Source organism: Ruditapes philippinarum, unplaced genomic scaffold (genome assembly GCF_026571515.1).
Source record: "Ruditapes philippinarum isolate M1 unplaced genomic scaffold, ASM2657151v2 ctg4738_1_1_1_1, whole genome shotgun sequence".
In the NCBI taxonomy this organism is placed as follows: Eukaryota; Metazoa; Mollusca; class Bivalvia; order Venerida; family Veneridae; genus Ruditapes; species Ruditapes philippinarum.
This window is the reverse complement of record NW_026854537.1, coordinates 1-72,089: the sequence shown is the minus strand read 5'-3', so window position 1 is coordinate 72,089 and position 72,089 is coordinate 1. Positions and strand designations below refer to the sequence as shown.

Sequence of the window (72,089 nt, the reverse complement as noted above, 5' to 3'; positions counted from 1 at the left end):
GAATTTAAAAAATACTTTGAAATGAGGTATGGATTATTGTTTGTATCCGATATCTCTAGCCAGATCAGTCTTCTACTTAATCTATCAATAATACCATTGATACAAAATCTAAAGGGTTTTAACTTGCAATAACCATCTAAATGCCAAATATATTTGGGACCTTTCGCACAATAAACACGCCTTTTGAGACGATGGGTTCTTCTCAGATCAGAAGAGTGTCCTCACGATCTATGTCCTCCATAACTTCCAGATGAGTTGTCTTCACATTATGATTAATTTGAAGCCGTTGCCACAAAAACCTATAACCCATAGTTTGTCCACAAGTATTCAGCTCTTTGTGAATGGTATCAATGACTGTAGGGTTGTAATCCCCGACGTTTTAGGTTAAACTTCTTTAGGAATCTATATAATTGCCGCATGGACAACAAAAATCCTAGAATCTCGGTGTATTTGAAACCAAGTTTGAAAAATTCAATTATAAGTTCGGATCTCGGATTAAAAGTTTTCTTTGGCAAAAAGGTTGGTACAACACACATCTATTTCAGTATCTGTCAGTGTCTGTAAAGTATATAAAAATAGTGTTAACACTCAGGATAATAAGTGCAAAAAACAACAATATATCTGGTACTATATGTTCTAGCACAGTGTAAAGAAAAATTTAACATGAATTGTTCAAGAATTTTTGTTTGTTTCAATGTTTAACTCGCATGTCAAGGGTTTGCTTTGGATATCACATAACATAATTTATTTAAGTCTGATAGTGCAGTCAGGTTGGCGCTTACATACACTCTCTAGAATCTCTTATAGGAACGTCAGCAATGGTTGTATAGTTTTTTTGCCCAGTGAAGCACCAGCTAGCACAAACCTAGCAGGGTTTAAACCTAGACTGCCAGCAAGTCCTCACATCACAAGTCAAATGTGTGAACCACCCAGTCAGTCTGCTACCCTGATTTGTGCTTTTTGGCGACACTATGCGCCAGCTAGCACATTGATTAATGTGAATATATATTTTAAAATTTACAAATCCATCAACCCTCGAATGTTTCAGATACTATCTTAATTTACAGGATTTTAACAGCTTCCACAACCGTCATTAAAACAATAAATTTTAAGAGAATCTACACGTGCGAGAGGTTTGTATAACACTTGCATTTTGAATAAGACAGAACAACTGTCGGCAATACGAGATGCTCAGCAGCCTTCAAGTCGCAGCTAACCCAGATGATAAAATACTATTTTAGAAGAGACTTTGTTATAAAACGCCTCAATTAAATGGGAAAAATGTTCTAGAATATAAAGCGTTTTCGTCTGCCAAATTTTTTATTCAAAAACGCGCCGATTTATGTCAGACAGGTTAGTCACAAATCAGAAGTCAAAAGTCACAAGTCATAAGTCGCAAGTCACAAGACCCAAGTTAAAAGGGCAGGTTTATGCTTCCATACATATTGGCGCACTTTAGATAAATTATGCTTATCTATGTACTTATATATTTTGTCCAGTATAATGATGACCTAGATCTTGACCAACATGTAAGAAGTTGACGTTTATTAGAAGTCAAATATTACAGTTACAGATTTTACCGATTTATGAAATTTATATGTACATATTTTGTTTGAAAGATATTTTTCAATTATATTGTTGAAACTTAACATGATATGGTTTCCCTCATGTCTCTCAATTAACATATTTAGATTATTAGGGTATTGGGGCCTGACTCTTTAAGGTCCATTGCTTAAGACGCCTTGCATTGACTAGGATTCGAACTATATTTGAAGCTAATTACTTAGTGCCTGCCCCACTGGACCCTGGCAGTACATGTATTTAATGTAGCATTTTTTTCTTGTTTTTTTTGACGCTCAGTAAGTTGATCAAGTGACATTAAGTATATGTTAGTGTTCATCCGTGCTGTTTTACTGAAATTAGAAACTTTGACGGGAGCTATATAGCGACCGGAGAATGTTTCTAATTTCTGTAGAACAGCTACGGATGAATACTAACATATTTAGTGTCAAACTTTATCTGGCCTCATTAATATTCATTCTATTACGTCACTAATAATTACAAAACAATTACCTTAATGGTGGGTTAAAGATTTGACCTTATAAATATGCATGATTTATGTCACTTTGTGCGAAGACAATGTACCCCTTGTGTTTCAGTTGCGGTATATGGCTGATGCGAGTTTCCATTAGCTCGATAATTGAAACATAAATTTATTCAAAAAAAAAAAAATTTGATGAATTGGATAATTTTTACCTGATATCATTTATACACTTTGATAAATTGGACGACTGCTACTCAGTAGCTAATATCTTATATGATTTATACATGTATACACTAATTGTCATGTGTTAACACGAGGTCACGTAATATTTTTTCCAAAAAAGTAATGTCTACTTTCACTTTCTGTCTACCGAAAAAAAAGTGAATAGACACACGTGACTTTCCACTTTGCAAGACCGTTTTCTACATTCGTAATAAAAAATATGAATTGACTTTTTGTATGTGTTTTTACTTTAACACATGCAGTATCTTTTTGCGCAAAGACGTCGATTTAAATCTAAACTGCATGTATATCCTTTATCAATAAATGCAAAAATAATGTAGGTTGACCTTTTGACGTCATTTTTACTTAATTAATATTCAAAAGCGGCCCACGAAAGGGCATGTGCAAATTTATGCAAATGACTATTTTTACAAACGCGATACTATGAAGCACTATGAAAAATAGAATATGATAAACAAGATCAACAAGGAAAGGCGGCGTTCAATGAACGCAACCCCTACATGACCCAGCAACAAGAACCAATGGCAAGGAGCCCAGGGGGACCCCAAACAAAAACAGGACAGGGCAAAGACAGAGCACGGACAGGTTAATCATTAAATGATGATTAATTTGTATCTGGTTAGGAATTCAAAGAAAATAAAAATAGGCCCACAAAGGGGAAGGGGACAGGAGACCGGGGGGGAGGGGGTGGGGAGTAATCAAAGAAATAAAAACTAGAGGCAATGGGGAAGATACTTACCGTAGACGAGAAAACAACAAGGGACACAAGCAAAAGTGTCACCAAAACAGTATGAAACAACATAAGACATACATCTGAGGAACACAGTGGGGCACCGCCTTGGAACGGTCAGCAGCATAATAATGACTGCTGGGGAGTTTAAACCGGTTAATGGTGCACCAAACCTCGCTCTTAGCCCCACCATGTTCCTATAAACGAGACAGTGTAAATAAAATGAATCCCCGCCAAGTGAAATTCTAACAGTTGTCATGGTTACAAAAGGTTAAATAAGTAAAACACTAAAATGATCATGTAGAAACATATAAAAGTAAACCCAATGACCATAAACAAAAGTACTCAATGTCCTAAGGAAAGACAGAGCAACAAGAAATCACCTACAAGGGCCCGACGAAGCAAGGCAGAAGACGAACATTAAGACAATTCAGTCCCAAAGGGCTTTACGAACTATCCATCATAGAGTCTCCCACTTGGTCCGTCAGATGCAATCAAAAGAGGAAAGCGTAGTGTCCAACTGTAAAAGGGTTTGAACACTAAACATGCAGTATGTCTTAAAATAGTAGGGTCATAACCTCTTTTAATAAAACGTTTAATGATTTTAGTAAAAACAGCAGAAAAATTACCATGACCCAAAATCTTACGAAGTTTGTAAATCACATCGCCATAAAAACCAGGCTGGCTAATCCCTTGTCGCAGAAGAGTTTTTAAATCACTATTGAATTTGGAAATTAAATCAAAGTTACGATTGTAAAATTTAGTAAAATATTTCCGTAATTTATGATAGCGGTAGCCCTGTTTTAGAAGCTTGCTGGTAATAAAAATATTCCGCTCGTTGAAATCCTTTACGTTGCTACAAGCTCTGGCGAATCTAATTAACTGGGAAACATAAACCCCGTAAGATGTTGCATGGGGTACGTCTCCATCTAAATGTGGATAATTAACTATACAAAAGTCAAAGTCATCTCTTTTATCATAGATTTTCGTGTGAATAGAATTGTTGTTGATAGTAATATGAAGATCCAAAAATGATGTACTAAAATTTGAAGAGTTCGTTTTATTAAGTTGTAGTTCATGCGGATAAATGTCAGACACCATTTGATCAAAATAAGGATTATCTAAATTAAAAATATCATCAAGGTATCTGGAAGTATTATTAAATGCGACTATAACATCTTGTTGTTTATCTTCAGAGAGACTCAACATAAAGTCTCTTTCATAGCAGTATCAAAACAAATCGGCGACCAGGGGTGCACAATTAGTACCCATAGAAGTTGACTATGAACAGTATTTGATATAGTATCGACTTTTGTTCTTCTATGACGTTAGTGTCCAACTTTATTTGTCATCCAATGGAAACGCTGTGTTTCTTCAAAATAATGAGTCTTAATTTTCATAGAAGAACAAAAGTCGATACTATATCAAATATAGTCAAGATTGAGTTATTGTTCCTCTGCACTTCACTTTCTTTAAATGTTCTTGACCATTGTATGAAATCGTATTGAATTAAAACAAGTGGTTAATAACTCGATAATTACTTTAGATAGAGTTACGGTTCTTTTGCACTGCACTTCCTCTTATTGTCCTTGACAAATGCATGAAGTTGTTTTGAATTCCAGCCTTTACTTTTCAAGTAATGCTCCGGACAAGGGAACGTATCAAAGGCCAATTTCTCTGTAATTAGTCAAGATAGAGTTATCAATCTTGTGCACTGCACTTTCTCTCTATGTGATTGACCATTGTATGAAGTTGTATTGAATTCCAACTTGTGGTTTTTTATTTATACTCTTCACAAGAAAATGACAATGGAAAAAATAACAAAGGGCATGACTGTTATAATACTCTGGATAAAGTTATGGTTCTTGTGCTTTACACTTCCTCTTATTGTGGTTCGCCATTGTTTGAAATCACACCTATACTTTTTCAAGTTATGCTCCGGACAAGAAAAAGAATCAAAGGGCAATGACTCTGTAATTAGTCAAAATGGAAAGAGTTATTGTTCTTGAGCACTGCACTTCCTCTCAATGTGATTGACCATTGTATGAAGTTGTATTGATTTTCCAACTAGTGGTTTTCTTGTTATGCTCCGAACAAGAAAAATCAATGGAAAAGCAACAAATGGCAATAACTCTGTAATTACTTTAGATAGAGTTAAGGTTATTGTGCACTCCACTTCCTGTTATTGTGCTTGACCATTGTATGAAGTTGTTTTGAATTCAAAGCTGTACTTTTCAAGTTATGCTCCGGACAAGGAAAAGAAACAAAGGTCAATAACTCTGTTATTAGTCAAGATGGAGTTATGATTCTTACGCGCTGCACTTCCTCTCAATGTAGTTGACGACTGTATAAAGTTGTATTGAATTCAAACCATTAATCTTCAAGTTATGCTTCGGACAAGAAAAATGCAACGGACTGCTGGACAGACCGATCACCTGGTGAGTCCTATATACCCCCAACTTCGTTTCGAAGAATTGACAATAAAGCTTAAGTCTTTCATCTTGACAATGACCATATTTTGATCCTCGTACCTCATTTTATTATAAATACTGTGACCACACTAACGAAAGGGCGAGAAAATCGAATTAAAAAAGCGTTTCGACAAATGGCAGAAGTCACGACTTGTCTTTCTTCCTCACAATGTAGCTGCTTAGTATTTCACATACACGCGTGATCCATTAACGGGAATCGCGGTTAGCAAATAGCATTGAACAGAAGAAATTTTACTTAAAAAATGTATCTACATAAAATGTTATCAGCCATTTCTGCGTTCATTTCGTGATATCACAGGTTGTAATTTTATAAACCAAACAAGAATTAGGGAAGTGTTTGAAAAACATTTTCGTTACAGAACATAAATGAAAATATACATATACAAATGTATTTTGTTTGATGTATATATATTGTTTTCAGCATTATAATGAGATACCGAGCACACAGTTGTACGATACCGAGCACACAGTTGAAATGCTACCTTTTAGGGAGAATGACTATTCGTCGTCCGTTACTTCATCGTACGTTCGCCCTCACGTCATTCGTAATCCTTATTTTTGTATTTGTCCAAACAACTATTTTGAAATAATCTTGACTGATGCCCATTAAAAAGTTATAAGCATATCCTGCCTTTTTCATATCATAGTTTATTAAAATTTAATTTTATCCGGGTCAAACTTGTAACAATTGTGGAGCTAGATCCTATTTTTAAGCTATTATGATATTTAAAAGTGCAGGTATAGTAAGAATTAACATATTCGCCTTTAAACGACTTTCATTAACCTTTTCCCTTATATAGACGTGTTTTGACGGTATTTTGCCCCCCCCCCCCCCCTTTATTGATGCCTCAAACACTGACAACACTGTTTTCCGTTTGAGAAATGTTGTAAAAAAGTGACCACTCTTTCGACGCTGCCCTCAACAAAATGTTACATCAGGGGGTTGCAAAAAGGGGGAAGTGCCCATTTCTGTTTGGGGGGTTTGAAGGGGGCGGTAGTCCCCCTCATCGCCAAGAAGTTGCAGCACTTTGACATCAGTTTTGATGGAAAAAAACAATGCAAAATAGTGATTTTTGGCAATTTTGAGACGTCCCCCGTTGCCATGGAAACAGGAAATTTACAATTGAGCATGTTGTTACAGAGGAGGCTATGGTCTAGTCAACATTTGTGCTAAGTTTAATCAGTATTGAAGCATTTTGCATAGTTTCATAGCAGTTTGAACTTGTTTCAGAAGGCTTTACAATGAAAACGGCCATTTTTTGCAATTATGACCATTGGGTAAAAGGTGAAATCTTGCAGTAAATGTTTACATGTAACATGTTACATAGTAAGTGTAGGAACACTTCTTATAACAAAAAGGAAATTAGAAATCTTGAATTCAATTAAAACAAGTCAAAACGGTTTACAAGGAATTCAACAAATGTTCACAAGTTACGCCTTGATTAAAATGTTTGCCAATTTCTCAAATACAGCTGATTAAGTATTAGTTGAATTTGCATTTGCGTTAAAAAACAGAGACACATTTCGGTAAGTCTTTCTCTAGATACATGTATAGATTGCAGACTTTGTTTAAGAATGAGCGCGAGGAGGGAGGTAGGTCTCTTACATTCAAATTCTATACTACCAAACTACTTGTAATTTAGCTATTCTAGCAGTAAAATATGCTACAGTGTGTAGGTTTGTATTTCCTGACATTGAGATATTAAAAGCGTGCACATAAATGATCCACAAGTATATCTTGTTTTACATCAGTTAAAAATGGCAACTTTGGCGAACAGGATGAACTTGACTCCGATGAGAATGTTGATAATATTTTTAATTTCCTTTGAATAAAAAAATTCGTTAACTAAAGAGTGCATTAAACGCACAACAAATTAAGATTCTGTCAACGATAGAAGCAAACCGTGAAATAATAAAATAAAGTAACTGATAAACATACATGATTGTAAGTGAAAGTTTGTATGAAAGATTCGTCGAAGCAATTTCTTATCCTATATGAATACTTAATTGATTTTTATACCTAAACTTGTTGGAAAACTTTGAAATTGTTTATTTCTGAATTCAAAATAAAACTTTAATTGGACAAGCGACAGCGGTTTTTGCGGTAACTATCAATTTACAGACTGACTTAGATGAAAATGTGGAAAACATCTAAAAATACTTATTAAAAATTTAATTACATATGTTGAACCTCATCTGTACTTTTTATTACGCTTGTAATAGAAGAGATTGGAATTTTTTAAAAGTGCTTCAAATATAGGAGAATGGCTTCCTTCATAAACATATCACCATAATAGAAAATATTTTGTATATGACAGATCTGTGAGAGAAATAAAATTAAGTCAATCGTCAGATGTAGTTATGAGATATGGTGTCTTTATAAAGTGATCTATTTTGGTTTTATCCTGTTAATTCAGCTGAAGCCGGTGCTAGGTGGTGTGGAATATAAACTGTTTGCAATGTAAAACAAGAGCCGGCTGAACCGGGTGATGCTCCCCGAATAGGTTTTGGACACAGAAAGGTATACCTCTTGCAGTGTCAGAGTTATGTCACAGACAAAGCTAAAAGTGTAAAAACAACCAAAATATTGCGCGCGACACGTCGTCTTAATATGGTGATCATTTTTGTGAAATAGTTTTAAAATCCGACTTCAAATAACAAAGTTATGGGCCGGACACGATTTTGCTGCAAGGTCATGCTGTGACTTCTACCTGTTTTCGAAACTGAAAACCAAGCTTCGTGGTAGACGTTTTTGAAGCAATGAAAGTGTCATGGAGGCGGTCAATGAGATCTTTGAGGACAAAAAAAGAGATTTCTTTTTTGTAGGGTTAAACAAGTTGCAGCGCAGCTGGGCACGGGGCACTGATGTAGAGGGCGATTATATTGAAAAATAGGACCATTAGTTGGGTTCTCTGACTACCGGAAGTACATCGGGCCGGGAACTTTTTGATCAATCCTCGTATAATGAAAACTGCAATATAAATAACTTAAATAAGATATTTTCCGGTTCCGGTTCGAAAAAAATGTTTTGAAATCCTCGGAAAGAAATACCAGTTTGTTCTGTTACATGGATTGTTAATTGCTGGTACAATTTGTGAAAGTGATAATAAAAGTATAACGGATTTATTTATTAGTATCAGGACTCTTCTGTAAGTGTTTGTTTTTGCACACTTTGAAATACACTTGTACACTGTACAAATTACGCGGGTGGGGAGCGTCATTCTATTTTATCGCTTTGAATTGACTTTTGTTGACAGTACATTCTTCTCATTCTTTGCATTGTATAATCTACATTCTTAAGCTAGAAATTTAAATAAAACAAAAACAACACTTGTTCCTTTTACTAAAAACAAAACAAGTTTTTGTCACTGTAGTTTGGTATATCATTGAATGATCTTCATAAAGTTGTCTTGTGGAAAATGATATAGTAATGAGGCAAGCAGGCAAGCAGTTGAAAAAATTTGATTACCTTTATCAAATTTTGGCTCATATATTTTTTTTTCCTTTTTTACTAAAATACTGTCCGGTGTAAGACAACTCGTCAAGTATGTCTTTAAAACAAATACAATGTTGTAATGTAAATTCGTAACCATGAAGATTAAAACAAATATATGTAAACTGTAAACTTCTTCGACATATTGTAATTAAGATTATGAATACATGTTTCTATATAGACATACTGTACATTTTTGATAGACTTGTTTTGATTTTGTGTGTTGTTTGTTTTTTTTCTTTGTTTTGTCAAGTTTTGATCGCTTTATTTTTTTTTAAAGATGATTGTTAAAATTAGAAAAGGAAATATTGTGTATACGAATAAAGCATCCATGAATAAATTTATTAATAGATTTTACCGCTGAAACTAAATATTCAACTTACGGAAAATCGTACTTATTAACTTTTTGCCATTCATGTAAAAGAACAAACGGTATTTCAATATAATCTCTTTACTTATGTATTTCTATCTGCTGTTTATACATCTAAGCATGATATATAAAATGTTGATGATAAACTCATTAAAAAATGAACATTATAGACTCCAGTCGGTAAACACAAACTTACAAATGAATCTTTAGTCAATATAATATGTCTTCAACTGAAATATGTACTTTTAATGTAAAAGGTTTAGCATCGACAAACAAACGTGACCGCGTTCTGTGTTGGCTTAACCAACAAAAAATTTCAATAGCGTTATTGCAAGAAATTCATTATAACTCAAACACTGATGATACAGACAATTGGTCGGCAAAGTGGAATGGAAAATCTTACTTAAGCGGAAATAGTACAAACAGCTTAGGCGTCGGTATCTTTATTAATACGTCTTGTAATTGTAAAATTTTAGAATATCAAGAAGTTATTGTGGGCAGAATGCAACGAATTAAACTAGAAATTGAGGAAAAGGTGATAAATATATTCAACGTTTATGCTCCAAATAACGACGATATCAATTTTTTCAATATATTAGAAACCAATCTTGATAAATTAAGTGACGAAATACTACTAATTGGCAGTGATTTTAATACTGTTTTTAATCATTCTTTAGACAAACTAAACGGTAAAAGTGATACAAATAAACGAACTTCTAAAAAGGTTAATGAACTAATTGATACATTTGATCTTTGTGATGTTTTTAGACTACTTAATCTAGAACGGAAACTTTTTACTTGGCACTCTCATAATAACCAACCAATTTTCTGCAGACTCGATTATTTTCTTTTTTCCACTTGTGCTCTCAATTCAGTAACAGACTTCCAAATAAAAACTGGTTATAAATCAGATCATTCTATTGTGATTATGCATCTAAAGTTTATTCAATGTAAAAAGGGTCCAGGATACTTTAAACTTAACAATTCGTTACTTTTAGACACTGATTATCAAAATAAAATTAAATCATCAATACAAGAAATAGTGTCATTTAATGACCAAGCGAATCCAAACGTATTATGGGAAATAATTAAGGGCAGAATTAGAGATGAAACTATCAAATACGCTTGCATTAAAAAGAAAAATGATCTTAGAAATGAGCATGAAATTAATTCTAAAATTAGGGATCTGGAAAAAGAAATTGAGTTAAATACAAGTAATAATATTTTAATAGAAAATCTTAAATCTGAAAAAGCAAAACTTAATGATCTTATTGACAAAAGAATTAAAGGTATCCTGCTAAGAAGCAAAGCTGAATGGGTGGAAGGGTCAGAGAAAAACACAAAATATTTTGCAAACCTTGAAAAGAAAAATGCTGAACAAAAGATAATTAGCCAACTAAAAGATAAAAGTAATAACATTGAAACGAATCAAAACAAAATTTTGACTAAGATTAAAGATTTTTATGAACGTTTATATAAAAAAGACTTACAAATAGAAGATTGCGAAGATTCTATCTTTTTCGCAAATGAAATAAATACTTTAGAACAAAATAATGAATATGAAGAAAATGGTCATCTTACAGAATACGAATGCGGAATTGCTCTTAAAGACATGAAAAATAACAAAAGTCCTGGAAGTGACGGTATAACTGCTGATTTTTACAAAATATTTTGGAATGATCTAAAACAATATCTTATTAGTTCTCTAAACTACTCTTATGATAACGGAAATCTTACGGAACTTCAAAAACAAAGTATTATTACTCTTCTTCCAAAGAAAGACAAAGACACGTTATCAATAAATAATTGGCGTCCGATCTCTTTACTTAATGTAGATTACAAAATTGCGACAAAAGCAATTGCAAATAAAATAAAAACCAAACTTCCAAATATTATCAGTCCAGAGCAAACAGGCTTTATCAAAGGTAGATATATTGGGGAAAATGTTAGAATTTTACAAGAGACAATCGAATATATTAATAGTTTAAATGAAAAAGGGTTAATTTTTTTTCTGATTTTAATAAAGCTTTTGATAGTCTTGACCATAACTTTATGAAAAAATGCTTATTGAAATTTAAATTTCCTCAACATATTATAAATTGGGTTGGCCTTTTTTATAAAGATGCTAAATCGTGTATACATAATAATGGTCATCTATCCAGTTTCTTTAAAATAGAAAAAGGCGTGCGACAAGGGTGCCCTTTATCCCCTTACCTATTTATTATTTGTATAGAATTACTCTCAAATGAAGTTAACAAAAATGAAGATATTAAAGGCATTAAGATAGGAAACATTGAACTTAAACAAACACTTTTTGCCGATGATGCATGTTTTATAACTGATGGAGAAAAAAGATCGTTTCTTACACTTATTTCAACACTAAAAAAGTTTTCAAATATATCAGGCCTTAAATTGAATAAAGATAAATGTACTGTTTTAAAACTTGGAAGTTTAAGAAATACTCATTTCTGCAATGACAACAATTTTAAATGGACATCTGAAAAAGCTAGCACGCTCGGTATAACTTTCACTAATAACATAGACGAAATGCTTAATACTAATTTAACACCTAAACTGAAAGAGTTCGATCAATGTTTGCATAAATGGAAACGATGGAAACTAAGTCTTTTTGGAAAAATAACCGTTCTTAAAACTTTTGCAATGCCCAAACTTATTTATCCTCAAACAGTTTTACATAACCCAGACCAAGAAATCATAAATAAAATAAAAAAGCTCATGTTTAACTTTCTATGGGACAACAAACCAGACAAAATATCAAGAGATAAGATTATTCAAGATTACCAACATGGGGGGCTTAAAATGTTAGACATTGAAAGTTTTATATATTCCTTAAAATGCTCCTGGGTTAAACGCATTAAATTGCAGCAACATTCAAAATGGGTTAAAGTATATGAAAATATGTTAAATACATATGGAAAACAATTCATATTTAAATGTAATCTTAACATAAAAGATATTGAAAATTTAGATATTAGATCTACATTTTTAAAAGACGTACTCAGTGCTTGGTCGTATGCAAACTTTAATAAAGAAATAACTGATGTTGGTAAAGAAATTATATGGAACAACACGAATATAAAACTAAGTAACAAACCATTTGTTTTCTGTGAATGGATGGGAAAAGGTGTAATCTTTATCGAACATATATACGATTATAGGAAAAAACAATTTTATAGCTTTAACGAAATCCAAAATCTTTATGGCATAGCCCAATCAAACTTTTTAAACTATCATCAACTCATAAAATGCATACCAAAAGAATGGAAAATAAAACTGAAGGGATACAATACAAAGCTAATAACTACTTAATTGATAAATTAAAACCTCAAATTAAAACCTGCCGATTTATTTATACTATGCTTATTCAAAAGAAAACAACAATAAACAATCATCAAGAAAACAAATGGGAAACTGAACTCTCAGGCAACTTTGAATGGAAAAATATATTCCATCAAATCATAAACATAACGATTGATACCAAACTTCGAAGTTTTCAGTATAAATATCTTATGCGTATTTTGCCAAACAATGAAAACTCTTTAAATATAATATGGTGGAGTCAATGTTATGCGATTTTTGCACCTCGGCACCAGAATCTAATGTACATCTATATTGGGAATGCTCAAAAATTCAACCATTTTGGTGTCAAATCAGGATTTTTTTACAATCAAAATATTCTACAAACACAACTTTGGTATCATACGAAACTGTCAGCTTGTGTAATGTGAACATTCAAAATAATATGAAATCAAACTGCATTTACTATATTTTACTCTTAGGTAAATATTTTATATTTAAAAATAAATACCAGAAAACCATACCAAACTTCAGTGAATTTTTAAATTATCTTAGATATAAACTTAGTTTAGAAAGACTCATTGCTGAAATGAAAAATAAGGTCGATGTCCATAACAACAAATGGAGCAAATTCACATCATAAACATATGCGACTGGCTGGAGTCTATTAAATATTATTTACACGCTTACTATGAAACGCTTCTTTTTTATTAATGAAAACATAACTATAAATAATTAAAATTACATATATCATGCTCTAGATTACTTTTCCATTTTTACAACCATGTTAAATCAGTTTAAATCTACTTAATCTTTATTAAAGTTTTTTTCTGATTTAACCATTGTTTTTTCTTGCAATTAAACAATTTGTAATATGTTTGTAAATTTGTACAATGTATGAATTATATTAATAATTATATTAAAGATGGCGGACAGTGCATACATGTTTTGAAAATGGATACAATTTTTAGATAAAAAAAATCAAATAGGACTTTATTTCAAACTGAAATACTTGGATATATATATAAAATTCGGTATTATATATTGTAAGTGACTGAATTTACTGGAATTTAGTGGAATTAAAACAAACAAAACAGTGTTTTTTCTAACAGAATTTAAAATTCGCGGTACGCGGGAAAGTCAAACAAAGAACATTCAAAATGCAAAACAAAGAGTTTAGTAGAAATGAATTTGTTGGAAGTACGATTGATAACAAACTTATACTTATTTTTGACGAATTGTAAGTTATATCTAATGAACAAGTGAATTTTAGCAGGGGACTAGCACATTTGCAACAATCATTGACAAACATAGATGAAAGGGTGGAGCAAGTAACAAATACGACAAATTCTCAAACACAATTACTTCGTGCAGTGGCGTATAAATCGATAGATCTGGAGGCAAGAGCTAGACGCAATAATTTGATTTTCAGAGGCATGGTTGAGGTTCGAGGAGAGAATTGTTATAATGTTATAGCCGATTTTCTTGAAACAAAGCTTGGCATAAACTCAAATGAAGTGTACATAGCACGAGCACACCGCCTAGGGGCCAGAAAGCAAGGTACAAATTTTCATAAAAGGCCAATAATTGCTAATTTCGGAGACTATGGGGATGTAGAACTTATATTTAAGCAAAGCAAAAAGACTAAAACGTTTCCCGGGGTTCTCCATTGACTGTGATTATCCAAAAGAGATTCAAGCAGCAAGAGCGCGTCTTTGGCCACTAATCAAAACTGAACGCTCTAATCCATCAAATGTAAAAATTCTCTATCCTACCAAGATATTATCAGACGGTTATATCATCAAAAATGAATTTCCAAACTGGAACTACTACACAAGTTATGACAGAATGGCAGATATCAAACATATTGAACAACAAGAAACAATAAACAGACATTCAAATTACCAAAGTCCACCACATTTTTTGAACAGTATATCAATGGACAACATGAATCATCATGTATCAAATGCCACTATATCAAATACTAAAGAACAAAGTTTGCCACCAACCCATGGCATGTCAACTAGATACGCACCAGCTACAAATATCAACATTGAGCTACAATCTGACCCAGGAATATGTACTAATAGTCAACAAAATTACAATAACACTGGCTCAAATTTAGGTCAGAGATCAACAGAAAATACACCGTTAGAGCTGAACGAAAATCATGGAGGTTCAACACATGAAAACGCATTATTCCGTAAATTAGAACAGGGGCAATCTCGCTTTGTGTCACATAGCTATTTTGGAGAAATTCCTACCTTAATTAGAAGCTCGAATATTGTGCTTAGTGATGATCATTTACAGAGTATAAATAATTGTCTTGAATCTATCAACCAGCAAACTGATGTTAATCCTTTGACCACACAAAATAATCAAAACAATACAAATACATCAAATACTAGCAGCGAGCAGACCTATGTAAAAGCTGTAAATAACGAGACAACGAAAAATAGCAGAATTCACATTTCACGTGCAAAAAATCGAAGTGTAAGGAGCCTAAACTCAACAAGCCCGTATGGACGTACACGAACTAGAAACAGGTTTTCCCCGTTATCTAAAAATAGAAATCATGAAGACAGATCGGAATCAGCTGGACGCGAACAAGAGGTTAAAAGATAGGACGCTTCGGGGAAGGTCAGAATTCAGTGCGCTTACATCAATATAAATGGATTATGCAGTAAACAAACTGACAAACTTAAATCCGATTACCTTACAAATGTTTTTAGGAATAATGATATAATATTAATGACTGAAACTTGGACAGATTCTTTCTCAAACTTAAATGTTGATGGTTTTGAGCATTTTATTTTAAATCGTACAAACGTGAAAAGCACGGCAAAACGTAATTCAGGAGGCATAATCATTTATATTAAAAATTGTTTTGTGTCAGAAGACAGTTTAATTTTTACGTCTCAAGATGATATTATTTGGGTGAAAATAGCGGCAAGTAAATTATCGATTGATAAAGATTTTTATGTAGGATTGTGTTGCAGCCGCCAATCATTGACCGATAATAATATATTTGATAGATTGATAGATTCTTGTATATATATTGAAAGTATGTCAGATAATAGTAATTACCATGCAATTTTCGGCGATTTTAATTCTAGAACTTCAACGTTGCCAGATTTTGTAGAAAATGATACTGTACATTTTTGTAATATAGATCTGTTGCCTGAAGAATATCAGTCCGATATTGCATGGTCGAGATTTTCTAAAGATAAAGGACATGTAAATTACAACGGGCGCTATTTGCTTGATTTTTGTAAACAAACTGGTTTTCGGATAGTGAATGGAAGAAAGGGTAAAGATGAAAATGTAGGAAAGCACACATTTTGTAAATAGGCAAGGTTGTAGTGTTGTTGATTATTTATTATGTAAAAGTTCTATGTTTTTTAATATTGATATGTTTGAAATTGACGATCCTAATATTGTTTCTGATCATTGTCTGATGTCAGTCTCTTTTGTATTTGATACATGTAACTTACTTGAAAGTACACATGGTCACTCTTCCGTAAATAAATCTGATAGTGAAAAATTTAAATATGTATGGAAACCGGAGTTGAAATCTCAGTATGTTGAAAATTTACTAGACGAAGATAATTTATTATGTTTAGATGAGCTAGAACGTAAAATTGCGGCCAGTCTTTCGAGCCAAGATATAGATGAATGTATATGTGATTTAGAAAATGTGTTCGGTAAAATTGCATCGCCTTGTGTAAAGAGATCTAATTTTGAAAGTTATAATGATAAAAAGTGCGAAACTTCACAACCCTGGTTTAATGAATATTGTTATGAAAAGAAATGTATATTTTTAAAATATCTTGATGTTTATCGAAAATGCCAGAATGAAGCAAATAGGGTCAATATGGTAAAAGCAAGGTCGGAATATAATGCTTTACTGCGTAAGTGTAGATTTAATTATGATAAAGAAAAGACTGAAAAATTAATAGGTAGTAGGCATGAAAACGCTAGATTATATTGGAATATGCTTAAAGAAACGTCTGGCATAAAACAACCTAACATATCTATGTCAACATTTGAAAAATATTTTAAAGCTGTCAATAATCCAAATGATCGATTTTATGCATCCGATGAAGATGTTTTACATTTTATAGATAAGTATGAAAATGATGAATTCAAAATTATGTTCAGGGAATTAAATGAACGAATATCTTTTCATGAAATAAATCTCGCTATAGGACAACTGAAGAATAATAGATCAGGCGGTCCGGATTGTTTACTAAACGAATTTTTTATTACAGGTAAACACACCTTGAATAATATTTTCTATGCATTATTTAATAAGATTTTTGAAATAGGTCATTTTCCGGAAAGATGGTCAGAAGGTTTTGTTATTCCATTGCACAAAAAAGGAAGCATTAATAATGTGGAAAATTATCGGGGCATAACGTTATTAAGCTGTTTAGGAAAACTTTTCACTCGAATAGTTAATAATAGGTTAAAATCATGGGCAGAAAAGTATAATGTTTATATTGAAGCGCAAGCGGGATTTCGGGCTAATATGAGTACAGTTGACAATATTTTTGTTTTAAATGGTTTAATTACTCATGTACTTAATCAAGGGAAGCAACTTTTTACTTTATTTGTTGATTACACAAAAGCATTTGATTATGTTGTAAGAGAAAGTCTTTGGTATAATTTAATTCATTTAGGATTAAGAGGAAATATATTAAACATAATAAAGTCTATTTACGATTCAGTTAAATCTAGAGTTAAGTTTTGCAATAACTTAAGTGATGACTACGCATGCGCACTAGGCTTAAGACAGGGTGAGTGTTTATCACCATTTTTATTTTCTATGTTTATCAACGATTTAGAGGATTTATTTATTCATAATAAAGCGGACGGAATTGATGTAAATATGTTTAAAATATTCATGTTATTATATGCTGATGACATTGTTATTTTTGCAAATTCAGCTGAATCCTTGCAACGTAGTATTAATTTATTGTATGATTATTGTATGCAATGGAAACTCAAAGTAAACGTTTCGAAAACTAAAGTAACGATATTTAAGAAAGGTGGTTATAATTCTCGTAATACTGTATTTTATTTTAATCATGAGCCAATCGAAATTGTTAAAACATTTTGTTATTTAGGTATTGTGTTTACAACAGGAGGATCATTAAGTACAGCACAAAAAACATTATCTGGTCAAGCACAGAAGGCTATTTTCAAATTAGAGAAATATTTGTATAAGTTTACTTATATACCCCCAAAACATAAATTAGAATTGTTTGATAAGCTTGTAGCTCCAATATTAAATTATTGTTCCGAGGTATGCTGTTTCGCTAATGATTTATCGATTGAGAGAGTACATTTACAATTCTGTAAAAAGCTATTAGGTGTAAAGAAAACTACACAGAATGACTTCATTTAAAACTTTTAAAACTATACAAATGTACAAATGTACAAAGCAATAAAATTTTGGCTAAGAATATTACAAACGAAACAAAATAAATATATTGTTATTGTTTACGACTTACTTAAATCAGATCTAGACATGTATCCTAGTAAAGTAAATTGGTGTTCATTATTGAAAAATCTATTATGTTCACTTGGATTTGTTGACGCTTGGATTTACCAAGGAGTAGGAATTGTTGAGATGTTTTTGTCTGTAACAAAACAAAGGTTAAATGATCATTTTATTCAAAACTGGAATGCAAGACTAAATCAATCCAGTAGGGCTCTATTTTATAATACAATATCATCTTTTAGATTTCAGCCTTATTTGGAATGTTTTAATGTTCAAAAATTCTGTCAAGCGTTTTCTCGTTTACGTGTCTCTTCTCATAGATTACAGATAGAAGCTGGTAGATGGTCTAGGCCACATAGGACCCCTTTAAATGAAAGAATATGTGTAAGATGTGGGAAAATCGAAGACGAATATCATTTTATATTAGAATGTTTGTTATTTATTGATATAAGAAAAAGGTATGTTGATAGACGCTTTTGGATAAGACCTAGTATGCGAAAATTGGTTGAACTTGTAAATTCAGAAAATAAGAACACTCTTCGAAACCTTGGAATATATATCTATAATGCCTTTAATATTCGAACTTCGGTTCTATATACCAATTAAAAGTTTTCAAATAAATTATTAAATAGATATTGATATTTTAGATGTATAGTCATAAGTAAAATAGATATGTAATATATATTGTATTGTAATAATTAAGCATCTTAATAAGAAATGTATTGATATTCGCATAAGTATATATCTCAAACACATGTCTAACATATGTTATATAATTATGTATATTTGCATGCCATACTATCGGTCTTACAGTTTCGTTTCGGTAAGACTGATTAAATATGGGATTATTAGCATATATAATATAATCTATGTATCTTGGCTCAATAGTGAGGTAAGAGGTGTAGATAAACTAATTTAGTTTAATGATTTATGTAATGTAGTGAATATTAATTATGTTTGTTGTGACACTACTTCATAGATTGACATTATGGTAAATTATATTAATTTTGGGTAGCTAAACATTTCTAGAACAGAACATTTAATTCATGCAATCATTTTAACAGATAAGAAGTACGTGAGTGTAAGACAAACATAAATTAATATTTGCAATTGTTCTACGTTCTAACGAATAAGTTGTTATTATGACCTTCTCCTGTAAAGTCATAATTATATTGTGATAATGTTTTTATTTAAACATATGCACTGTTCGTTATCTTGTAAATATGCTGTATTATGTCATCATGGGCTTATAAGCCTTTTTGATTGAAATAAAATGTCTGTCTGTCTGTCTATGAAATGTATTGTTTGTACGAACTGGATAATAAAGAAAATTTAATAAAAAAAAAAAAAGAAAAAAATATATAAATAACTTCATCATATTCGAGATTTTTTTTTACACCGGTTTAGAAATTCCTGATAAAAAGGAATCACTTTTGATTGGCTATTTCTTTGGATGGTGCAAATGCATATAAATGCAAACCTTCCAGTGTTCGAACACGGTTAAGTGCTACATAAGACATACCATGATTAAAAAAAATGTCTGACCCAGGATTGCAATAAACTGAATGCTCTTATTTATATATAGTAACAGCACATGCAAAAGTAATATGATATCGGTTGCAATTAATACAATATATTTATAATAAAACTCTTGATTTATTGGTTCCCATAATAACACTCAGATTGCTGAGGAGAAACACCAATTCTTTTATCATTAAACTGTACAAATATTTAAAGCTGTGTTTGTTTAAATACATATCTCAACATGATGAACTTTACCTATAGCACAATTCATAAATCTTTCAGTACTGTAAAGATTCGCAAAAGCGTAACTTTACAGCCAAAATACATTAGCAATGTGTTTGGCCAACCACCACCTGCGCATCTCTAATCATTATCAAGAATATTTTTTATATTAAACTGTTCGTAACGGAATATATAATTACTATAATAATAATGAAAAAGAACTGCAATCATAACATCCTTGCCTAATAATTCAAGCATAGTTTTATTAATAGCTTTCCAATGCTACACTTTTGTGCCATTCCATGAAAAGCGGCGTATGGTCCCAAAGTAAAAGTAAGTTTGTGCCCTAAACGAGACAACAATGGGCGGAATAAATATATAAAAATGAAATTTTAAAGGTCATATGTAAATGACACACAGAATTTAGGTGAACGAGGGCGTCACTCTTAAAATTAGTATTTCAACGCATGGCGCTTTATAAAGCATACACTTCTTCTTGAATTGTGGGTTGTCCAGTATGTAAATAAAACATATTTAGTAAAAAGTATTCTTCACTTGTTTGTTTGTTTGTTTCATTTTACGCCTTTTTCCAACAGTATTCAGTCATATAGGCGGGTAGTTTCCTAACCATCGTTCCTGGAGAGTTACAACAGTACTAGACTACCTTCCTCCGCGCTAAACTACCAAAGCATCTCCCGGGGATCAAACCCACGCCAGAGAGGTAAATGCGCTTAAACGGAAACAATGTGTAGTTTTAAAATTTACTCGGCAAAGGTAAATCTGCCTCTTAATGCAAAAATTATTTCCGATTTTTGTATTCATAAAGAATAGTAGCAGTGTCTGTTTAATGATGTCATAATGTAGAAAGTGAAAGATCTTTAACATCTCAGAAACTTAAGCAGAAACTTCGTTTATTGAACTCCTTTAGATTTATTTAGATAAGACGCATACACCATTTCTTTTTGTTATTTTACTGATCTTAGAATGACCAATGAAAATTTTTCTTAATTTAGTATTTCACTGTAAATTTTACAGGAACGCATTTGGTCAAAAAAGAGAAACGTGCCAGCAAAATACTCTCAGTGAAATGTACCTTTTCTTCACGGCCCAGTCCCGTGGATTTTTCTGTTTCAAAACGTAATAATTCTGGGGTATAAGGTTTAACTGCGAGGACGCTTCGTACATGGTCAACACAAAATTTGCAATTTTAGAAGCAAATTTGATTTCTGGAGATAGTATTATCATAGTTTTTTAGAAGAGAGAATTTGAAAGGCTAAGTCAACTACCTCGCAGTTATTGCAAGATTTAGAAGTCCATAGGCGTGTGTCAGTTTTAAATTGTGGCAAGCTTTGTTATCACTTGACATAATTAATTACCCGTTATCTGAGTATTGATATTTTACAGTCTCGATCATGGGATTCTAACATTTGTCTTTCGGAGGGAAATATTTAGATTGAACAGTTAGACATTGTAAATCCAGGAATAATTTTCAGTCTCAGATAAGCTCACTTTTCGCATAGTCAATGGTCGTCACAAGAAAGGCAAACAAACTCATATTGGAGAGAGGTTCTTGCAGTATATTCTGCACTTGTAAAGGAATCAGCGAGTAAAATGGTTTTTAGATAATAAGGGAGTTAATTTAACAGTCACAATAGGGTCTACGAGCAAAGGATGACAAGAAACTTTATAAGATATTTTTAAGTTTTGTCTATGTAAATGTATTTCTTTAGAAATTGAGTGAATTCCCCGTTCGCTTAACCACGGATTTATGTAATATTATGAAAAAACTCGACATCAGAAGTCGGTGAATATGAAATAATCTCTTGGGGTTGTATATTTATCTGTTTTATATTTATACATGTAGATGAGACTATGTATAATAAAGAATATATATGTTTATATTTATATATTTTATCAACAAAATCAATAAAATGAATTCGAAATCATTCGAATCATAAGAGATATGAAACGTTTGTCTGTTTGAAGCCGATTTTTTAACTAATTTTACTCAGGACTTTTGAAATACTGTTTTTAATGATATGTGCCGATTTTTGCGAATTCATAAAATGGTATTGCACGACCGTTCATATATTTTGACGTGACTTAATTTGTGTTATTCAAACATATTGTAAAAACGCGCTAAATTTTAGCGTATCAAAGAAAAAAATTGATTCTTTTGCACTTTAAACAGTCTTTTTTGAGGAAATGTGATAGATAGAATATTATATTCGTGTAGGTTCATTGCTGAATTTATTGAACATGTTAAATAAAATAATATTTTGCTCGCCAGAGGCTCACATTTTATTCAACTCCTTAAACAATTCAGTATTTAACCTACATTCATTTAATATCCTCTATATAATATCCCTCTTCATTTATAATTATTTTAGCGATATTTTTCCAAATTCAAATTCGATCGATTTTGTTAAGATTTGGTAAAGTATCTGTAATGAGCGCATTTTTTGCGCGGAGATTCTCAATTGCTGCAGTGCAGTAACATTGTATCAGACTGTACTTGTATCAGACCTTTATTAAATTAATGCGGCCGCCATTTTTAAAAAGTTGTGTATTTCACGGGTTTGATTCAGAGGGATATAATTTTGATTTGTTAGTCATACATCTTATTTGAGGATTATTACAGACAATAACTAAGTATTGAAAGATGTGTAAACATTCAAAAAGCGGCTAGGAAATTGGAAAACATGGAATTGTTGAAAGACTGTCTTGCGAACGCTTGGTTATTCCCTGCGGTTTGGAGACCGCAGGGTATTGGTACGCGTTTAACTTTTGAGGCATGGAGGAGCACGTGACCTGTTTTCGGTACATGGAGGAGCATGTGATCTGTAAACCGTATATGATTGGTTAATTGACCTTTTCGAAAATCCAGCTAAATAGCGCTTGCCTGTACGTTACGGATATACCTGTAGGGAATTAGTCCGAATTATACCTAATTGAGAACAAAAAACTATTTACGTGATATTTCAAATTTTCTATAATTATTTTACCGTTTAAGGTGGAAAAACTTGAATGATGTGTTTGAAAATTATCAATGTTTCTTTAATATCTATCTCAAATTTTACAAACAATAAATTGTTTATACTGAAAATCTACAAAATTAAAATATTCGAGATAGAGATATTTTCTGCGTAAACTTGTGTGTTTACTTTATTTATTTTTTGCTCGGAATTATTCATAAAATGGTCGGCCTATGTTATCATTTTCCTAAAGCTGCATGCCTCGAGATGAGTCAAAATATTTCAATAACATCAAACTTGAGAAATAAGTACTACGATTTTGGGAAAAGTAATATGATTCAAGATTCAAGTAATATTTTACATGTTATGTGCGGTTAATGACTGATTTTTTGAATATTTACAATTATATTTCTACTGCGTTACTAACGCAGTAAGGGCTATTTATGCATATTTTGACAACTTTTTGGTAATTTACGTTAGTAATAAGTTTCATTGATAATGTGCAAATTGCTTCATTTTGGTTATTTTATTATACATTCAAATACATTTTCAAAATTTTCATGAAAATTAGCGTGAATCTGAAGGCTGCTTTAAAAAGAAATAATTGTTTAATGTTCGACCTTCTCCGGTCTTCAACGGTCACCAGTTTCCAAAGACCTTCTTCTATATTAATCGATTTTTGTCAGCTATATTCCTGATACAAACGTTTTATCCCCCTCCCCCCAAATAATGTTGAAAATAGTTAAATGAAATATCTTTATATCATTAAAATGTTCACCGCAGGAAACTATTTTACTTGTTTACTTATTGTAAGAATTGTATTTTTCAGACTGTAAAAATGAAACAGATTTAGAGACGATATTCAGTGATTGGTAATTTGAATGAACTGAAGTAAGTTTTCTTCTTTTACTACTTTTTTCTCTAAACAACCCTGACAATGTCAGAATTGTCAGCCAAAAATAAAATTGAGGTACCACATGGGAAAAAAAACAACACTAAAAAAAGTAGTTTCGAAATTATATTTTGATAATTTTCAAAGTGAAATTATCAAATATAATTCACGGAAAAATCAGTTATAAAATAAAACATTTTATTTTATAATTTTCGTACATTCTTGTTTTCTCTTTTACTTTTGTGACATCGCGTTTTTATCATCGTACACTCGCATATTCGCTATCGTGCCATCGAAACATCAAACTTTCACCACTGGACAATCGTCATCGTAATTTTACCATTGTTCATTGACTTCAACTGATATCGGACAACATCTGTTTCTATGTTATGTCAATACACTTTAGCAAACACCTTTATGATGATGAGAAATATGCTTAATGAGGGTCCATCCGCCCTTTCAGTCACTAAATGAGACAGACACATTGCTACTACATGTATATTGACTTTATAATTATTGAAATATACAAAATATGTCCAATGTTTTGTTGCTTTACAAAACATATCTTTTTATAGACAAATTTGAGTAGTATAAATACCACTAAATTCCTCTTGCTATAAATTGTCCATTAAAAATATTGCTCCTAAAATTTACGAGAACGTGCAATTGGCAGGCTTTATGCTGGAATGACGATGAATGCCGTCGCTATGAATATTGTGTGTTCTAGTCCTGCTTTTCGACACCTAAGGCAACGTTTTCAAGCAATAAGACGTATAGAAAATCGAACATGTAGAGGACGTCCGCGCGTCACGACGCATTTGCAAGACGCGGAACACTCACATACGCAATCGCTTCCAAACTGGCACATCAATTGCTGCTTACTCATTACATTCTGGTACGCATATCAATCTTATATCAGCTAAACTGTGCGAGGGTGGTTTGCTACGACGTCGACCTTATGTTGGTTGTGTTTTGAAGCCACGCCGCCTCCTAAATGTGGCGGCCTAGCGGCCCGGCGACCTTACGGCGTGAAGTTTGCGACCTAACGGACCAGCGGCCTGACGATGTAAAGTTGGCCGCCTAGTGACCCAGCGGCCTAGCGGCATGAAGTTTGTGGCATAGCGGCCTGAACTTAAAGTGTTGTAGAGGTTTGTTAAAGAAATTAAATCGACTAAAAATCACATTCAAAAAAATTGCTTGGCAACCTAAAATTTTACAGTTGTAGAAATGTTATGAAAAATTAAAACGACATTTAATGAAGTTCTTTGGCAAATTCTCTCTTTTTAAGGATAAATAAAGAGAAAAAATATCACTTTAAGAGAACTTTTAAATTTTATCATTTTTGTATACATCTATACATGTTTTAGCCCAATTAATACTTTATATTTATACTAAACAAAAAAGAAACTTCCTGTGTATTTAAGTTCAGATATATATACACATGTTTTCAAGGTCTTAGCCCAATTAATATTTGAAGAGCATAGTTGAATTATTTTTCATCGAACAAATAATATTTTTATACACTCAACACACCATATGAATGTTTCTTGTGCATAAAGTTGTTAATTTCAAAGTACACCCGGTTAAATCTTAAAGTTTCATTTATATAGCGGATGTATTTGAAAACGGTGGTATTCCAATTCTATTTTTAGGAAATGACATAAGTATACCCGTTAATATAACTACCCGTGTAAAAATAGAAATGTGAAAACCCGTTTGTTACTAAAAAAGGTAGACATGTCTATATCTAGCTATCCTAATTCATTCAGTGGAAAGGGTTTCATTAAGTAAGGTGAGTTAAAAATTTTGTTAAACTATTGTGTTGTCTATTTTTTTTCATTTTCACTATAGACGCTGCTGTCGAAATATATAATTATAATTATATTCATATTTCTCAATATTTGGTTAGATGATAAGTTTTATCCACTACATCAACATGAATTTATTACTAGTCGGACATAACATAAATTTGCAATTCTGCAATGTGATTACTATTTACATTATAATGCAGAAGATTTATAAATCATACAAATCATGTTGATCGTGATTATTTCGATGACGATGACGGACAGGTAGAATAGTTAAGTCGCATTCCCGCAAAAATGAAAATAATAACCAGTTAGTAAAATCTATAGACTTATACTGATCAATTTGATAAATTTTCTATGTTAAGTTTAAGTTTACAAAATAAGATAACATGTAATAATTATAGTTTTTCGCTTTTTACTAGGTCTGAGATAACGATGAAAATCGGAAATAGTTGTTTGTTTACTTAACTTCACTATTAAGCACATTTTTATTTGTTTGGGTCGTCAGATGGTAGCGAAATTTCAGACCCTGGTGTTCTTATTTGCAAACCAAACTCCTCGAAGCGGTTACTTCCCTTCATATGTACATTATCGCCGTAAAATTAAGGGGAGATCACTGCGTAAAGATTGTCAACATTTGGAACTGCCTCGGCTATTATCTATAATAACATCGGAAACAATACGGATTGAAAGTAGTTCTACCGATGTAAACAGAAATGAGATAATGTAAAACGAATGTATATATTTGACACCTAATGTCCGTTCCGGTACTCTTATGCTTGAAAATATGTCCGACAACAAACTGTAATTTAAATATGGCCACTGATGTTCAATTTTAAACAAATCCGACTAAATGACAACAGGTTGGTTTTTTGTACTTTCGGTTTCTACAGCCATATTAGTAAATATATAAATAATGTATTGTTTGCGTTTGTACCTATTCACTTATTTTAGGTGGACTTTTACTACATATATTGGAAATAAACTTGTCAACAACTCCCAGCATTAAATTACTATTTGTTTACATTGTTAGTTTCTTAGCGTAGGTTAGACCGGAATACCGCATCCGTTCTGTGTATTCATACTTTTGTGTGTGATGTCCTTATCCGAAGACTGACGGAAAGGGCCGAGTAGTTGCGATTGGATTGTCAAATTACAAAAATATAAAAATGAATAAAGTTAAAATGAAATTTTTTAAAAGTCACAGCATGAATTTCTGTATAAATTCTATATATTTCAAGTTTGCAGTGTTAATATGTCTAGATATATTGAACGAAATTTAGAGGCCGACACATTCGCCGAGTAGTTTTAGAACAAGCTATGTGACTTGAACAAATTAATTCATTCATTTAGGAAAAACACTAAATTGCTTTATAGCAGTTGCGTTTCGTCGCTTCTTGTATATATCAGTATAGTGTTTTCACTGAGGCTCAAACATTCCCAAGTAGCAAAAAAAAGTAAGAAGAAAATGAATGAAATGATATTATTCTCATATAATTATGCAACTGCTGAAACCATAAGGTACATCCTCTGAATGAATTATTTCCACTAAAAAAGCCCTTAAATCTTGAATCCGAATAACCAGGGGGTCGAGCGTATAGCGGTGCGATAATCCTTTAAGCAAGGTGAAATCATGCGATACCGACTAATGGCCGACGAAAACGAAAGTGGGTATGAGCCTGTTTATTTCCAAATATTTGTTGTCTATTGTAATTTCTTGAAGAAAAGCATTGTGCATGATGATCAGAACATATATTTGTGCATGATCGTCTAAATAAAATACTTTATTTTTATAGTATTGAGGAAGTTATTGAGGTATTTGTTGATGCAAATGCAACCGTCAACCTGATATGCACATGCAAACGAATACAGAATCAGTAGTTTTAAAACGAAATATTCGATTAGTTTAAGTCCCAACATGTTTATTTTTGATAACCAAACGATATACAAGAGTAGTTTTCCATGTCTATCCGAAAATATATACAATAATTCCAGTTTTCGTATTGTACGCCTAATATTTGGTTCGATAAACCAACTGTACGCACAAATGTTGGTATGTTTTTATCTGTAGCGTCGGGGACTTAAACATGGGTTATATTCTCGTAACTAACTCGTTTTATATACTATAACTATTACAAACAGAACAGGCAGGTGTCAGCTTCCGTTTACCCGATGCAAATTTAATCCAAAACGTCACTTTCAGCAGTTATCTGCACTAACTTCTTAAATTTCTTGACTTTACATGTATATACATCCTGATCCGGATATTCAAAATACGCATGTTCTGTTTTTAAATTTAAAACTCTGTGACCCGCTGTTACCCAGCTTCACTTTACTATACAAAACGGAGTACACAAAAACTTAGGATTGGCATACATGTATTGTCGAGAAATTTAAGAAGTTAGTGCAAATAACTACTACCATGGGCTAAGCAAAATGGCATTATAATTTATATAGGGAAAGAAATGATCTGTTGTAATACTCAGCTGGCTAGGCAATCTAACGGGGCATTCCAAAATATAGTGTAAAAAATGCTCTGCTGGAATGCTTAGCTGGCTATGCAATCTAGCAAGGCATTCTTAAATTAAGTAAAAATTGCTTTGCTGAATTGCCTAGCCGGCAGAAAAATTTCGCGGGACATTATTAGAAAAAGAATTATAAATTTTCTGCTGGAATGCCGAGCTGGCAGAGCAATCTAGCGGGACATTCCTAAAAATGGTGTAAAAAATGCTTAGCTTGAATGCTCAGCCGTCAGAGCATTCTGAAATATTGAGTAAAAATGCTGTGTTGAATGCTCGGCTGGCAGAGAACATAGCGGGAAATAGCGGGACATTCTTTAATAGGGTATAAAACTGCTTTACTGGAATGCTGCGCTGAAACAAATCAGCCGACAGAGCATTCTTAAATACAGTGTAAACATGATCTGTTCGAATGCTCAGCTGGCCAAGCAATCTAGCGGAAACTTCCATAATATTGCATAAAAATGCTTTGCTGGAATGCTCCGCTGGCAGCGCAATCTAGCAGAGCATTCTGAAATAATGAGAAAAATGCTCAGCTATAATGCTCAGGTGGCAATGCAACATTCCAAACTTTTGTTTTACAATGCTCTGCCGGAATGCTGAGCTGACTAGGCAACCTAACAGGGCATAATTAAATAATAATTTTATAAAAATGTTCTTATTAAATGCTTAGTTGGCTCGGCATTCTAGTAGGGTTTTCTTAAATAGAGTAAAAAACTGTTGTGCTAAAATGCCGTATGGAAGTCTGCGACTTACATCCTCGCAGACTTCCAGAATTTTTGGTACAAATTGATTTATAACCTATTTTGGGTTTTAGTAACCCTCAGGGGTCCATTTCTTTGATCTGCGACTGATTCTTGGGCACTCATAGACTTTCGGGGTTTTTTTTGTGCCAATGCAGATAATAGCATTTTTGACTTAAATGGACCCTAAACAGTCTATATAAAATGGCATTGTCTGCTACTAAAATTATTTATTTTGTAAATTTTTATTTTTATTTTTTTAATGATAACATTAATAGTTGATCTGTAAGTAAACACGTTTGCTCCATGCGAGAGGTCAGTTTGCACCCGTTGAAGATTTGTTATAATTGTTCAAATGGAAAGTAAGAACTTCTTATTGATCAAATTGCATCTGCGAACAATAAAATCATGTCGCCTATTTCTGTCAGTCTCCGGGTAAGCTCAGTAGAGGTGTTTCTAAGTTAAAGAAGCAGCAAATTTCGGTACATCATTCAGTCATATAATGATGCTTTGTGATATTGTTACGAATTTTCTCTTTTGATGTTTCTATGACCGAAATCTGTCTAAACAGCTTTTCACTGAAAATGTCTATCATTTAGAACTATATCCTTGTATAAAAAATATTATAACCCCTCACTTTCTTCGCAAGTTAATTTCTCATAGGCCTCTGGGAATTTTCTTAATGTTAATGCAAGTGAACCATGTGACTAAGATATTTTTCTGTTACGAGGTAACAGTACTATTTAACAGTATAAAATCTCGTTTCTAAATAAAACAAAATAAAATGGCCATTTTTTCTCGATTCATTCCTATTTAAGAAGTTCACCACGATAGGGCATCACCAGAGTGACTATGGCACCAATAAAATTTAGTTCTTTGTACCCTGGAGTGCTTTTCGAAAACAATAAAAATATTTTTTTGTTGAGTAGTAAAAATTAAAATATCCGTTTTCATTGGAAATAAATGCAATGTAAATAATCATGTGTCAAACTGGAACATGCAGACGATTAAAGCATGTAACAAAGGATTATCTAACAATTTTAATCAGTGAAACAATGTAGATATGGCGGAAAGACATAGGACATCATCGTTATTTTGTTAAATGAATGCACTTTGTTCAAAACCATGCGATACAGGAGGATCAGATTTCACGGATCATAACCGTATAATTGGGTATGTGTTTTGTATTCTAACTAAAACACAGCTTATTGTATGCTTATGACTGAAAACTTAAAGAATACATGAAAATGAAAAAATAACTTCTCAAGTAGTCTTACAATATAGTATATTTACAACTTGCAAGGACAGTCTAGTTGTTACTCTTTGTTTAGTTTTGTTACAGTTAGATTTATTTGACTATTTCAGATCATCACAGTATTTGTTTGTGGTAATAGGTTACAAACATGGGTTTGTGAGTAACAGTAAAATATCATTTCCTCTGGATGATATTTTTATAATTACCCACACACCCATGATTGTGTTATTTACATAACAAGTGAAAGCATAATAAAATCAATTAAACTAAAGTTATGGATTATTATTTTATTTAGCAAGTTCAACACTTAAACTACAACAACTCAACTTAACAAAAATATTTCTCCAACTCCAATAAATTCGAAAAAACACATGACAGTGAAACATTCGGCCGATGCGCAGCAGAGAATTAAATAGCCCGTCTGCTTTCAATAGAGGTCTTCCAACTTCGAAATTCTCTCATGCATACCGTATTTTTATAGTTTCTAAAAACCTGACACTGTGAGGTTGATTGGCAGGCCAGCGGCCAGGCGGCCTAAAACTTTTGAGTTGAAAATAAATATTATAGCAATCAAACGGTCGTTTTTATTGTTTTAATAACATTTCTACAACTATTGAATTTTAGACCGCTTCGCATAAAGTTATTTCGAAGTGACCTTTTCTGTTTATGTTTTTAAATACCAAGAATTGTCTTAAAAACTTCATTAAAAGCAGCTTTTATTTTTTTCGAACATTTTCCCAACTTTATGCCGGAAGATCGCCAACTTATTTCTACTGGGCCGGCAGGCTGCCAATTTTACGTCACTTAATCGTAAATTGCACACCGCTGGGCCGCTAAGCCTCCAACTTCACACCGCTAGTACGCAAACTTATGGCTACTAAACCGCTGGTTCGCAGGGTATCCAGGCCGCATTTTTTTCACACATCTTGTGAAGAAATAATGATTATCTTACAATAAATGTTTTGAGTCTAGAAATATTGTTTTCTTTATGTTTCTTTGAAGTGGTTTCCACAGATCGTTTTATGAATAAAAATTAAATACATTTTTCTTAAAGTCTGAACATTAACAAGCGACCACACTATCAAGCACTCAAGTCGGTCCTATTACAGTAATAATAATAATTATTAAAATAATAATAATAATAATAATAATATCTTTATTTAAAGAAGGTTACACATTTAGAACATACAATAGCAATCATATATATCTTATTTCAAATCTGGCCTTTTGAAATAAAAACAAACAACAACAACAACAACAACAACAATAACAACAACAGGACATGCATAGGTATAAGTATAATATGTAATTTTAAGCATAAGACAACTCATACTTTCGACAGACACTCAATAGTTTCTTTAAACATATACATATATTGCATCATTCGTTCGTTGCCATAATAAGAAAATGTGTCTTTAATATAATTTGCTTTAGGTCTTGTCCATAATACAATATCTTTTCGTGACCTAGATCTTAAGTTATATATTTTGTGGTCGGATAAAGTCATCAGTTCTGTCAACAAGTCGGTGCCATGTTATTTAAAGTTTTAAAAACAAGCACTGCCATGTGGTATATACGTCTGTCAGGGAACGGTAAGCAACTGAAATTCTTAGCGGCCTATATTTGAGAGAGACTACTTACATGTTACAGGTCACACTGCCGGTATACTAACAGAATGCAAAATTTAATTAAATCTTGAGAGCTCACATATATCTGTATTGAAAGAGGGATCCTACAAATCAGATATACATGTCATTATCAATCCTCTACTGAAACCCTCCATCCAGAGATAAAATCCTGCAAAGATACACACAGTACACGCTTAAAGTACTCGAAAAAGACACTTCATGTACACAATTACAAAAATTATACTTAGAATATAACCAATTTCACAAGGGACGATTTAAATAGACCACTTCAAAATTTTAAAGAACTACTTACTAGACTTCAACGTTCAGTTGTGGCAACATAAGTCAAGTGGTAAAACTACTTTCTCCAAGATTACTATGCATAATCGTTAATGTATTTCGAAAGATATTAATGTAACTTACTATATTGATTGTCAAAATATTTGCTTGTGTGATAAGGCCTCGCAACGATATTTTTTTCAGAATCATTACAAACAAGTGGGTTTACTATTTTTTAGATTTTATAATAATATTCATATATGTATCAGCATGTGGATAACTGATTTCTACTATTTTGTAGGATGGCAGATAACTATTATCGGTTGGTGACATTTGTCGTGAATATCTGCCCGAAACCCTTAAGAGCCCTTTTTGTCTCAAAGGCAGAATCCGATCCAAACCATCTCTATACTAGCGTGAAAGACTATCTACAAATTCGGGAATCTGATATAAGAAAGATACGGCAAATCAGACCAGATCAACTTAATCTTATCTATCCACATTTTGGGTCTGTTGATATAGAAAATTGGGACGTTACTCTGCTGATACTCCTGCTTAAGGAATTATTTCCAAATCGATTACAACAAAATGAAAGAGACTGTCTCCACGATATTACTGAGATCAGAAACGAATTACAACATATCGCAAGTACTGAACTTGTAACTGACAAAGAATTCAACATAGCATGGAAACGCCTGAGAGATGCTGTTGTGAAGTTAAAGACTCTGTCAGGGTCAACGACGTTAGTCGCCATAGAGGACGAAATTAAATCGGTATTACATGGTAACATGCCATCTCTTGCAGATGTACTAAATACATGGCTCAAGTCTCTATACCATGAACAAAACAAAAAATTTTCCGACAAAATCTCGGAACTTGCCGAGGAAATAAAAAATCTGAAAGAAAAACTCCAGTTGCAGCATACAGAACTTACAAAGAAAGTAACAACTGCAAAAGAAAACTCTAAAGAATCAAAAAAGATTTTAAAGAATGCAAGTGTAAAAAGGAAGGGACGCTCAGGTATTGTATTAATTCTTGTTATGATTGTTTGACGTCAAAAAATATTGAGTAGTTCTTCAGCTTTTGTAACGCATAAACAATTGTTTATCTAATTAAAACACTATTTTGTCTCAGCATGCATAGTACGAAAAACTAACGTGAGTATTTCTTTTCAGGTGTTGCTGAAAAAAGATTTAAAGTTTTTGATGATAAAATCGATCGAATGAAAGGTAAAGCATTTTCACCTTTGCATGTATTTATGTCTGCCTGCTTAGATCAATAGGGATAACATTGGATTTGTAATTAAGAGGTCGCTGGTTTGATCCTTGGGCGAGGTGACAACTGTTCTCTAAAGTTAAGTCTTTTATTTACAGGAATGTTGATCAGCATGTGTAGTTGTGCACCTGGGTACTTTCGTGTGGATATTTTTAGTATTTTCAGAGTTATTGCCCTTGACTTAGTAAAATTTTGCAATTTTCAACATGTGTGGCAGGAATGTTGATCAGCATGTGTAGTTGTGCACCTCAAAAAGGATTTGACATAGTCATTAAACCTTATGGGCAGGTTGCTCAGCATATTTAGATTTGCACCTGGGGTTTAGCTTGTGGATTTATCCAGTATATGTAGAGTTATTTCCCTTGACTTAGTAAAAAGATTGACAGAACAGTGGCGCGGTGGGGGCACCCGTGTCCTATGGACACATTTCTAGTTTAGCATTATAAATATTTATAAAATATGATTAATTTAAGAAGTAAAATTTAAATGTCTTTTTTGTCTTGATTGGCCAAGAAACTAAAAACATTTATATTGCACCGAGTAAAGGACTTAAATCACAGTTATGTTTTATCATATAATCTTTTATTCCACTTTTCAGTGACTGATATAACAATTAATTAACACATTTACATGAGAACATAACATAATAACATACGATTACTGATTATATACACGAAAAGCATGTCATACACAATGTCATACATTAAATATAGAGTTACATTATATTGAATTATAACAACCTGCATACACAATGTTAACTTATTAATAAGCACATGATACATTGTCAATGTTCGACATAATGGTATTTACTGAATAGTTTTTTATGCACTTTTACTAAATATTTTCCTGATTACATTTATAACTTATCGAAAATACGAAATATAAGTGTCATGTATAGGAACATTTAGTATGGATTTATTATATTGCATTTAACCTTAGAAGTCTAAGATAAACATCCTCTCATAGAGAATGTTATTAGAATGTTCTAGAGATTACTTTTTATATTCCATCGTTAGGTCGTGAACGTATTTACAACATAGGTTGGTGAAGCCTTTTTGGAGTTCTGGATTAATACCAAAGACAGCCAATGAATTGGAATCAAAGAGTCCTCGCAAGAATGTTTCCGAATTAATTCTAAGGAAATAGCTGCAAACTTCAGAGCTAAATTTCTGATCAATTGAATGTGTAAAGCGTGTCCGTTCACGTGTATATGTATCACATTCAGCTAAGATATGTCTGTTTATATCACTAGTTTCTTGTAGACATTTTGTACAGGAATAACTTGTATAAAACTGTCGATATAGAAGTATTTTCGTTGCACTTATAGCATGTTTAATCTCACTGTTTGTATTTTAAAACAGCCATAAATGTAAAGGCGTTACTGATTGATGAACTGCTATAAATCTGTCAAATTATCTGTCACTGTTAATTCTTTGTTGCCACATGTTGTTTTGTGTATTTGTAATTGCCTTTTTAATAATATTTTTCCGAGAGTATTTGCATGGAAAATGTGCATGTTTCATGTAGTCAGAAATGAAATGGAATAGTCCGTATTTGTACAATAGTCTGCAGATTTCGGGGACAAAGCCGCGTTGATTACAATAACCTTTCATAACAAACAAGTTAAGTCTGTAATTAAATAGTTTTCTTGACAGATAGTGTGTTGGTATAGTACACAGTTTTTGTAGGAAAGTTAGCTTTCTCTGGTCTATGTCTGCTTCAATAGTAAACCATCCCAGTGTGCTTAGAGCCATGTCCATTCTAGATGTTGTATTTGTTTCGCTGCCGATCGTTCAAATCGTTGGATCTTTACAATGTCAGTATTTGAAACGTTATGCCATAGTTCAGCCCCATAGAGAAAGGTTGAAAATGATACTTTTGTACTAATGATGCTAGGGTCAGTGGATTTATATCACCAACATTGTTTTCTAGGGATAATATTGAAAAAAGTGACGATTGTCCTTTATGTATACGTTGATCGATTGTATCTGTTACACTTAATGTCTTATTAAGTTTAATTCCAACATGCACAACGGTATCACATGATGATATTTCAGAATGACCAAAGTTTGCTTGAAATATATTGTCAGAAATTTTTCCGCCAAACTTCAATACACAACATTTGCTATAGTTAAATTCATATCCCCAATATTTGCGTATGTGTTAACAATAGCAAGCTGGTTCTCTAGTGATGTTAATGATGGACTTAATAGTGTCAAATCATCGGCAAGTGTTGGATTGCCACATGCAATATTACCGGTTATAATTCCATGTTTGCAACTTTCAAGATTTTGTAAAAGCTCATCAATAAAAAGTGGGTAGCTCCAAGTAGACATTATCCCGCCCTGTCGAATGCCCTGCAAAACTGGGAATATATCTGACGTAACGCCATTAACGGTGACGCAGCCAAATATATCTTTATAACTGTTAATTATGAGTCGCAGAAATTTACCTTTGATTCCTAAATTATGCATTTTCATGATAATGGCATTGTGTCTCACATTGTCAAATGCACCTTCAGTATCTAGGAAAGCGGCATACACACTAGAGTTACTCTCTGTGTATGATAGTACAGCTTCTTGTTGATTGAAAGATGCGGTTACTGGTCCTAAATGTTTTTGATACGCATTTTTGTTGTGCGCTCGGAAATTTTAGCTGCTTTGAGGCTGTCCATGTTGTTAGACGATGATGAAGCACTCGTTCAAATAGTTTATAAATAACTGGCAGAAGGGTTATTGATCGATAACTTTTTGGTTCTGTTCTAAGTTTCCCCTCCTTATGTATTGGAATTATTACTCCAGATTTGCATGCTCCAGGAATATAATTACATTCAAGCATTATGTTGAAAAGTTTTAACAAGTATGAAGCTAATGTTTCACCTCCATGAATGATGTGCTCGGTTGTAATAGAGTCAAGACCGGGTGCTTTTCTACATTTCATATCACGAAAACAGTCTTTCAGCTCGTTCATGGTAATTTCATTTGTCAAAATGTCATCTTCTGAATAGTCATCGCTTTCTTCGAACATTCTAACACTTTCATCGAGATTATTCAAAAAATCATTGTCAAAGCGTTCATTATTTTTCGGGGTGAATACATTGGCGTAATAGTCTCTGAAAGTTTGCGCAATTTCAGCAGGTTCTCGAGTAAGATGGTCTCCATGAGAGATCTCATTAACTGGATTAGATCGTTTACCTTTTCTGCGTTTAATTAAACTCCAAAAGAGCCTCATATCACATTCAGCAGTTTCATTTAGGTCATCATAGTATTTTTTAATTAACATCCGAAATAGCGTTTTTCTGAGCATTGATGAATATGCGTTTTTCCGCTTTGTAATTTGTAAAAAACACATTTTCTCTTCCTCGTGGTTTGCCTTGTTGAAAGCCATTTCAAGCGCTTAGTCTTTTGTCGTTTATAAGCAGCCTTAACATCTGTGTTCTAGTACGGTTTAACATGATTGTTAAATTTACTTATAGGAAGTAACATATCAGAACAATGTTTTATGCATGTAACAACATGTCTATATAAATGCTCAATATTTTCTATTGTATAGCTCAAATTTGAGATGTCTAATTCTGATAACATCGTATTGAGTTATTTGGCATATGCTAAGAGATTATCAGGTTTACACTTGTTCCATGCTACATATGGAGTATGAGAGACATATATATGAGTCAGTGGTAAAACACATTTAGTAAGTATCGGTAAATGATCTGAAACAGAACAACATGCATCATCAAACACATGGCAAGATTTAACAATATCATATTGTGACTTACTAACTATATTATTTATCAGCTGTTCGCTGAGATACAGTTTTACATTTACAAAAAAACAATGATGCTAGGTGAAAATGATAATATTCAAGCGTATTAATCAAAAGTTTTGTATCATATTGCATTTGAAAACATTAAATTAAACATAACTGTCTTTTCTTATTCACAAATACACACCATTTCATAATCAGTTTAACTCAACGTAGGGAACGTGTTACAGTATCGCGTTTTCCGGTTAAATTATAGCATTTTCAAGATGGAGGATTATTTGTTGGGAAAACAGGTAGGTGATTTTTATTCCCACCCACACTACATGTAGTTTAGTTTTTTAAAGATGTTTTGTGCTTTTCTTGTAAGGAACTTAATCTGGAATCTAGATATATATTTTTTCAGACCCTGCAACGCAGTATTATCTCTATATTGTCTCATTTATGTGCTGTTTGACAGACTGCAAATTCGAATCGTAAGGAACTTGATCCAGTATCTACCGCAGATTTATCTTTATTTTGTCTCATAAACTTGCAGATTTGACAGATTGAAAATTCGAATCGTGAGAGCAACACATTTTTCACCCATTCCGACATTATTTAAGCATGCGTTCCAAAAAGTAAACCTACAAAATCGTTAGTCCGTATTTAGAAACGTTGATGAAAATAAACAACCAGTAGAACCTATTTGCTTGTTCGTCAAATGCGTTTGAAAAAATAAACAATGTTACAGTATAGAGCGAGGTGAATTGAGCAGGGTTACAGCATAGATCCGATTTTGTTATAGTTTATACCCAAATTTCTGTTACAGCTTAGACCTCGATATTTTTATATATACTAGCTAAAATATATGAATGACAGATAGACTTTTAAATCTAAGCACGACTGGTGAGCTTATTGGCCCAAAGCTATTCGTTCGTCTGTGGTACACATGTGTGTCCAATCTCATCCTCTCAGTAACTACTTGACCAAATTTGATGAAATTTACATGAATTTCTATAAAAGTTGTTCAAATGGTTTCGGATGCAATTTTGAATACCAAAAAGCATTTAAATCAAATCATGACACTGGTGTCATTTCAAATGCTTCTTTCTTGAAGTGAAGATTATTTTGTCATTATTATATTTAAAGTTTTTTTTTTTCCAGACATACTGCATTGAAGTTTTGATGTTTCTGAAAAGGAAAATAATATTGAAAGATATAAGAGTATAAATTAAGGTCAGACAATTACAGTATCTTTTCCATGGAGCCTAATGGATGTACATATATTATAGTGACAGAGTCGGGACAAGATCGCCGACTTCAAATTATTTTTCATTTACTGCTGTGGTTGAAATCCCGTCATGACGCTGGGTACTTTGTATATGAGGAATATATGAAGCTAGTTTACAGAAGGTAGTGGTTCTAGTCAGGTGTCCGCTAGTGTCTGAAATGTTTCACAAAGGGGTATCTGGGGTCTTTCTTTCCAGTGAAACAGGAATGCTTTCATATGACCTCGTGTCGGTAAAACTTAAAATCCGAGAAAACCAAAAATAAATAAAAACATTATTGTAGATGAAATTCCAGTTTAAAATATGTATGGTTGTAGTATTTCTCACTCGAATACTGTTTAATCACCCTTAGGGTATGTTGCCTGCTTTTTTTAATTGTGTCTTTTGACAGCTTATCTGTGGTATGCAGATTTTATAACTTACGATCCCCTTTCAAAATTCCTTTTTTAAGTTTCACCCTTTGTATTCTCTTTTTTTCATGGAATGGCAGATTACATTACTTATTCTGCAAAAAGTTTCAATCTGAATATAAGTACTAAAAGGAAATAGCAAACTATGACTTTTCTGTTGAAGAAAAAATGTAATACAACCCTTCAAGAATATATTAAATAGAGAGGTATGGGTTATTTCATAATAATAATATGAATTAACGAATTTTATTTGAAATTTGGCAAGTATCTAAACTGTAACCGAAATCTGCGTATATACTGTAACAAAACGGGATCAAAGTCGCTCGGTCTATACTGTAACCCTGCAAAATTCACATCGCTCTATACTGTAACATTGTTCATTTTTTTCAAACGCATTTGACGAACAAGAAAATAGGTCCAACTGGTCGTTTTCTTTTGTAAACGTTTCTAAACACAAGGGACTAACGTTTTGTAGGGTTACATTTTGTAGGCATGATTAAATAATGTCGCAATGGGAGAAAATGCGTTGCGCTCTCGATTCGAATTTGTCAATCTGTCAAATTTGCATATTTATGAGACAATATAGAGATAATTCTGCGGTGCAAGGTCTGGGGAAATATATGACTAGATACTGGATCCAGTTCCTTACGAGCGAAGCACAAAGACATCTTTCAGAAACCGAACTACATGTAGTTTGGATCGGGAATAAAAATCACCTACCTGTCTTTCCCACAAATAATCCTCCATCTTGAAAATTCTATAATACTGTAACCGGAAAACGCGATACTGTAACACGTTCCCTACCGTGCAACTGTGCCTTTCATATTTTTTACTTATTTTTACTACACATAAGAGCCGGGACGTATCTGTGTCATTTTAAGATGTTTTTTGTTCTATTTTAAGTGTCTTTTTTGCTTTGAATTTAAAGTTTGATATATTATTTCCTATATAAGTGTGTCCACACGAAGAAACAATTCCTTAAACTTTCAGGTAAACTCGCGAGAGCACTGTTAGAAGAAAATGACTGCAAAGAAAATTTCAAGGACGCAATTTCCGAGATTTTACAACAGCTCACCGATAATCATCGTGTGATTGTGACCGGTTTTGACAACAAATTAACGTACAAATGTGCACTTGCCGCTGTACAGGAAAGAAAGTACAATCGAAATGATCAATGTTTAGAAATAAACAACCCTTCAGACTGGAAAAGAATTTGCTCTGAAGATGCACAGTTTGTTCTTTTTCGGGAACCGTTTGGGATATCAACTTATGATTCTCACAAAGTTGAAGTGATGTGTGAAGAATTTGACAGTATGATACAAGCAACTGATGACGATAATGATGATGTCATTGATATTGTCATAGTAACCAACCAAAGGCTCCTGAATGAGGTGACTAGACGCAATGAACATGACATGCTATCACCATCTTCGACCGTATACATAGATTCTACAACAGAGAAATCAACAGGTAGCTATGGTTGTCTTCCATACTTACAACAAAGTGGTTGTAGATGAGCTTCAAGAAAATTAAATATTATTTTCCGAACAGAATACAAGCCATATTTTGAAGCTCATAACTTCTTACATAATTAACAAACAAAGAATAAAAGTAACCTTTTTGTGGCCAAAAGTAAGAATAAAAGTAACTCCGTCACTTTCAATACTCCAAATACTGTTATGATTCTGCAAGCATTACTATCAATACTGTTATGCATATGCTATTGTAACTTTAAATAATGTAATGATTCTGCTATCATTACCCTAAATACTGTAAAGATTCTGCTATCATTACTCTAAATAATATTATGATTCTGCTTTCATTACTCTAAAAAAATGTAATGATTCTGTATCATTAATCAAAAGACTGTAAAGATTCTGATATCATTACTCTAAATAATGTTATGATTCTGCTTTCATTACTCCGAATAATGTAATGATTCTGTTATCATTACTCTAAATAATGTAATGATTCTGCTATCATTACTCTAAATAATGTAATGATTCTGCTATCATTACTCTAAATACTGTAATGATTCTGCTATCATTACTCTAAATAATGTAATGATTCTGCTATCATTACTCTAAATAATGTAATGATTCTGCTATCATTACTCTAAATAATGTAATGATTCTGCTATCATTACTCTAAATAATGTAATGATTCTGCTATCATTACTCAAAATAATGTAATGATTCTGCTATCATTACTCTAAATACTGTAATAATTCTGCTATCATTACTCTAAATACTGTTTGGACTCTGTTATCATTACTCTGAATAATGTAATGATTTTGCTATCATTACTATAAATACTGTAATGATTTTGCTATCATTTCTCTAAATAATGTTATGATTCTGCTATGATTACTCTAAATACTATAATGATTCTGCTATTGTTACTCTAAATACTGTAATGATTCTGCTATCATTACTCTAAATAATGTAATGATTCGGCTATCATTACTCTAAATAATAATATGATTCTGCTGTCATTACTCTAAATAATGTTATGATTCTGCTATGATTACTCTAAATACTGTAATGATTCTGCTATTGTTACTCTAAATACTTTAATGATTCTGCTATCATTACTCTAAAAAATATAATGATTCTGCTATCATTACTCTAAATAATAATATGATTCTGCTATCATTACTCTAAATAATGTAATAATTCTGCTATCATTACTCTAAATAATAATATGATTCTGCTATCATTACTCTAAAAAATGTAATGATTCTGCTATCATTACTCTAAATAATGTAATGAGTCTGCTGTCATTACTCTAAATAATGTAATGATTATTCCAGTAAATCTATTATCATTCCTTCAGGTTAACTTCTGTTATAATTTCAGTAATACTATTTGATCATTAGAATACACGATTTAAACTTATATCCACTAAGGCATTATGTTTTAACAATTTTGTGGTATGAAATGAACGTCGATTATTACTGTACAGAAATATTTCCATGTTAAAGTGTCTTTTAATTTTTATAATATGCTTTATGTACAGTAATGCTAGTTTTATTGAATTTGCATCTATGTGAAATAAATACTTTGTCATCATGACTCGTTTACATATTTAGTTATATACATGTATATTACAGACGAGAACATAACAGCAGACGACACTGTCCACGGAAACCTTCTTGGTAAGTCTATATATAAGATATCAGAATATTTTAACTGGAATATTGATGAAAATCAACTGAAGCTGAAGTTACAGTAACCTAAGTTGAACCATAGGCACGAGTATCGGACCTGGGAATAAAATATGACCACATTGATAAAAAATCATTGTGCTCATCTCAAATGTGTCACCCCCATAAAAAAAGTGAAATATGAGCCCCCTTAAAAAACACACATTGGCCATAGCTTTCGCAGAAGCGGTGGGTTCATCGCAGCGGCGGTGAAGTATTCGTCGCAGAAGCGGTGGATAAAATATGGCTGTTTGCTGTTGTCGGTAAGTATATGACTGAAGTTTGGTTTATGTTTTAATGGTTAACTTGAAACGCTCAGTGAGACTGGAGCCCACATATGTACTCTTTCAACCCATTACACGCACACGGTCAATTCATTGCCGTTTATGCAAACACATCTGTACAGTTTGATGAGGGGACGCCACTTTAGCCTTATTTTGGTTAAAACACAAACAAATGTGTACAAAACGACCCCCTTGTTGAACGGGGATTATTCTGTGATAATTATGGCTGAAGTTTTTTTCAATGGAAGGAAAATATAAAAGCGGACCTCGGACATATATTTGTATGAGCGTTTTATAATTATTACAGTAGTATCGTTTTAAACATCAAATAACCACGTTCTCAGATGTCAAAGTAAGAAAAGGGCTGCAGTCAATTGAAAAGTGCCTTACGTCATGTTAAATTCTTAAAATATACAAAAATGGTATCGGGCCCACCGCACTGCTTGCAATCGTATCCACCGCCGTTGCGACGAAACTATTTTTGTCACTTATTTTACAAACATGCAATGATGTATTATGGGGTCGTTTTGCACACATTTGTATGTGTTTTGACAAAATAAGGCAAAAGTGGCGTCTACAAAAGTGTTTGCATAAATGAATTGCACCGTGTCCGTGTAATCGGTTTAAAGAGTACATATGTGGGCTCCAGTCTCACTGAGTGTTTCAAGTAAAACATTAAAACATAAAACAACATTCAGTCATATACCTACCGACAACAGCAAACGGCCATATTTTATCCATTTTAAGTTAAGCGAAGGCCGGAATCTCCAGATTCTTGTCGTCTACGGGCAAGGGGTTTATTTCCCGGGGCACTGTGAAAACAATTGTCCTGATAATTAAGAAAAAAACATTTATCACTATTTTACGTTTGTATTAAGCTTCCAAATGAGACCAACCCTAAGTCCCCAGCCCTTCCCGTTCATGAAATATCTATCAGCAAACTAGCGAATTCGTGCTTAAACTCCCAGATAGAATAAAAAGTGGCACAATAATTCGGTACGTAAACATAGACTTATACATGTTTGTCAGCCGAGTACGGGTCAAAATCACTTGAACATACTAAACGATATTAATAAATACATTAAATGGTACCATTCATAACCGTCAGTAGCATCTGATACACGCAAAATTCGAGTTTCAAACCTCTCAACGGTCTTTCGCCATCAGGTATCCTTGTGCGAAATGTTTCGGTTTCGTTGCTATTGGCCAATCAGAAGACTCTTTACAATATACCGAACAGCTGATTTACAATGGCGTTTTCTTAACTTATAGTATCTTTTAAGGGGGCTCATATTTTACTTTTTTACACGTTTTAGAAGAACACAGAGGTCAATGTGGTCGTATGTTTTTTTCCAGGTCGGATACTCGTGCCTGTGAGTTGAACGCCTTTTATGTTAAATTAAATTGTTAATTGTTTCAAACTTGAAATAAAAACAGATTGATTGGAAACACCTTAGACATACAGACGATACAAACTATTTTATATGTAGCTTAAGGTAGTCTTACTGTTTTGCATTCTTGCCTAAGGATTCTACCATCGGCCAATACCAAAGCCAATCGATTATTTCCGGAAGATATTTTTTTAAAATCTTAGGCATTAGATTATTTACAATCACTCATCATTTATCGCTTTGTTATAAACGGTTAAAAATTATTGAATACCGAAGATCGTGAAAAATACATTCCGAAAATGACCAATTAATTACGATATTGGCCGATTTTTTTTGGCGGGAAAGCATTAGTGAAACACTACCTTAGCTTACTGATTACAGGCTCACATCGGAAAGCATAAATAATGCTTTATGTCCGTTAATATGTCCGAAGATTTATCTTCTATTGTTAAGGTAAACATTTTTCATTTGTAAATGTATTTTTCTTTTCTAAATGAATTGTTTTATTTGTGTAGAAATGTCAAGGATGTTCAAGAAGGAATATAAATTAAAAGAATTCAATAGTAAAGCGAAAGAAAAAGCAGAAAGTATCTTCTTAAAGCACAGTATGGTGGTCATTGTTGGACCAACTGGAAGTGGTAAAACGAGCCTTTCATTTGAGTTATTGTCCTCGTACGACCTCAGCAATGGTGAAGATAATTTTCTCGTTATCTCTAACCCAGGCGAGTTGAAGTATATCAAGTTCTCGTTACGCCCGGTTATCATAATTAAAATTTATGGTCAAACAAGTAAGTGGTACAGTCAGTTTGACAGACTGTATGCAGCGGTAAAAGCACGCCAGATAGCCGTTATCACAACTATAGGGTTGAAGACGTTTCAAATGATGCAGGCAAATATGCTGTCACATCCAGTTTTAGAGCATGTTGTGCGCATGCCAGGAAGTGAAGGTCTGAATGAAGGTAATCTATAAGCAATTTTTCTTTCAAATAAAGCTCAGATTTCATATCAATGTAGCACTATTTTTACTGGGTGTCAAGATGGCGAATAACGACAAGTAAAACATTTAACAAACGTGTAGTTATTTAATATTTAGCTGCTCAGGCTTTACAGTATATGACTTTATTTTATGCTTTTCAGTGGATTACTGATTCATCCGTGAAAATTATATTTGATAATTTCACAGTGAAAATTATCAAAATATAATTTCACTTTTTTCAATGACGAAACTACTTTTTTAAGATTTTCCCCATGTGGTACCTCAATTTTATTTTTACTGACAATTCTGACAATGTCAGGCTGTTAAAAGAAATAGCAAAGCTGAAATAGATAAATAACTTAAATGTCAAAAGTAATAAAGAGAGAAAACTTACTTCTATTCATTCATATTCCAATCACCAAATTTCGTCTCTAATTTTTTTGTTTCGTTTTTACATTCTGAAAAATACATTCCTTCCCCATGCAAAACTGCTCTTGATGACATTTGGGCATATTAATATATCCTACGAGCAATAACTGCCGTATGCTTTATGAAAAATTGAAAATTGAATTGAACAGCCATCACTCGTAGAATAAGTAAAACAACCCAGCGTTCCTTACTTTAGCAAGCTTCCAAGTTTTCCATTTTCCTAGCTCCTTTTCTGAATGTTTTCACATCTGTCAACACTTATTTTTTGTCTGTTACAATCCTCAAATAAGTTTTCTTTCTTTTAAAAAGGTGTATGACTAACAAATCCAAATTATATCCCTCTGAATCTTACACAATTATTTTCCTCCCATGAAATACACAACTTAAAAAATGGCTGCCGCTTACATTTTACAAAGCCAGGTCTAATATAAATTCGCAGTAAGTAACAGAAATATGGATGGATGGTTGGACTTTTTCTCCTACAAGAATTGTTTGTTTTTATTATTAAAACAAGCGATCATTCATATTTTTTTAATAAAATGAATAAATATCACCGTCATTTAACCTTGATTGGCGGACTTATTTTTCAGGTCAAGACTTCTTATTTTTAATGTGAAATTCCGTCTAAATGGGGCTCTCAATGGGGGAAACAAATTTTAATATTAAAATTATGGAAATTTCGTTTTAACTTGTTTTCAAGCATAAAATAAAAAAAAAATTGTCTATTTGTTGTGTAAGATGTAATTTTATTTCATCTCGTGAACTTTAAAAACAGTATTCTCACTCGTGGCTACGCCACTCGTGAGAATACTGTTTTTAAAGGCCATTCGATGAAATAAAATTTCATCTTACACACAAACAAACAAATATCCTCTATATGTTTCCGGTTATTGCAAGAAAGGCACAAGGTAAAATACTACAATTCCTTAGAACCGGAAATATCTCTTGCGGGTACTTGTTATCGCTGGACATGTTACACATGAATTTTATAGGCTTTCAAGTCCTGGTGATTTCGTTTATCCTCTATGTTATTTATTATTCAGTTTGTCACCTTCGCTCGTTAGACACATTAACATTAAAAACGTTAAAACATTGCATCTATATTCCTTATTCGAGTGTAGGTGTTTTGTCTTTGCATTAGAGCGGCTCAATTCTTGATAAGTATAATAAATTTTAAAGTAATAAATACAACGATATACAGTTTGTCCGGATGCAATCCGTTCCAAAATGAGCCTTTATAAAAAGTTGTAAACACTCTTTTCTGCAACACAACGTCTACACTTGAAGAAGCTACTCTAATCAATTTTTCTTTTCGGGAAAACGTGTTACTGTATCCTCATTATTGCATTATATGACAGAAGCTGTATCCTCATTATTGCATATATAATGCGATAAATGACAGAAGTTGTATCCCCATTATTGCATGTATAATGCGATATATGACACAAGTTGTGTATCCTCATTATGCATGTATAATGCGATATATGACACAAGTTGTATCCTCATTATTGCATGTATAATGCGATATACGACACAAGTTGTATCCTCATTATTGCATGTATAATGCGATATATGACACAAGTTGTATCCTCATTATGCATATATAATGCGATATATGACACAAGTTGTATCCTCATTATTGCATGTGTAATGCAATATATGACAGCATTTGTATCCCCATTATGCATGTACCATGCGATAAATGGTAAATGACGGAAATGTAATTTTCTTTGTTTGAGAATAGCGAATAAGAAGAAAATTAATTTGCCTGAATGTAATGAGTGACCGCTAGGTGTCGCTATTCGTAAAATTTTCGCACGTACAAAATTATCGATTCAAATAGTCATTCAGCTTTGGACAGTCAGACTGACCTGTACGCTTATTTTAAAATTTTAGCTAGGTTTTCATATATTGTGGACCAAAATTAACAATATATATGTGACGTAATGAGTTACACTTTTTAGAAAGTTATATTGCTAGTATTTCATTTTAGTGTATTTATCAGAAGTAATGATATTATAAATGATTACTTGTTTTGTAAAATTGTTAAACACATAATAGTCAAGTTTTACTGTATTATGATACAATAATAAAGTTAAAGTTGTTTGATGTCATAGTATCAGTGTTCATCTGACTGTCTAGACGCTTACTCAAATACAGAATTTGTATTGCAACTAGTTCTTGTTTTCTATTAAAACAGTTTGAGGTATAGTCATACTCTTATGTAAGGGAAGGAATAGTATCAAGGAAATCATATCCTCATTATTGCATTATAAGTTGTATGTATCATACGATGTATGACAGAATTTGTATTCCCATGATTGTATGTATCATAAATTGTATCCTAATTGTATCCTAATTATTGATTGTATAATGCGATATATGACACAAGTTGTATCCTCATTATGCATGCACCATGATATATGACACAAGTTGTATCCTCATTATTGCATGTATCATACGATGTATGACACAAGTTGTATCCTCATTATTGCATGTATCATGCGATATATGACACAAGTTGTATCCTCATTATTGCATGTATCATACGATATATGACACAAGTTGTATCCTCATTATTGCATGTATCATACGAAGTATGACACAAGTTGTATCCTCATTATTGCATGTGTCATACCAAGTTGTATCCTCATTATTGCATGTGTCATACGATGTATGACACACGTTGTATCCTCATTATTGCATGTGTCATACGAAGTATGACACAAGTTGTATCCTCATTATTGCATGTGTCATACCAAGTTGTATCCTCATTATTCCTTCGTATGACACATGCAATAATAAGGATACAACTTATGTCATACTTCGTATGACACATGCAATAATGAGGATACAACTTGTGTCATATATCGTATGATACATGCAATAATGAGGATACAACTTGTGTCATACTTCGTATAACACATGCAATAATAAGGATACAACTTGTGTCATATATCGTATGATACATGCAATAATGAGGATACAACTTGTGTCATACTTCGTATAACACATGCAATAATAAGGATACAACACAAGTTGTATCCTCATTATTGCATGTATTAAACGATAAATTTGCTACAATTAAAATGTAATAGTTGTGAATAGAATGTGCCATAGGCTTGGTTACAGACATTTGCCAACACTTTTACTCAGAACAATTTTTAAATGCATGTTGATTTATTATGTCACGGATTATTAAGTGTAATTTTATGTTTGTATTACAGAAAGAATTGATTTTGATGTAAAGACTGATGGCACAAGGTAATGGTATTATTTAACAAAAGGTAACAAGCTTTTAAAAGTAAAACATCAATTAATCCAAAAAGTAGAACAGAGGAATGATAAATGGCAATCTACTTTCAATTTATAAATTTTTTGTTAGATTTTAATTATAATCATATTTGCAAACAGTACATTTGCTAAAATTCCGCTTACGTAAACATCCCATACTTCATTTACTTGACATCCCTAACTACCGGTATCTTCCGGGGTGTATTGATAAACATTAAATCTTGAAAAATGTTCTACATTTGTGTATCGGACTTTTTACTTTTAAACAAAGTAACCAATACTTTATTTCAATTATAAAAATGTACATGAAGCATTCGCACGTGGTGATTCACATTAATTAATTATTTTAAGATGGGTCTCTCTGTTATTATTCTTTCATGACAATAGTGGTATTTATCAATTTCCCAAAGTCATCACAAGCCTACAGTTGAAACACCCAATATCGCGAAAAGTTTTGAAATAAAAAGTTATAATATACCCCAATTTCCAACAAAATGATAATAATACAAATATTTAAAGATGGATTCGGGGATATTTAGTGTCGTTATCTTTGTATCTATGAAGTATATGAAAGGTGGTTTAATTTACCAAAATATCACTGGTATATCAGGAACCTTATTTTAGATAAAGAGATTTTATCGCATTAAGCTTAGCATTTTTAATGTCATCAAGAATCAAATTTCACTATACATATTCATGAATATCCAAGAAAACGTAATTCTATGATTTTTTAAAGTTAAATTGTGACTTCTTTAGAGGAAATATTTAGGTATTTTTTTCTATATTGTTGAAGCTTTTATTTTACAGTTCAAATGTATTACATGAAGGAAATATCGCGCATGAGGATACAAATATTGATGAGCAGAGATTAAGGCGTGTAATAAGCGTTCGGAACTATAAGATTAAGCACGATACACTCGAGGATGGTTGTTATATTAACGATGTATCAGTTTTACCTACAGGAGATATTTTATTAGCTGCCTCGAACATGAGTAAGCTTATAAAAGTGAACAAACATTATGATGTTATCAGTACCTTATCATTAAATAATGAACTTTATCTAGTCAATGTGTGTCACATAGGTAATAATATTGCTGTAGTATTAGGTTTTCGCAACCTGCTCTTTGTTGATGTAACAGGAAATATGTCATTGATCAGATCAGTCAGCACAAATCATGGATATAATTCATTTACCTGTCATAGTGACAAACTATATGTTGCAGACATTCATTCCGTACATGTTTATTCAACTGATGGTGAATATATAAAACAGCTTTACACATCAGAAGACAAAGAGTACATGTATACATATACTGACATCGCAGTGAGTAATGACGGTAGTATGATATATATCTTGAACCGAAGTAATAAGCTGACTACTATTGACAGCTCCGGTAACCATTTATTCACGTTAGATATACCTGATATTCAACCATTTAATATTTACCAAAATCAAATATGTGTAGATGATCAAGGATTCATATTCGTTTTGGGTGAACATATTATTAATGTAGATGAAGATGAAGAAGAAGGAACGTCGACTATAATACAGATAAGTCCTGACGGCCAAAAGTCCTACGGGGCGTTAATCGAAATTGAAGGTAGTGATTATCGTTCGATTCAGTTTGACAGTAAAAAAAGTGCATTAGTCTTATCAGGAAAGTTAAAAATGATAAAAGTTTTAAAGCTCCGTTAATACTTCATGCAAAGTTGGAAAAACATCATATATGTTAAAAGCTGTTACATGTTGATGACCACATAACTTATCGAAAATTGTTACACTTTTCCCCGGACACAAGGTTTTTAACAACACTTACTGTCTTCTATTCGCTTTACTTCACAAAAGTTCAGATGTAAAAACCGCTACTGACCTTATACATTTCCGATACTTTGTACCAGTTCCAATCTATCTGTCCACTACTTACCGACAACTTCTCTACTTAAAACATATATATAGTTTGCGACTTGATAATTTGATGACGACATCAAAGAAAATATTTCACGATATTCGGGGAAAATAGCAAAAATGATTTGATATCATTAGAAATGAGTGAAAAAATTGTTAATGCTTGACATGTAAGCTCACATAACATTGCACTCGCACACTATCAGTTATTTTGTTTCAATCGTAGCTACGTCACTCATTAACTAATCTCCGTCCGAGAATTGAAAAAAAAAAACAACTACATCAATAATCGTTAAACGTTACTCATGAACATATTACAGACAGTATTTCTCTAAAATAACTTGAATTCTTACGCAAAACGTCTGTTTTATTTCACTAACACATATGTACCCTAAACTTTACCACCTTAAAATTTACGTGTTTTATAAAGTGTAAGTATCACACATGTTATTATTGAGTGCAAGTATCATACATATATAAATTGAATGCATGTATCAAATATCTGATACTGAGTGCAAGTATCACACATGCTTTTATTGATATTGTTTTTATTGAGTGCAAGAATCATGTATGTTTCATTGAGAGCAAGTATTACACGTGTTTTTATTCAATGCAAGTATCACCATTATTTATAAAGTGCAAGAATCACGCGTGTTTCATTGAGAGCAAGTATTACACGTGTTTTTATTGAGTTCAAGTATCACAAGTGTTTCATTGAGAGCAAGTATAACACATGTATTTATTGAATGCATGTATCACACATGTTTTATTTATTGCAAGAATCACGCGTGTATGTATTTATCGAGTACAAGTTTCATACATGCTTTTATTTAGAGCAAGTTTCAGCCATCATTTTATTGAGTGCAATAATCACAGATGTTTTATTGAGTGCAATTATCATACATGCTTTTATTGAGAGCAAGTGACAGCCATCATTTCATTGAGTGCAATTATCATAGATGTTTTATTGAGGCAATTATTATACATGGTTTTTATTGAGAGCAAGTTTCAGCCATCATTTTATCGAGTGTAAGAATCACACATCTTTTTACTATCCTTGTTTTATGCATTTGATATCGGGATGTAGCAATATTATATCCCGCAAACTGTAGTGTTTTTATGCTTCAGTAACACATTGACAAAAAGTGTCATTGCAAATAGTAAACAATTTATTATATCATATTATATTGATTTTTATTGTAAAAACAATGTTACTGTAAACAGAGAAATTTGAAACATAATAACTCGTACAAGATCATTTTGTTAGTCTAGGTTGTAAAATAAAGTTTTGAGTAGAACTATTCTTTTTTTTTATTTTACATGTATTTAAGTTAAATATTGCTTCAAAATACAGTTTAAACCTACAGATTGTCGTAAGGGCCACCGTTGTTATACTTTATAATCCAATGCGACAGTGCGATAGTGAGATGGCGACAGAGCAATAACGCTATGACGACAGTACAATAATGCGACAGTGCGAAAACGACAGTGCGATAACGCGATGACGACAGTGCGATAATGCGATGGCGTTAAAACGATAGTGCGATTGTACTATCGGGTTGTCGCCATCGCGTTTTTGCACTGTCACCATTGCACTATTGCATTGTCGTCATCACACTAACGCATTGTCGCCCTTTGGATTACATAGTGTTTTATATGATAGAATAGGGGAAAATAATTTTACTTTTGTCAATAGATATATTTCTTCTTTTTTGTGTCTTGTTCTATTCTGTATACTAAAAACGTTAAAGAGTTATAAATAACGTACATGGAAAATGTAATAAACTGTGTAAAACTTTTAAAAAATCGAAAGATTTCAGATGAAAAAATTATATTATGTTGACTTTCAAAAGATGCAAAAATTTAAATGGTCAATAATACATAGAGGATGGTTTTTTCTGCATAAATACAGGATTTTTTTTATCGAGTGGTATGAGAAGTTGTGGTATTAATTAATACATTTTACTCTTTGTGACATTACAATTTGAAAGACTTACCCTAAAAAGTTTGTATATTGGCTGAATTTAGAAGAAAGTAGTCCGGCAAGACACAAGTGAAAATACGAAAACATGTTTCACTGCCATGAAGTATTCTCTATAAATCCAAATAAACAAATAAAGTTCATTAATAAATCTAACTGGTTAACATTGTTCACTAAACAAATACTGCTTAACTCAATTAATTTCTATTAGATTTTGAATTGGTCATCAGAGGTTTTATTGTTTTGTAAGATGTAGAATATATATATTGAAGATGTAAAATTTATTATATTGACTAACATTGTAAAAAATCAAATTTACGTCTAGACATGATTTTCTAATGTATATCTAAAAGAAGTGGTCAGCAATTTTCAATTTAAGTTGAACTGGTCAGCAGATTCTTCGATATGTTTGATATGTCAGCAGATTCTACAATACATTTAACTGTACATATGTACAGTAAGTTTAGTCTTCTGACCATGTAGTGTGAGAAAAAAATACGACAAAAAAGACAACCAAAAACAAAACAATTAAGCAAGTTCTTTTATATTTAGTTGCTAAGCAGTTGCAGGAAGTCGGTAATTTGGACTATGTATGTTTTCCCCTGAAAACAGAAAGTATTTTTCCGAAATGAATATAACGGAAATATAGCTAAATAAATATTGTCTGACTATGCCCACCAGAAGAATCAGTTGGTTAAATAGTAGAATATGCTGACTAGTTATATTTATAGTGAAAATTGCTGAACACCTTCATTAGATATATGGAGAAAATTATGTTTTGACATATTTTTTTATTGTTTAACACTGTTAGTAACACAACCCATTCGATATCTTACAAAACAATAAAACCACCAATGACCAATTTCAATTTACTAGGTATTACTTAGTGGTTAAGCTGTATCTTTTAGTGATCAGTGCTGACCAGTTAGAGATATTAATGAACAATCTATGTATTTGTCCAGAAAACCTAGTATGTACTTCTGACAAGTTAAATGTAAGGATACTTGTCATTTTGTTTTTTATTACACAGACTGTTCAAATTAACATAATCTTTATCATTTCCCATTACATTTTTTTTTATATTTTTGTTCATATTTTTAATATGATCTATGAATTTGATTTGTTTATCTTTTTATATAAATAATAACAATTACTTTTACATTTTACATTTTTAAAATATCAACATCACATCATTTTCATCTGAAAACTTTCGACTACATCAAAGTTTTGCACAATTTATTACAATTTCCGTGTATGTATAACTCTTTAAATATTTCCCCTATTTTTGGATATAAAATGTTACTTATAAATCATTAATAATTTTATGTACACAAAAGAGAAATAGAAAAAAGAATAAAAAGATAAAACTCCAAAAAATCTATATATAAAAGTATAGTTATTTTCCAATATTCTTTACGTCAGCAGTTTAGTGCCACCAAATAAGACCGTAGGGTGATAGTCGACAATGCGATAACCAATACGATAGTGCGGTGTCAACAGTGCGATAAGGCGATCACGACAGAGCGAATACGCGATGACGACAATGAGATAGTTCGACAGTGCTATAACGCGATGATGACAGTGCGATAACGCTATGGCGACAGAACGATACCGCCCATTGTCGCCTGGATTATAAAGTATAACCACGATGGTCTTAACCCTATTCCGTAGAAAACTGGTATTCGGTAGTCGGATGTACCGACGATAGTCAACAGAATATAGACCGGATCGTTGCACATTGTAAGGGAAACAAATGAAGGAATATAATGATAATAATAATAACAATAATAATAATAATAATCTTTATTCACAAAAGGTTACAAACCCATGAGTGTCATGGTATACAATCAATATCATTTATAATAAATATAGATATGTAGGCTAGATATGCCTCCCTTAACTCCTACACGGCATAACAGTCTCGAAGAAAAATATCTTTACTTCTTTAATTACTGACTTTTGCTGTTTAAATGAAATTATGCGACAAAAACAATTCTTTCGTGATGAAACAGATCATTTCAACGCTACATTCGATGACTTTAAAACGCCACCACAATTACAGGTCAAACATTAATTCACCAACCTTACGACACCTGGAAACTTGAATCAATCTTCATCCAAAATAAAATTATGGCAACTCTTTACCGTAAAATGTTTTAACTTTTACAAGAAGCGACATATACAAGCTCGGAAAAGAAAGTAGCGATAGAGCTATACCTCAGAAAGAGACAGCTCTGGTATTTGCCATGTCTACTCTCCATATGTTAAGATTTTAGTCAAGAAAGGTGTTTATAAACCTTGAATATTATGAAAAACATCGACATCTGGTCACATGGCGATGTTCCAGCTTTACTGTTGGAGAAAGACCTCGGGATCCCTTCGTCAAAATCTGGCAACTGAGTAGAATCAACGATAGTAGAGATTGTTAGAAAGCTTACTCACACGACAGTATCCAAATTTTCTTGCGGGATAAAAAACGACAGTGGTAGGATTCGAACCCACAGTTTTGAGGGACAAATGGTTTCAGTCAACGACCCTTATCACTCGACCATGGACGCCCCACCCCCTGATTTGAAGTAAATTATTAAGCCGGCATAAAATAAGATATCCTAAGATAAAAAAATATCACATAGTGTGTGGTGTGCTATGGACCAAAGAAAAATGCTATTAATATATGGCAACATGAAATATAACAAACAAGTGTTTTCTTTACTGAGTTTCCGAGAAAATATATTTTTAAACTTTCCTCATTTTTTATAGAAATGTCAGTATTGTACTGATTGATGAATCAACTATCTTATACAGTCCGAAAACAGCCCTATCTGAAAATGTGCCATGCAAGCTGTTAGTCACAGAAATTATATCGTAATTACTTGGTTCTACATTAAAATACAGGTTTAATTCAATCAGTCACCGATCACTGAAGATACATTGGGTGTAGTTGTATGCTTCAACACTTAGAAGTTCTATTTTATCTGTGTAATTAATATTCTTTGCTCTTCGTATGATTAGCGGGTGTCTTGCCTGAAATTGTTTGAGTTAAGCACATTCCTTTCATGAAATACCCCTTCAGGGAATCGGTTAAACATATCATGCAGACTATAAATATCATTAATACATTGTCTATTGTTATTGTATTTTCTAATCGCAAGATCAGTAAAAACATAGCTAACATCCACGGTCTAACACAAAATTTCCTCACAGACCTAACAACGCGAAGTAGTTCTCACTCAAAACTGCTTAAAAACCAGCAATTTAAAAGAAGGAATAATTTTTAATGTAGGCATTAAACGAATTACAGTGCATTTAAAGTTTACATTAGTCAATAGAAATATGAGGTTACAATCACAAATTTCGCGGATGAATATCTTTTTTACCCAATTAATAATTGTTCGACTATTTCCGTAAAGCTTAATCAATGAAAATGCTATTTTTAGCTATGTCGATTACCGAATACTCCAGAGCGTAGTACACAAATAAATCTGACTGTCGAGTAATGGAATATATACATGTCGGAGTGTTTTGGCAAGAAGATTTTCGCTAAATTATTTTCATCAGTGTTTAACAACAGGTTTATCGTGAACAAAATACCTCGAAATTAATAAGGATTACAAATACGAAATGAAAATTCTCAATTATAGAATTACAATATATTTGTTTTTATTCACGCTACATACGTATTACTTCACTGTGGTGCAGAGGTAGCGCGCTTGTTTAGGGTGTGAGAGGCCTAAGGTTAAAATCCTTGTCGAGGCAACATTTTTTTGAAGTGTCTTTTTTAAGGAAGTAGCCACGATATGCAAGGATAAAGTGTGGCTGTAATAAAAATGAAAAATGATTTTTCATGCAACTCTAGGCATGCAGAATTCCATATGTATCAATCACAAACTGTTAAACGCAGTCGCTGCGTAAGATGAATAATAGTATATAAAAATAAACTTATACAGGAAAGATCAGAAAATTCCACAGAGCATGCAGGCCTTTGATTTTTGATATAGATATGTAGAAATATTTTAGATACAGCGCCATGATCTTTGAGTAATGTACATGCAATTTTTATTTAAATTTGGCTCATTAAAATTTTACTGAGGAATTGTGGACCTTCCAGTTTTCAACGATTCCTGCAGCCCTTTCCTGCAATTCAATCAACGTATCATATAAAAGCTCGAACGCGCCCTTGATCAACCTCTTGCACGCTTAAAAACCACTAAAGTAAATCCATGTTATTTGTTCTAAAATTCAAGACTTGCTGTTTCTTGACTGTTTGTTTACCGGATACAGATGAAAGTTAAAGGCAGGATTGCGTTCGATGTTTGGATTCTCCAGTTGAAAGTTCTATGGTTCAGTTAAGTTGTTTCTTGTTTGTGATGAAGGATGCTGACGGACGCTCAAGATGGTCGATGATCTTTATATTTTCTTAGAAGTTTTAATGCCAATTATGAACTATTTTCTGTAATTCGGCTGACCAATCAGAATCCATGGCGCGGTTGACGTTTGTTATTGTTTCCATTTTGCACGTGTTATATATTTTTATGGAGATAGAGAGAAGAATGAACATGCAGATAAGACCAAGTTGGACAAGAAGTCATTTGAGTAAAGAAATCATTTTACAGTGTGACAGTTTTGTTGATCTTTATGCTGGAAATGTGATAATACTTCATAAACTAAATAAGAAGAGATATTTTTAAATACATATTTATAGGTGTTTTGAATGGAAATCATCCATTAGTGAGTAATGCTCATGTCTCAGTCTTTCCTGTAATTTACAAGTCGACTTGAAGAATGTTATATTTGATGCTAAAATCAAGTAGCGATTTATGCTTGTGTTACTGCTTAAGGTTGCTATCAATGTGTGAGCAGTGGTATATAAGTGTCTGACTTATCTCACTCTCACTGTATTTGTCTCTGCATGGCTTTAAGTGTAAGAGCAGTGGTATATGAGTTTATATATCTAATCTCACTCTCTTTTGCATGTGCTTATGTTCGAGCAGAGATATGTGAGTCTTTTATTTACTCTCTCATGTCTGAGCAGTTAAGATGAGTTATGCTTATCTATATTTTATCAAGTTTAATGATGACCTAGATCTTGTGTGAGCAGTGGTATATAAGTGTCTCACTTTTTCACTCCCACTGTGTATGTCTCTGCATGGCTTTTAGTGTAAGAGCAGTGGTATATAAATTATTTATCTCATCTCACTCTCTTTTGCATGTGCTTATGTTTAAGCAGTGATATATGAGTATTTTACTCTTCACACTCTCAGTTTAGATAAGTTATGCTTATCTTTGTGCTTATATATGTTGTCCAGTATAATAATGACCTAAATCTTGACCAACATGTAAGAAGCTGACGTTTATAAGAAGTCAAATATTACAGTTACAGATTTTACCGATTTATGGAATTTATATGTACTCATTTTTTAGAGATATTGTTCAATTATTTTGTTGAAACTTAACATGATATGTTTTTAACTTCATCCCTCATATCTCTAAATTGTCATATTAGATTGTTACGGTATCTGGCTCTTTAAGGTCCATTGCTTAAGACGCCTTGCATGGACATGGATTCGAACTATATTTGAAGTTATTTCTTAGTGCCGGTCCCACTGGACCCTGACGGTACATGTATTAAATGTAGCATTTTTAAGGATTTTTTTTATATCGACATCGACGCCCAGTAAGTTGATCACGTGACATTAAATGACGGTAACATTTGCCTCCGCTTAAGGGCTTGCCGGTGACTTGGGTATCTGCTAATTTATTGTTAAATCTTTCAGTTTTTGAATAATAAACCAGTACTATGTTCCAGGCAAATATGTTAGAAAAAGTTTTTCCTTTCGACAATATTTTGATCATTATGCGGTTACATTGTGTCACATTTCTGCAGTTAAATCGGAAAAAGTATTTATTAGAAGATAAATTGTTAAATAAGTTTTTTTTGTACCTTAGGAACAGGCGAGGAGAGAGAATATTTGTCTTGAACATGGTAGGGATTTATTGTTCAAATACTGAAATATATAACAAAACGATAGCACATACATTTGAAGTCATGGGTATGGCTATAAGATGACCCAATGTTACCGTAAGCAAATGTCTCATGAACACCCACCCTGTTAATGTAAATGTGGCGACGTACAAGATAAACTCCTAGGGGTAGTTTGTGGTTGGAATAAATAATGTAACGGAAACACGATTGTCTATTAAAATGAATTAAGTAAAGTTATCACTAATTGTGATAAATACCCCCGCAAGATTGCTTCGGAAACGAGGAAGTTACTCATGACAGAATACCTTGTAAAAGAATTGAAACAGAGCTATGCTTGAGGGCAATTAAAGATAATTAAAGATAATTGTGGCTATTGTACATTGCATTTCATTTCACTGTAGTTGACCATTGGTGACGTTTTATTGAATTACTCTTTAATAAGTCCAGATAGAGTTAGGATTCTTGAGCACTGCATTTCCTCTCATTGCGCTTGACCATTGTATGAAGTTGTATTTAATTTAAAACATTAATTTTTTTAAGTAATGCACCTGACAAGGAAAAGGAACAAAAGGCAATAACTGTACAAATACTGAAGATGGAGTTATGGTTATTGTACACTGCATTTCCTCTCATTGAGCTTCATTATTGTATGAAGTTTTATTTAATTCCAACTAAGTTTTCAAGTTATGCACTGGACAAGAAAAAAAACGGCAATAACTCTGAAAATAGTCCAAATAGAGTTATTCTCTTTGAGCATTGCACTTCATCTCACTGCGCTTAACCATTGTATGAAGTTGCATTGAATTCCAACCATTAGTTTTTAAGTAGTGCACTGGACAAAAACGTAAAAAGGGCAATAACTATGTTACAAGTCCAAATTGAGTTATGGTTCTTGAGCACTGCACTTCATTTCACTGCGCTTGACCATTGTATGAAGTTGCGTTGAATTCCAACCATTAATCTTCAAGTTATGCACTGGACAATAAAACGTAACAAAGGGCAGTAACTCTCAAATGAGTCAAGAAAGAGTTATGGTTCCTGTGCAATGCACTTCATCTCAAAATCCTTGACCATTGTACGAACTTGTATTGAATTCCAACAAGTAGATTTTATGCTATGCTCTGCCACAAGGAAAAGTAACAAATAACAATCACTGTATAAATACTCTGGATAGAGTACTCTGGATAGAGTAAATAATGAAGGGCAATAACCCTGTGATTAGTCAAGATGGAGTTATGGTTCCTGTGCACTGCACTTTCTTTTAATGTTCTTAACCATTGTATGAAGTCGTATTTAATTCAAACAAGTGGTTTTCAAATTATGCTCCAGACAAGAAATATGTATCGGAAAAGTAACAAAGGACAATAACTCGATAAATACGTTAGATAGAGTAACGGTTCTTGTGCATCTTGACAATGACAATGTTTTGATCCTCGTTCATCAGAAAATTTAAAATATTAGCACTGTGACCACACTAACGAAAGGGGGAGAAACTCGAATTAAAAAAGTGTTGCGACAAATGACAGAAGTCACTACTTGTCTTTCTTCCTAACAATGTAGCTGCTTAGTATTTCACATACACGTGATCCATAAACGCAAATCGCGGTTAGAAAAAAGCATTGAACAGAAGAAAATTTACTTACCATTTCTGCGTTCATTTCGTGATATCACATGTTGTAATTTTATAAACAAAACAAAAATGAGGGAAGTGTTTGAAAAACATTTTCGTTACAAATGTATTTTGTTTGATGTATATATTGTTTTCAGCATTATAATGAGATACCGAGCACACAGTTGTAAGATGCCGAGCACACAGTTGTAAGATACCGAGCACTCAGTTGTAAGATACCCAGCACTCAGTTGTAAGATACAGAGCACACAGTTGTAAGATACCGAGCACACAGTTGTAAGATACCGAGCACACAGTTGTAATGCTACCTTTTAGGGAGAATGACTATTCGTCGTCCGTTACTTCATCGTACGTTTGCCCCCACGTCATTCGTAATCCTTATTTTTGTATTTGTCCAAACAACTTTTTTGAAATAATCTTGACTGATGCCCGTTAAAAAGCTATAAACATATCCTGCCTTTTTCACATCATAGTTTATTTAAATTTAATTTCATCCGGGTCAAACTTGTAACAATTCAGGAGCTAGATCCTATTTTTAAGCTGTTAAGATCCTATTTCTAAGCTGTTCTGATATTTAAAAGTGCAGGAATAGAATTAAACACCTTTTTTTGAAATGTTCAGATCCAAATTACAATGTTGCACAGGTATGCTTTGGGGTAAGGTTGTCCTTGTAAAATTCAAATTGTCCAGTCCCCAAGCAATATCTGAATAAGTGTTGTTTAGTACAAATTAATTGTTTGGAGATATGTAAGAATTAACATATTCGCCTTTAAACGAATTTCATTAACCTTTCCCCTCATATAGACGTGTTTTGACGACTTTTTGCCCCCCCCCCCTTTTTGAGGCTTCAAACACTGACAAAATGTCTTATTTAGGCCCCAGACACTGTTTTTCGTTTGAGAAATGTTGTAAAAAATGTGACCACTCTTTCAGCGCTGCCCCCAACAAAATGTTACATCAGAGGGTTGCCAAAAGGGGGAAGTGCCTCCTTCTGTTTGGAGGTTTTGAAGGGGGCGGTAGTCCCCCTCATCGCCAAGAAGTTGCAGCACTTTGAAATCAGTTTTGATGGAAAAAACAATGCAAAATAGTTATTTTTTGGCAATTTTGAGACGTCCCCCCGTTGCCATGGTAACAGGAAATTTACAACTGAGCATGCTGTTACAGAGGAGGCTATGGTCTAGTCAACATTTGTGCTAAGTTTCATCAATATTGAAGCATTTTGCATAGTTTCATAGCAGTTTGAACTTGTTACAGAAGGCTTTTCAATGAAAACGGTCATATGTTGCAATATGCTCATTGGGTAAAAGGTGAAATCATAAAGTAAATGTTTACATGTTACATGTTACATAGTAAGTGTAGGAACACTTCTAATAACAAAAAGGAAATTAGAAATCTTCAATTCAATTAAAACAAGTCAAAACGGTTTACAAGGAATTAAACAAATGTTCACAAGCTAGCCTTGATTAAAAATGTTTGCCCATTTCTCAAATACAGCTGATTAAGTATAAGTTGATTTTGCATTTGCGTTAAATAACAGAGACATATTTCGGTAAGTCTTTCTCCAGATACATGTATAGATTGCAGACTTAGTTTTAGTGTACGTGAGGAGGGAGGTAGGTGTCCTACATTCAAATTCTATAATACCAAACTACCTGTAATTTAGCTATTTTAGCAATAAAATATGCTACAGTGTGTAGGTTTGTATTTCTTGACATTGAGATATTAAGAGCGTGAACATAAATGATCCAAAAGTATATCTTGTTTTACATCAGTTAAATTTGTCAACTTTGGCAAACAAGATGAATTTTGATTTAATTTCCTTTGAATAAGGTTTACAAAAATTCGTTAACTAAAGAGTGCATTAGACGCACAACAAATTAAGATTCTGTCAGCGATATTAGCAAACCATGAAATAATGAACCTGATAAACGTACATGATTGTAAGTGAAAGTTTGCATGAAAGATCCGACGATGCAATTTCTTATCCTATTTGAATACTCAATTGATTTTATACCAAAACTCGTTGGAAAACTTTGAAATTATTTATTTCTGAATTCAAAATAAAACTTTAATCGGACGGAATTTACAGACTGACTTAGATGAACATCGTGGAGAATCTACACTTCAATATCCTGGTTAAGCTGCTGAAAACATCTAAAAATACTTATTAAAAGTTTAATTACATATGTTTCACCTCATCTGAACTTTTTATTACGCTTGTAATAGAAGAGACGGGAATTTTATACAAGTGCTTCAAATATAGGAGAATATCTTCCTTTATAAACATATCACCATAATAGAAAAATTTGTGTTTATGACAGATCTGTGAGAGAAATAATGCTCATATTTTATAGTCAAGTTGAGCTGAATTGACTTTATATTTCAAAAGATTGACAATCAAAATGGTGTTTGACCAACAGTTGATATTGGATAATGTTTAGGATAAAATTATAAATCTGGCTAAAATATAAAAAGACTGCCCACTCTTTTTATTAACTTAGCGTTACAGGTAAATTTTAATGGATATTTACAGAAATTTTGTTTGTGCGTTATTTATTGTTAATGTGAGCTTGATTATTAAATTAAAACGAATTATGGCAAAAGGAAAACTTATTTCGACCTTCACCAGTTCACTCACTATATACCCATGGATGGGCATAATGTCACTTTAAGTAAATTGTCAGATGTAGATATGAGATATGGTGTCTTTATAACGTGATCTATTTTGGTTTTATCCTGTTAATTCAGCTTAAGCTGGTGCTAGGTGGTGTTTTGTTTGTTTGGATTTTACGGCACGTCAACACATAACTGGTCATATCGTGCCGAATGCTATAATAGGCTTAAAATGTTATGTTAAACTTTGTAAATAACAATTAAAATGAGCAAATTAGATCCTAGAATACAAGCTATCTCTTTCAAATAATCAATGATGTTTTTTGATGGAATTGTATGAAAGAGTTCTTTGAATGAATTCACGGGCATGTGAAAGATCAAGACATTCAAGAACGAAATGCTTGACAGTAAAATTTTCATAACAACCAACGCAGAAAGGGGCATTGTCATTTGTGAGGAGATAAGAGTGTCTAATTTTAGTGTGTCCAATTCGACATCGAAGAGGAACTGTTTGATCACGGCGGTTTGACAGAGACAGAGATGGTGACACATCAAGAGATGGGTTTATATAGTGAAGTTTATTAAAAACGGCATTGTCCCAATTTGCTTTCTATTCAGATGATACGAGTTTATTTATAGCCGGTCTCAAATCACAAGCAGGTAACAATAAGTCAGTTTTTTTGAAAATTTAATGATTGTTTAGCTAAGGCATTTACTTTTTCATTTCTTCGTATACCTACATGACTTGGAATCCAATATAATTTAACAGATTTTGTTTTAAGTATATCATGAAATCGTAAAAGAAGTTTTTTTATCATGATATTGTCAGATTTTTTATTTTTAATGAATATTGAAAAACGAAAAGCGAGTCAGAAAATATCACAAATTTATAATAGGTATGCTGTGCTATGTATGACAATGCTAAATCGATAGCTTTTGCTTCAGCAGTAAAAATTGACGCATGGTAACCTCATACTAGATGTAAAATTATTTTTAAATACAGCCGCACATCCTTTGCAACCTTCTTTTGAACCGTCCGTATCAATATGAATAAAATGTTTATGTTCTTCCTTAATTGCTAGAAACTTGTCTTTGAAATGTTCAGGTAAATTTGATGACTTTTTATAATTGAAAGGTTTATATTTATTTCCGGGGAATTATAGTGGTGTGGAATATAAACTGTTTGCAATGTAAAACAAGGGCCGGTTGAACCGGGTGATGTTCCCCGCATAGGTTTTGGACACAGGAAGGTATACCTCTTGTAGTGTTAGAGTTATGTCACAGACAAAGCGAAAAGTGTAAAAAAAACCCCAAATGTTGCGCGCGATACGTCGTCTCAATATGGTGATCATTTCTGTCAAATAGTTTTAAAAACCGACTTAAAATATCAAAGTTATGGGCCGGACACGATAATCCTGCAAGGTCATGCTGTGACCTTGACTTCTACCTGTTTCCGAAACTAAAGACCAAGCTTCGTGGTAGACGTTTTGAAAGAATGAAAGTGTCATGGAGGCGGTCAATGAGTTCTTTGAGGACAAGAAAAGAGATTTCTATTTTGTAGGGTTAAACAAGTTGCAGCACAGCTGGGCAAGGTGCACTGGTGTAGAGGGCGATGACGTTGTAAAGTAAGACCATTAGTTGGTTTCTCTGACTACCGGAAGTACATCGGGCTGGAAACTTTTTGATCAATCCTCGTATAATGAAAACTGCAATATTAATAACTTCATCATATTCGAGAATGTTTATTTAAGGTACGTTTCTTAATTTTTTTACACCGGTTTAGAAATTCCTGATGAAAAGCAATCACCTTTTGATCGGCTATTACTTTGGATGGTGCAAATGCATATAAATGCAAACCTTCCAGTGTTCGAACTTAAGTGCTACATAAGACATACCATGGGTAAAAAAAATGGGTAAAAAAATGTCTGACCCAGGATTGCAATAAACTGAATCTATAGAGGCATGCTCTTATTTATAAATAGTAACAGCACAGGCAAAAGTAATATGATATCGTCTGCAAGTAATACAATATATTTATAATTAAACTCGTGATTTATTGGTTCACATAATAACACTCAGATTGCTGAGGAGAAACACCAATTCTTTTATTATTAAACTGTACACATATTTAAAGCTTTGTTTGTTTAAAGACATAACTCAACCTGATGAACTTTACCTATAGCACAATTCATAAATCTTTCAGTACTGTAAAGATTCGCAAAAGCATAACTTTACAGACAAAAGACATTAGCAATGTGTTTGGCAAACCACCTACATCTCTAATAATCTTCAAGAATATTATTTATATTAAACTATTCATTACGGAATATATAATTACTATAATAATAATGTAAAGCTACTGCAATTATAACATCTTGCCTTATAATTCAAGCATATTTTTGATAGATTGCTTTCCAATGCTTCACTTTCGTGCCATTCCATAAAAAGCAGCGTATGGTCCCCAAGTAAAAGTAAGTTTGTGCCCTAAACGAGAAATTAATATAAAAATAAATTTTAAAGGTCAGGTGTAAATAACACACAGAATTCATGTGACCGAGGGCGTCACTCTTAAATAAGTATTTCAACGTATGACGCTTTATAAAGCATAAACTATATTTTTTGAATTGTGGGTTGTCCAGTTTGTAAATAACACAAGTATTCTTAACTTGTTTGTTTGTTTGTTTCCTTTTACGCCTTTTTCCAAAAGTATTTCAGTCATATAGGCGGGTAGTTTCCTAACCATTGTTCCTGGAGTTACACCAGTACTAGACTACCTTCCTCCGCGCTAAACTACCAAAGCATCTCCCGGGGATCGAAAGCACGCCAGAGAGGTAACTGGATTAGAAGTCATCGACTCTAACCCCTCGACCACGGAGGCGACCACATACTTACAGCCTTACTTTCAAAACAAAACATCAGAATCCACTAGGCCACTTTTAATAACAGAACGTTTTAGTCGTCAATGCGTCCTATTGTCATGTTAAGTATTTTAACATTTGAACAAGTTTTTTATTGAAGAAACCAGAATTTGCAGTGATTTACTGATTCATGATTTTTGAAAAGTGAACCAATATGCCTTTTTTAAGGGCCGCTAGAACTAAAAATAGAAAATCTTTAAAGATCAACTTATACTGAACTATTTGATGAATTATTACAAGACTTTGTCTGCAGCATTCTTAGGTAGTCTTCTATAAAAAGGATCCAGTATGGAAAAAAGGAACTAGAAAGAGAGAATTGACATGCCTAACTTGCATGTGCAGTAACAATGAACTTGGGCCATTTGTGAAAGGTTCCCTTTTTAGTGTTGTGATACTATATAACTAGAGGGGAAAGTTGAAGTTTCGGATATTTTTTGCATTAAAGGAAATAAATAATTAGAAGTTGTTAGACATCATATGTGTAGTGGAATGTTGATGATGAAGTTATCGAACATGAATTTAGTGATGATAGGGATGATTATGATAATGATGATGATGATGAACTAAATGATGAGTGTATGGAAAAAAGCAATGACATAGAAGAGACTGTATTTTTAGAAAAAACGTTGCATAGATATTGTAGAGGAGGAAAAAGTTGCTAAACTTCAGACTGAATCCTGTGGCTGTAATGAAATATATAATGGTACTCAATGCTCCCAAAAAGTAGACTTTAATGAGGTCATTCAATATCGTCAGAGATGCTGTGAAATGACTTGTGATGAAAGAGATATATTGCAATAAAGTCGCAGCTGTTTTCTCATAGATGATAAAGTGAGCTTACACGGGCTAGTGGTAAAAACGCAAAATGTCGAGAAAGGGCATATCAAGTATATTACATCATGGGTGAAAAGGTTTGCAGAGCGTTATTTTGCTTTTCCCATAATGTGTCAAAAATACTTTGGGACGAATTGTTAAGTCACTTGACAAAGACGAAATTGGTCCCCGTGTTCATGGTAAAAAGTCAAAACCATCACCAAATAGCTTGACATTTGATCAGAGGAATCAAATCAAGAAATTTATAACAGAATATGCAACGGAAAATGTTTAAGCTAGTTGAATTTTTCAGATGTTTAAAATCAAGAATATAGAGATGTTCCTATTTCCATAAATTCTCAAAACAAAGCTCAATAAACCTGAGTCTGCAAATTAACACTTTCAAAATTTCATTCATTGCCCCTAAGAGAACTCGTTAGTTCAAGAAATTTAATTTCTTCATATATATCTTTTAATAAAAAATTGTCGAACATAATAATAATAAACAGTGAAAAAGAAGTTTTGAAATACACGTGTACCAATATGTTTGTAAGCTTGTACTTGTGTTAATCTCTTTTTTAATTGATATTTTGATAAAAAAAGTCAAAGCCTTATGACAGCTTTCTACAATAAATATATATTTAAAAAATAATGAATCATAGTGACAGATGCCTTTTTTAGCAAAATTTGAGAACTTCATGAAAACGTTATATAAATTGTCAAAACTATCAATGATACATAATTTATATTTGATTACTGTACATTTCAGGTAATCCATCCTGCACTCTTGCTGTAGAGTACTACTACTCTTGGAATTATGCCTAACAAGTGCACTACCCCCATCACTCTCAACAAGTTGGTCCAATATATTTTAGGACACCAAGAAAATGCAACGAGTTTGGTGTTTGTGCAGAGGTATCAGGTTAGTTTTTACAATAACATTTCATATATCTTTTTCATATGCATTTTTTTTATTTAATATCATAAATGTAATCTATAATTGCAGATATGTTCCTTTACAATAAATTTCATTATTATCATCATAACTTTTATTATTACTATTTTTAATAAGATTAAAATTTTGTTGTGATAGAAATTTACTTGTCAGTAAAATGTTACTGTACTTGAGTGTAAAATTGGACTTAAAATTTGCATTATTACTTTTAGAATATTTTAATAAGATTTCATATCCATTGTTCATAATGAACAAGGTACTTTGGAAAGCGTATAGTTTTTATTTTTTTTTATTTTACATGGTTACATTTTTCAGGTAAACAGGCATTTTACCTTATTGACTGTACTAGGAAAGGAGCTGAGTGTTGTGTCAATGGCACACCACTACTTAAAATATTATGACATAGGAGAAAAACATGCTCAGGTATATACATGTATTATTCTTTTAGCAGTTTATGAAACAGCTAAAAAACAACTATTTTATGACATAAATTGAACAATAATAAGTATTTTACTAATCATGATTTTTCTGTGAAAACTGGGATGTTGATAGTTGCTGACTGGTATAAACAAACACTATCATTTTTCTTTTTTGTATAAATGAAAGTATATTATTGGCTTGACTGTAAACCGAAGTTATTATTTTCTTAAGTCATATCTAGAACTACCCTGTGTCAAATGGTTGTGTTGAAAAAAAAACCACTTAATGCAAGTATGTTTTTAAGTCAGTAAAGAAAAGTGTATTTACTGAAATTTAAACAGTCTAAACAGTTTTTCTTAATTTTAATTCAGATACATTTTGATAATGCAACCGGACAAAAAAATAATGTGGTGGTTTGGTATGCAATATGGAGAACATTGACAGGTAAGTAAAAGTTTTGACTATTTATAATTTGTTGCCTGACACATTATTATAGCTTCATAGCATCTTGTTGGCAGAAACACCATCCTAATTGTTATTAATTGAAGCTTAGAAATCAATAAAAAAAAAACAAGAAAAAAATTATTTATTGAAGCTTAGAAATCAATATAAAAAAACAATAAAAAAAACATAAAATAATTTTGATTTAATCATATTTATTATGTTGACATTTTTTTAAAATTCTATTTTGTATGTATTTTAGGACTTCATGAAAGTGTCCCACTCAGCATGCTTGTCGCGGGGCATACACAATTTGCTCCAGATTGGCACTCTGGTATCTGGAATTGTGAAATGGCGTGACTCAGACACTGAAACAATGCAACAGGTTGCCAGTACTGTCCTGAACTCATCAAGACATGGACACAATATTCCACAACTTATCTGGAAAAAACCTGTTGCTTACTTCTAGTGGAAATTATATCTGGAGAGGTATTTTTAACCTCCCAAACAATTATCAAAGTACCACCACTTTTTTGCTAGTGCAATTGGGCCAGGTGTAATAACATGTAAAGAATATTTTAACTCTGAGGAGGTTAAAATAAATTTACCAAAACAAATGCCTCCCAGAGATCTTTTACCGGATGAAAAAAAAATGTGAAGGTCTTGATGCCGCAAGACAATGGTATTTATTTGAGCAAATTGGGCAGTTTTTTAAATCTGACATAGCTAAAGATATTTTGTATGTCGAAAACCAGTTGTCCCAAAAACAGAAATAAAGTTGGATATTGACAATAATGTGAAAAAGGTGGAAAGAGAAAGAGCAGTCTATTACTCTAAATATAAGTGGAGTTCCTATAACATAGTGATCATGTCATGGATTCTTTATATTTCAAATATAGCTTAAAGATGAAACAAGTAGATGTGAGATGATTACCTTAATGCTTCATAAAATAACACTGCAAGTGTTTGTTGCATAACTGCTGCTCTAATGCCTCAATTTAAGGACTTATGCTATATTAACAGGTGTATGGATTATGGTTGTATAACACTGCAAGTTTTGAAGAACTGCCCTATTTGCTCATTTTATAAATGGTTGCCTATATTCTTTTTGGATACAAGATGACTAGTTACTTAAAGTTATAGAATTGTATTTAGGCTATGTATTTTATGAGTTAATTAGCAGTAACCCTGTCTGTACAGGTGTTGATTTCAATATATATACACAATTTTTGTTGCTTGTGTGGCTAAATCTTAATTTAAGCTGTGACCTAGATAGAAAACTACTGTGTAAACAATTATATTGTATTGGAAAAAGTAAAGTAACAAGCTTCAGTACTTGCTGTCATATTTTAAACATTTTATAGTTGTAGAATATAAAAAATACTTTATCCATAACAATGATATGTCAGTTCAATTTGCGACTTTGATATTTGTGCAGAGTAAATATGTTAAAAGAAGCAATATAATCAATGAGAATTCCATGGTTGCTAAGCAACCAAAATTCCTGTCAAGTTAAACATTATTTATGGTATTGTTCTTAAGTTTTTATTTATATTTGCTATTTTGTAACTTAATCTCCAATATCCCTGAAAAAGTTGGAAATTTTGAAAAAAAAACATAAATTGTCATTGGTTGCTAGGCAACAAAATTGTATTCTTCATTTCAGAGACAGTTTTAAGTTAAATTACTTGTAAAAAAATTATCTATGTCATTTAAGTTGTGGTTGTAAATTCAAAGTCTGTACTTTGTTATATAAGTAGAGTGTAGTTAACATTAATGTTGGTGAAATATGTATATTTTCTATAAAAATATCAATACCTATAGGGATGCTTACAGACACTTTGATTCAAGAACTATTATTAAGATTGTATTTGCACTTTTAAAAGATGCTTTTTGTTTTTATACTGCTTTGTTCATGGTATGTTGAGATCTTTGATAATTTTAAAGGTTGCTATGACATGATGTTTCTTTTCTTCTTAAATGTAATACATTTTTATATATCTTACCACAAAATTCAATTAATATATGATTATTGCACTAAAATTGTAAAATAAGGGCAAGTTTTAGGCGCTCATTAATTTTGAAAATGCTTTCTTGGGGGTTATTTAACCCCACCCACTTTTGATGATGTACTCTTCTGATATAAATGCGTCAGGTAATGAATTTTTATGCTTAACTTATCAAGAAATGTTCAAATGATAAAGAACATACAATTAAAACACAATTTCCTATACATTAAAACTGAAATTATAATGTAAAGGCATGTTTTGGGAACATTGCAATTTTAAATATTTTTTTCGGTAATTTTACCCCACCCACTTTTGAAGCTCTACTCTTACATCATAAATGCTCAGATAATGAATTTTTATGCTTAACTTGTCTAGCTATGTTAAATTGATAAAGTACACACACTTTAAATGCACTTTCGTTTATATTGTGCAAATACGGAAAAACGAAAGTAATCATATTGTCAAAAAATGCTATTTTTTACCACTTTTTTGGTAAATTGATAGTGATAATTTTAAAGTATACCATATAATTCTCATTTTTGCTTGATTAAATCATAAATTAGTCATATTTTATCTGATGTTGTGCAATAAAAACTACTTTGTACAAAATTCGTATGTAAAAAATCAAGAAACAAAAATTATATAGTAATTGGTAATTTATAGCGGCCATATTGGCGGCCATCTTAAATTTTTGTACTTTTGCCCGGGCTGCGTTATTTAAGAAATGGGTTTTTAGAAACTACAAACAACATGCTTTATAATGGCAATGTTTCTTTTTGTGATATGGTAGGTTGCAATAAAACCCCGCCATCTCTTGGACTATTATTAAACTAAGTAAAATGCAATCTTGAACTTTATTTAAGATCGCGTAAACTGGTATACGATGTAGAAAATGTTCATATCGGTGCAGCGGAGGAAGAAAAACACCTTTGTGACCAGTTTGTCAAATATCATTTGGACAGGTGTACGAAAGATATTGTTTTAAACAGAAAGTAAGAATGCCATTAGTATAGTAATGATAAAGATATTAAATGGACTTGCCTATCTGTTAATATTGAGTTAACCATTCAATAGCTTTGTGAAATTTCAAATTATGTAGTAACTAAACAGGTAAAGTACATACATTGATTTTGGTCTGCACTGGTCACGTGGGTAGAATTTATTGCTGCTAGCTGGCAAAGAGTTAAGCAAACAGTAGTTCAAGTATTTGACTTGTCAAGAAAAACCAAACAAGTATGCTGCGAAGCAAATTAGAATTAACAGGTTTTAAAGAACATCTTGAACATCAGCTGGTTGTCCCTAATACCGGTACCTATAAAAATGTTGATTTTTAGTGTATTATAGTGTCATATATATTTTATGAGCTCATGTAAGATCAAATATTCTAACAACAATTTGAATTGCATAAGCTCAAAACTGGCACAACTTCTTCAAGCGTGTCTGATATAATGGCTGTCAACTGAACAATCTTGAACGATCAGTAAAATGCATAAAACAAAATAGGTGTATAAACTTTTTTTAAACAATATAACACATGTGTATGTTTAAAAGAAGCGACAACCAGAAATTTTCTTGGTAAAAAGAGTAAATCGCTAGCTTGATCATTTCTTCTCTTGAATATCTCAACTTTGAAGAAAATTTGATTTTTATGACATTCTTATTACAGCATGCCATCGAAAATAACAACAACAAAAAACAACAACAAAAAAAAAAACCGAACAAAACAACAACAGATTTAATGAACTGCAAATAAGAGTTTGTGTAAATTTTCATGCATTTGTATTTCTCAGGCATCGACTGAAGAAGTACGAACAAGTTTTCACCGGAAGATCATTTTGTGATTGGCTGTTAGAGGCGGGTTTGTGTAAATACAGACAAGATGCGGTTTTATATGGACAGACATTACTAAAGGGGCAAATTATCAGTCACGTGACCAAAGAGCACAATTTCCACGATATACCGTATTTTTATAGGTTCGTGACCGGTCGTAATGTTGACTAATTCATGGACTTTTTGAGAACTTTATGTATGTGTTGTGTTGGTAACATTCAAAAGTGCATATGACAACAGCAATCACGGCAA

General features: G+C 32.4%; 1 protein-coding gene and 1 pseudogene across 3 annotated transcripts; both read left to right on the top strand.

Moving 5' to 3' along the window:
* Positions 1-25,498: 25,498 nt before the first annotated feature.
* On the top strand, positions 25,499-51,542 carry LOC132740394 (uncharacterized). Of its 3 annotated transcripts, none has more exons than XM_060728289.1 (8): positions 25,499-25,601; positions 32,343-33,061; positions 33,217-33,270; positions 39,750-40,229; positions 41,872-41,916; positions 44,155-44,598; positions 48,272-48,308; positions 49,146-51,542. In XM_060728289.1, exons 2-8 carry the CDS (start codon positions 32,344-32,346, stop codon positions 50,032-50,034), a joined length of 2,667 nt encoding a protein of 888 aa, XP_060584272.1. In that variant the 5' UTR covers positions 25,499-25,601; position 32,343; the 3' UTR covers positions 50,035-51,542. The 3 variants fall into 3 exon arrangements, with proteins under 3 accessions (XP_060584272.1, XP_060584271.1, XP_060584273.1); XM_060728288.1 differs by having other exon boundaries at positions 25,520-25,596; XM_060728290.1 differs by having other exon boundaries at positions 25,520-25,596; positions 48,272-48,331; positions 49,146-49,199.
* Positions 51,543-63,957: 12,415 nt separating this feature from the next.
* On the top strand, positions 63,958-68,467 carry LOC132740395 (uncharacterized; annotated as a pseudogene).
* Positions 68,468-72,089: the final 3,622 nt, after the last annotated feature.

Coding starts and splice junctions, on each gene's coding strand:
- LOC132740394 (XM_060728288.1), top strand. CDS start 25,547: ATGTCTATATCTAGCTATCCTAATTCATTCAGTGGAAAGGGTTTCATT. Junction 33,271..39,749: donor TAAAATCGATCGAATGAAAG/GTAAAGCATTTT, acceptor TTAAACTTTCAG/GTAAACTCGCGAGAGCACTG. Junction 44,599..48,271: donor AAGTGAAGGTCTGAATGAAG/GTAATCTATAAG, acceptor TTTGTATTACAG/AAAGAATTGATTTTGATGTA.